Consider the following 72,089-nt stretch of genomic DNA (forward strand, 5'->3'; position numbering starts at 1 on the left):
TATTGGCTGTCTACAAAAAGCGTTTACAAGCTGTGATACTTTCCAAAAGGGGCAGTACAAGATATTAACTCTGCAGGGTGCCCAAACTTTTGCAGACGCCATTTTTTTTGCTTTCTGTCATTTTGAAAGTGTAAAGGATGGAACAAAATCTAACTTTTTTTCACATATTATAAGAATTTCTAATTTGTAATTTGATGCCTTTTGGAGATTTTTCCATTTTTCTTGGCTTCGTTATGCACATTAATACAAATTTTTACCTGGGGTGCCCAAACTTTCGATCCCCACTGTAAATACATACAGTACATATAGAATTATAAAGTAAGAGGCAACAGATAAGGTGGGGTTATTGAAAGTTCATTCTTCCAAAGTAATAAATCTGTTTTCCTTGAAGTTGGTGGCTAACACAGCTGGGTGCCAGACTGTCGCTACACAGGTGTCTTTAATTGGACAAAACCAGTTATATCACTTTAATGAACATATAGAAATTCTAGGAATAATTAGGTTTGTCTGGTTGTAGGACAGATGTTACATTGACGTAGATCTTAACAACCAATCATATCTAAGAATGATGGCTGAGATAAGGCTTGTGAGGGTATATACAGTAAATGCAAGTTTTACAATTGTTAGTCAGACAAGTCAGATAGGAGCTCATAAGGCTGAACTCTGTGTATGCTGCCCTATTGCACGGGTAATGGAGGTCAGAAGCAGTGGGCAATTATCTGTTCAGATAGGTATCTATCAGGCTGACTGTTTGTCTATGCAGCCCTATTGCACAGGTGGCAGGCGGTCAGAACCAATAGGCAAATATTTGTCCTTTTGTTGAAACTTGTCTCCTCGTACGAGTCAATAAAGAAAACTTCTTAACTTGATCCAGAGTGTGGTCTCAGGTGAATTTCTCTCACAATAACTCACTGGGCGCAGTATTTTAACTACTCAAATCATAGACATACCCATAGGCGTGCGCACAGGGTGTGCCAGGTGTGCCCAGGCACACCCTTATCACCCTGTGCAGCACAGATCCCCGCTAATGCCCTGGCTGGCTCCCATCTTTCCCCCCACAGCGCTGCCAGCTTCCCTCTTCTCCTATTGGCTGTTGCTGCTGGGATGTTTTAGGAGTGGTGATTTGTTGGTTTTATGTGATTTGTTGGCCCCTTCCCTTTCTGAATGAACATCGTGAGTGATCGGTAGTGTGCTTGGGCTTTGCGGTGCACACCCTAATGCAATAGGCTGCGCACACCTATGGACATACCACATCCCTGCATGCCAACGTCTTCAAGTGCCCAACTTAGCTGGCAGAAAACTTATATTAAGGACTATAGCCAGATGATTTTGTTCTGAAGGCAGATTTGTGTTTGTCCTTGATCCAAAACCTCAGGCCTAAACTTGGCCCATTTGTCAGGAAAACTCTCAAGTTACCTAGCCTAAACCCTGTTGATACTTATTGTTGTCACTTGTCACAGTTCATCTCACAAGGAGAGCTACAGTTACATTGTTGGGGCCACAGTATATGCTGGAGTTTAACCTCCCTGGCGGTATGATTCTTTCAGAAAAAACATGCTGAAAGCGGTACAATTATTTGCAAGGAAATTTGGCGTTTTATACTGTAGGCCTGTAATTTTTAGGAATAACTCACTTAAATCTGACCAAACAAGAGTCCAGTAGGCATCCCGGGTATGACATTTTTTTAAAAACAAAATTATAAATTATAATATAATAAATAATTATAAATAATTATAACAAATAATAATATAATTATAATAAAAATTATTCAATAATGTAATCAACTCAAAATCACTGAAATTTGCTCAGTTGCAGAATTGTTGCTGTCATTATTTTTTTTTTTTTATGACGAATTTCCCCACAAATCGCTATCACACAATTCTGCAAGTGATTATAATTTATTATCGCTGTTTTCTAGCTGATCTAAAACCATTTTTGACATAAAGGGACACTTTTGGTTGCTATGGACAATTTACAGTTTTCAGGCAGAAAGAAAGGTTTTTATTATATAAAAGTACATGCATGACACTGGGTAGACCACTAGGGACAAGGGGGGTGTGTTTTTTTTACATACAGTACTGTAATCTATAAGATTACAGTATACTGTATGTATTGTGTTTGTTTACGTTTTTGAATTTGGCGCTGATCTCCGCTCCCGTGCGTCGTAATGTCGCAGGGAACGGAGATCGACGGCACAGGAGGACGCTGTGTGAATCGAGCGAGGTCCCGCTCGCTCACACAGCGCGGTGACATCGCTGGATCCAGGAGAAGGTAAGCCAGCGCGCACTGCAGGCTCTGCACAGCTACCCCGAGCGTGACTCGGGGTTACCGATTTTAGCCAAAAAAATCAACCCCGAGTCACACTCGGGGATACCGCCAGGAGGGTTAAAATCACTGCAAGGAACCCTGTGAATCTAATTGTGTATTCGTTCTTATTTTCTACGTTGACTTTAACTTGCCAATATATCTCCTGCTGTTTTCTATTGAGTTGCGAGTCCAGTTTTTGTGTGCTCATTAAACGTTAAAGTGTTACTAAATCCACAACAGTAAAATCTGTCTGTATATGCAGAATAGCATGCTTGTTATACTCACTGTGTAACTTAAGGGGTTAATCCTCTGTATTGTGTAAAAAGGCTGTTTGAGCCTGTGTGCATAGATCTTCCCTCTCCTTCAAGGTCTCTCTGGGCAAGGCCAGATAAGACACAGTCAGGGTGGTCCCCCTGCACATGCTCAGTTTGGTCTCTATTGCTGTAGAGAATATTTCCTTTTTAAACTGAGCTAGTCAGGTCACATGGTATTGACATCACACATGTGGGCATGTATACGGATCCTAAATGACAGCCCTCCTCCTCCATACCCAGTAACTAAAAAAGAACACAGTGGGTGGGATGTCACATCTTGATTCATGGATAATCCACCTCCCATAACAGCATGAGGACACAGGCTGTAGTGGAAATCTCCTTCTAGCTGAACACTCAGCATTTGGGCGGACCCTGCAGTTTATCATGTGACTGTGGTATACAAATCAGCCAAAATGTATATAGTGGCAGTATTTTAATGTAAAAATGAATTAACTATGTTCATATTATTGGGTTTAGTAACACTTTAAACCACTTGAACCTCCCTTCATGACCAAAGAGTTTTTTTGCTATTTGGCACTGCGATACTTGAATCGGTAATTGCATGGTCATGCAACACTATACGCAAATTTTGCATTTTTATCACTTTTTCCACGCAAATAGAGCTTTCGTTAGGTGTATTAGATCACCACTGGGTTTTTTATTTTTTATGAAAAAAGACCGAATATTTTGAAAAAAATTATATATTTTCTACTTTGTGTCATAAAACATATCCAATAAAATCTAATTCCATCCTAAATTTAGGCCAACATTTATTTTGCTACATGTCTTTGGTAAAATAAAAACCCAATAAGTTGATACTGTATAAATTTGAAAGTTATAGTGTCTACAAACTATGGTATATACTGTATAAATCGAAAAAAATATACCAATTCTGATGTACTGATAACATGATCAAATTTCTTGATGTCTAAAATGATGACCATACACATTCCCCCCCAAAAAAAACACTTTTTGGAAGGTAGACAATCAGAGGCATTTAGTAAGAGGCATAGCAAGTTTTTTTAAGTCAATTTTTGTCACAATTTTTTTGAAAATTAAGAAATTAAATACAACTTTTTTTGAAGTGCAGTAAATGTCATCATTTGACTGATGTGGCGGTAATCAGGGACACTGACTGGTGACTGGTGAAAAATAAATACAATTAAATAGTCTTTTATTCAATGTGTTAAACATTTTATTTTACATTTTAACATTTCTTATTTTTTTTTTACTATTTGTTTTACATTCATTCATCAGAGTAGTAATGTGTCACCATAGAAACACTGTACTACTCAGGGGGGGTGATCAGAGATGTTTTGTTTTTTACACTTTGTTTGCTATTACAATGAGGATCATTGAAATAGAAAAGTTTTTAACTGTCATAAATGGGTTAACCGTTCATGACAGCTGTGATCACTAGTGATCTGTGATTGGCTACAGCTAATCCAATGGTACAGGGTGCTGTGATTGGCCCAGGTACCATGTGATAGCTGTAGACCAATCACAGAATAGGGAATACAATTGTTATGAATGAATTTATTTATAACACCTTTGACACTGTGATTATGTGATCGTATAACAATCACATGATCACCGGGCCCTGAATACCGTAATCTCAAACTGAAATCTGCTGTGTCCAGTGAATACAGAATTTAGGGTGGGAGAAGGGTGCTGCCCCGAGCAGGCAAAATTACATACATACAGTGTATGTGATTCTGCCTGCACGTGCCGATCTGCCGCGGGAAAATGTGATGCCTTGTACACACGACCAGTTTTCCCATCAGGAAAACTGCCATAAAAAACTTTTGGCCAGGGAAAACTGGCCGTGTGTATGCTCCATGGCAGTTTTGCCGACCGGAAAACCAAAAATGAGAACATGTTCTCTTTTGTCCTGCCGCAATTCCCGGCTGTCTTTTTCCTGGCGGTTCTCCTATGGGAAACACTGCGTTGGAGCATACACACGGTCGGTATTCTCGGCCAAAGCTCTCACCACAGTTTTCCAGACAGGAAAACCTCTGGTGTGTACACGGGGAAAGTGACCAAGCAGGTTCTCAGTTTTCCCTCCGGGATTCCTGGTTGACTTTTTACCACCAGGAATCCCGATCATGTGTACAGGGTATAAGGCTGGTCGGCAAGAGGTTAAAGAAAGATATACTGGTGGTGCCAAAGAGGTTGAGGCCTTAAACTTAGCTGTCGGAGCAGAAGACGAAAAGCAGCTTCTGAAAGGAGTAGCACTACAAATGGGAGCTCATCTGGGATACCGCTGCGCTAATTACCAGCACTGAAGTCTATCTGAAGAGTACTGCCATGCCAAACAGCTATCACAAGTTAAGGAACTTTTCTAAAACGTCCCCCACACCCTCTGGGGAGGACAAATTTGACACATGGATCGATCAGGCCATCCAAGCTATTGAGGAGTGGGAAGTGGCTGATACTGTTAAGAGACAGAGGGTGATCGAAAGGCATACAAGCTCTATTTTCAGACATAATCTGGAATCTGTAGCACGATAATCTGGGGTGCACAGTATCTAAATGCCTAGAGGCTCTTTAAGAAACCTGTGGAAGAGTTGAGAACTGTACAGAATTGATGTATCTCACTGAGCACAATAACCAAGGAGAGAACAAGAAGCTGTTGGACTGTGTCAGGTCACTACCAAGTCATAATGAAAGCCAGTATAGAAGCATAAACAGAGAGCAAGGCTCTGTTATTGCAAGTTCAGAAAGGGGCTCAGTCTTTAGACCCTATCACGCTTCAGCTTAGAGCCAGAAACTCAATTGATACGTTGATGATTGGATTGGAATGTCCAACAAGCTGATATAAGGGTGATGGGCAGGTGTCCACAAAATATGCTGTACAATAATATGTTAATGATTATAACATCAAATCAAGATCGAAGATTTGCAGTCCAGGGACCTCGGAATGCACTACCAACCACCATCCGACTGAAGTCGGACCACTTGGTCTTCAGGAGAAAGATTAAAACCCATCTCTTCTGAGATCAAGGGGTTCCTTACCCATGAAATGGATACAGCGCCCAGAGGCGATTCAGTTTGCATTTGTTGCGCTTTACAAGTTTCTCACTCACTCACTCACTCATAACAGTTTTAATGATTTGGTTTACATTTGATTTATAAACATAATATTACACTATAGCTTGAATATAATTTACAGTATATTTGTCATCTCATTTTTTTCAGGCAACATGAAAACACACTTTAAATTTGGTTGGCTTGGGAACTATCTACTAAAAGGTGCACCCTAGGTGAGCATATGCTATTTCCCTTAAGATTTCCATTAAACAAGTAGATAAAAATAGGTGACATAAGAATTCTGTTTTCACTCTCATTTAACACCTTAATATCCTCCTTGATTGGTCCAGAGGGTATTTACTGACTGTATATAATAGAAGGTGATAGTAAGTAGTCCAAACAGAGTTCTTTGTAACATTTGAGTAAGTATTTCTCATTAATATTACCATATTATGCTTGTGATTATTTTCTAAGGTTGCAGTTTTTAAAACAGCATGTAACTAGAAAATGCACTAAATGGCCAAAACAATAGGTGCCCCCAACCCCCCCCATCATATTTATTAAATGATTGTTTCCACTGAAGGATACTGTTAATCAGAGCCTTTTTTCTCAGAAAATAGGTGCAGGAACTCAACCACGACCCCGTTCAGATTTCAAAAATGGTAGAAGGGTCTTAAAGGAGCATTAAATACCAGGATTGCATTACATACAGAGTGCAGAGTTCAGAGGGGTTACACACAGAGGCCCAGGTTCTCGTAGGAGATACGAGGGCGTATCTCCAGATACGCCGTCGTATCTCTGAGTCTGAGCCGTCGTATCTTGGCGCCTGATCCAAAGAATCAGATACGCCAGAATTTGTATAAAATACGACCAACGTAAGTCTCCTACGCCGTCGTATCTTAACTGCATATTTATGCTGGCCGCTAGGGGCGTGTATGCTGATTTACGCCTAGAAATATGTAAATCAGCTAGATACGCCAATTCACGAATGTACGCCCGGCCAACGCAGTACGGATACGCTGTTTACATTAGGCTTTTCCCGGCGTAAAGTTACCCCTGCTATATGAGGCGTAGATGAGGCGTAGATGAGGCATAGCAATGTTAAGTATGGACGTAGGAACAGCGTTGAATTTTTCACGTTTTACGTCGTTTGCGTAAGTCGTTCGCGAATAGGGCCATGCGTCATTTACGTTCACGTCGAAAGCATTGGCTTCTTGCGGGTTAATTTGGAGCATGCGCACTGGGATACTTTCACGGACGGCGCATGCGCCGTTCGTAAAAAGCGTCATTTACATGGGGTCACATAAAATTTACATAACACACGCCCACATCTTCCACATTTGAATTAGGCGGGCTTACGCCGACCTATTTACGCTACACCGCCGCAACTTTGGTTTGAGAATACTGCACTTGCCTGACAAAGTTGCGGAGGCGTAACGTAAATAGGATACGTTACGCCCACACAAAGATGCGCGCTTCTACGTGAATCCGGGCCAGAGTGTGGAGCTGTCACTTGTAAACACAGAAACCAGACTTCTGTGTTTACAAGTGATTGTGGTGAGCAGGCGCCAAAGGGTCTGAGACAGAGGTGGTGGAACTGAGTTCCCCCATGTTCCCCCTGGAAAAAAAGCCCTGCTGTTAATACTATACTTTACAAAGACATTTTAGCCAATTTTGAGCTAACAGTTTGAGGAAAGTTCTTTGCACAGCTCCATAAAGACATGGTTTAGTGAGCTTGGTGTGGAGGAAATCAAGTGTCCTGCACAAAGCCCTGACCTCAACCCTACTGAACATCTCTGGAATGAACTGGAATGCCAACGCCAAACCAGACAGCCTCCAAAATCTTGTGGAAAGCCTTCCCACAAGAAAGAAAAATGTTAAAGCCTCAAAGTCAGTGGGGTAGTGCAAATCTATATTAATGTCTATGGTTATGGAAAGTGATATCTAACATGCTCATATAGGTGTAATGGTTGGGTGTTCACAAACTTAGAGACGTAAGTATAATGTAGATCGGGAGCTCTGCATTTTTCTTCAATGGCTCAAGATTCTCAATATTCTTATTTGGGTGATTTCTCATTTGTGCATGAAGCAATCGGTGGTGATGGAGGCTTTACTTTAGATAGGCAGTTTTAACGTTTTAGAGCCTGAATGGCTTTAAATATATATTTCCCACTTCCTATGGAAGAGCTACCCTGCAATCTACCTAATTTGTTATTTTATATCTATAATGTGACTTTTTACAACTTCAACTAAAACATTAAAGCCCAACTCCAGGAAATCTAAAAATTCTCCCTTTGCGATAGAGCTGCCCCAACACTGTAAGGCCGCGTACACACGATCGGTCAAAACCGATGAAAACGGACTGAAGGACCGTTTTCATCGGTCCAAACCGATCGTGTGTGGGCCCCATCGGTCAGTTATCCTTCGGTCAAAAAAATAGGAACTTGCTTTAAAATTGAACCAATGGACGCCTAACCGATAGGTCAAAACCGATAGTTAGTATGCAAAAGCATCGGTTATAAACCCGCGCATGCTCAGAATCAAGTCGACGCATGCTTGGAAGCATTGAACTTCATTTTTTTCAGCACGTCGTTGTGTTTTACGTCACCGCGTTCTGACACGATCGGTTATTTAACCTATGGTGTGTAGGCACATCAGACCATCAGTCAGCTTCATCGGTTAACCGATGACAACGGTCCTTCGGACCGCTCTCATCGGATGGACTGATCGTGTGTACGCGGCCTAAGAATTAACTTCATGGTTAGTCTAGGACAGTAATTCGTGTTAATAGGCTATGGATATGTCCCCCACCCCTCCCCTCTTCCTCTTTTTTTTTTCTGATTGTTGTTATTCACATGGAGGAATAGGCCACGAGGGCAGACACACATAATCACGGGTGATTAATAATCAAATATGAGGCACTATAGGTATGTACATAAAAGGGAAAGAAAGGGGAAAAGAAGGAAGGAGAAAGAGATTTTTTTTCTTTTTTTCTCACATAAAAAGAACAGACACAATGGCCATCAATGGCCTCTTTGGAAGTAGGAAGGGGAGGGGTTTTTTTTCCTCCTCTCTTGGGGGGTATAGAAGGACACAGTAGGAGAACACACAATTCAAGTAGAAGGAATGGAGTATGTAGGGATAGAGCAGACATACCCCATTGTAGCTAGGGGCGGTGTGGAGAGGGGAGGGGGGTGAATTACTAATTTTATTATCCAACTTTTTTTTTTTTTCCTCATTTACTTTTTCTTTCTTGGGGGGGGTAGAATATTTGATACGCAATGTCCATTTGTGTATTTTATGTAAATGATGGAACATAAGACTATACAATGTTGTATGGAATGTTGAAGTTAATAATAATAAAAAAATTTGATTACAAAAAAAGAGAAAAAAAAAAAAGTCTAGGACAGTGATGGTAAACCTATGGCACAGGTGTCACAGCTGGCACGCCAAGCCATCTCTGTCTGCACGCCAGGGGAATCCCTCAGCCAGGCAGTTACTTGCACTGACATGCAAGCACGAAGGAGCCGACTCCCTTCCTTGTATCAGTGCCAGTGATGTCGGCAGCTCCCCCTGCTCCGGGATGACATTGGTTCAGTCTGTCCTTCTAAGCGGAGGGGGAGGGGCGGTGCTCGGAGCAGATTATCCATGAGGAGAGGTGCAGTGGCTGCTAACTGACCTCCTGGCGGCAGGGATATCGAAGAGCAGCTGGATGGCGGGAATATCGAGGAGTGGTTGGATGGCGAGAATTTCAAGGAGCGACTGGATGGTGGGGATTTCCACAATACTGCCAGGGAGAGCTGGACGATGAGGCCAAGGTTTTTTATTTTTTACTAGTAATGGCGGCGATCTGCGATTTTTTTTTGTCAGGCCTGCGATATTGCGGCGGACATATCAGACACTTTTGACACAATTTTGGGACCATTCACATTTATACAGCGATCAGTGCTATAACAATGCACTAATTACTGTATAAATGTGACTGGCAGGGAAGGGGTTAACCCCAGGGGGTAAGGAAGGGGTTAAATGTATTCCCTGGGTGTGTTCTAACTGTGTGTGGAGGGGGACTGACTGGGGGAGGTGATCGATGCTGTGTCGCTATGTAAAAGGGACACAGCATCGGTCTCCTCTCTCCCTGACAGGACGTGAAGCTCTTTGATTACACACAGAGCTCCACGTCCCTGCTGTCACCGCCGATCGCGGGTACCTGGCAGAAATCACGGTCGCCAGGCACGCGCATCGGCTTCCCAGCGATGTGCCGGGCACAGTGGCGGGGAATGTAAATAACAGGACGTCCAGGGACGTCCACCCGGCACTTGAGAGCCGCGCTGTGGACGTCTTTCGTCGACAGCGCAGGTCTCAAGTGGTTAATTTGTTAGTTTGGAATAAGAGTTTAATATTAACACACTTAACATCTACTTGTGCTTTATACACCCCATTGCACAATTAGTTGCCACATTCTAGACTTCCTATCTCCTCCTCGCTACCTGTTCCCACCGACCCGGGTGCTGCTCTCTTGGAAACCCCTTGAAGAGATTATTCAGAATGGGACTAGTGGTGCTTGTGCAGGTTTCCCCACTACGTATGCCGAGGTGGTTTGTGTGATGTTTACCTTACATAGGACTCAGGTTACAGACACCACCATGGTGGGAGAAGCTGAGGAACAGTGACATTCTGAATTAAAAGCAGAACTAAACTCTTTCCATCAGTGTTACCTACATTTAATCTTTATGCTGCTTGCATTAGTAGATACATAGGAAGGTATATTATATTTACTTGTTTTAAACTTTTTTTTACATTTCTTCAGTTGCTTCCTGGTTTCTGGCCTAGGCCAAAATAATGTCATACATTTAAGGCGTCTTGATTTTTTTCTGTTATCTGGATAATGGGCTTTCTCAGCTAAGTACGCCTTCCTGTCTTCACACCTGAGCTAAAGACAGATGCTTCCAGACTCTAGCATTCTATTGATGAATGTTGGCAGTCTCTAGTAACTCTTTCAGCATGCCAGCAGTCGTTTGCAGCATGTTGAAGAATTCTAGTAATCCCTATCAGCAGTTCACTTCTTTTAGTGGTCTCTTCCAATAGTAGCCACTTTCAGTCAGCTGCCTTCATGTAGTAGTTCCTTTCAGCATGCCATCCTCCAGTTTTAGTATCTTTTAGAATGTTGTCTTCCTGTAGTAGTTTCATTTAGTATGTTGTCCTCCTGTCGTAGTCTAATTTAGTATGTTGTCCTCCTGTCGTAGTCTCATTTAGTATGTTGTCCTCCTGTCGTAGTCTAATTTAGTATGTTGTCCTCTTGTCGTAGTCTCATTTAGTATGTTGTCCTCCTGTCGTAGTCTCATTTAGTATGTTGTCCTCCTGTAGTAGTCTCATTTAGTATGTTGTCCTCCTGTTGTAGTCTCATTTAGTATGTTGTCCTCCTGTCGTAGTCTCATTTAGTATGTTGTCCTCCTGTCGTAGTCTCATTTAGTATGTTGTCCTCCTGTCGTAGTCTCATTTAGTATGTTGTCCTCCTGTCGTAGTCTCATTTAGTATGTTGTCCTCCAGTAGTAGTCTCATTTAGTATGTTGTCCTCCTGTCGTAGTCTCATTTAGTATGTTGTCCTCCTGTCGTAGTCTCATTTAGTATGTTGTCCTCCTGTCGTAGTCTCATTAGTATCTTGGCCTCCTGTAGTAGTCTAATTTACTAAGTTGCCCTCCTGTTTCAGTCTCTTAGTTTATTGTCCTGCTATTCTTTGTGTTTTAGTATGTTGTCCTTCTGTAGTAGTCTCTTTTAATATGTTGTACTTCTTTAGTAGTTTCTTAGTATGCTGTTTTCCTCTAGAAGTCTCTCGTAGTATGTTGTCCTCCAGTTTAAAGCGGAGGTTCATCCTAAAAACATTTTTCTAACATTACATTGTGCTCTCTTCCAACATTGACAGTATGCTGATTTTTTATCTTTTTTTGCTGTACATACCGTTGTATAGCTATTTCCCCCCCCCCCCGACGCGTCACCAGTTTCCGAAAGAAGCCGAACGTCGGTGCGCAGGCGCCGTATAGCGCTGTATAGAGCCGACTTGCAGTTTGGCTTCTTTCGGAAACTGGTGACGCGCCTTATGCGCTGGGGGGAAGTTTTTGTCATCACGTCAATCACTTAGCCTCTGCATAAGAAACGCCCACTCCCGCGGGAGACACTACCCGGAAGTCGGGGGGAAAATAGCTATGTACCGCAAAAAAAAATCAGCATACTGTCAATGTTGGAAGTGAGCACAATGTAATGTTAGAATTTTTTTTTTAGGGTGAACCTCCGCTTTAAGTTCTTTTTAGAATGTTGCCCTCCTGTTGTAGTCTCTTTAAGTATGTCCTCCTGTAGTAGTCTCTCACCAAAACTCACAAATGATGGAAGATAAATGGTAAAGTGATTTAAGGTAACATCAATATTCTATAATAAAAAAGAAAGAGAGAGCGGGACTTTAAATGAAGCATGTGCAGGGATCAGATTACAATGGATAGGGGGAAAATAATAAATCTGGAATAAGTTATTAATTTCAAGACTTTCAAATAATGCACCGTCCATGACTATATTGCATTATTAAAGAAATTTGGTAAACATATATATATATACTTGACAGAAAAAGCTGGGGTATTTAATATAGAAAAAAGGGGGGTTTTTTTTTTTTTTTTTTTTTTTTGGGGCTATAAATTAGATGACAAACTCAAATACAGGTGAAGCAATAAGCTTTTTCTGTCAAGTATATATATATGTTTACCAAATTTCTTTAATAATGCAATATAGTCATGGACGGTGCATTATTTGAAAGTCTTGAAATTAATAACTTATTCCAGATTTATTATTTTCCCCCTATCCATTGTAATCTGATCCCTGCACATGCTTCATTTAAAGTCCCGCTCTCTCTTTCTTTTTTATTATACAACCAGGGATGGAGGTGGTTTACTAACCACCTCATTTAAAGTCCCAAATTTGAACCCCCCCCCCCCCTTTATTCCATCAATATTCTATGTCTTTGTGATTACTTAATGTGTATTTAAACCCTAACAATGAACTTTTCTTATTTGTTAAAAATTTAGAAATATGCATGTATTGCAGACATGCTCTACATTCTGCATTGTCACTAGAACAGGAATGGAGACACACATTTTGGTGACCTCATTCCTCATTTTGGAGAGATTTCTCCTCACTTCCTGGAACAGAAAGTGAAGGAAAATCTCCCTAATCCGAAACAAATGTAAAAAAAAAAACTGACAGGACTTATTTGAATTCTGACTTTCAAACTTAGAATTCTGTAAAACATTAATAATATTATGGCCCCGCGGTTCTTCAATGCTCTCTTACTGAATAATAAAAAAAAAAGGTTTGCCTTTAGTTCTTCTTAATTAATTCAAATTTTATTCTAAAGCTTATCTCTGAGAAACTTTACAATTATCTTTTGCAGTGGGACTGTGCTTACTTGTTTAGGTTTTGGGAGACACAAAATAGAAGATTTAATTACTGTATTAATTGGCGTATAACACTCACCTTTTTACCCTGAAAATATAGGGTAAACTGTGCCTGCGTGTTATATGCAGGGGGCTGTGGAAAGTTTTTTTCCTAAAACTTCCCTCTTATAGTTAGGGTGCGTGTTATATGCCGATAAATACGGTACCTGACCCTCCTCATTACTAAACCTGTCCTCACAGTGTCTTTCCCCCCATGCTCCAGCATTCTAAGGTCCTTCTGCCCCATGCTCCAGCATTCTATGGTCCTTCTCCCCCATGCTCCAGCATTCTAAGGTCCTTCTTCCTCATGCTCCAGCATTCTAAGGTCCTTCCCCCCCATGCTCCAGCATTCTAAGGTCGTTCTCCCCCATGCTCCAGCTTTCTAAGGTTCTTCTAACCAAAGCTCCAACGGTCTAAGTTCCTTCTTCCCATGCTCCCCCTTCTCCCCCATTCGAAGGACCTTCTCCCCTATGCTCCAGCATTCTAAGGTCCTTCTCCCCCATGCTTCAGCATTCTAAGGTCCTTCTTCCTCATGCTCCAGCATTCTAAGGTCCTTCCCCCCATGCTCTAGCATTCTAAGGTCGTTCTCCCCCATGCTCCAGCTTTCTAAGGTTCTTCTAACCAAAGCTCCAACGGTCTAAGTTCCTTCTCCCCATGCTCCCCCTTCTCCCCCATTCAAAGGACCTTCTCCCCTATGCTCCAGCATTCTAAGGTCCTTCTCCCCCATGCTTCAGCATTCTAAGGTCCTTCTCCCCAATGCTTCAGCATTCTAAGGTCCTTCTCCCTCATGCTCCAGCATTGTAAGGCCCTTCTCCCCATGCTCTAGCATTCTAAGGCCCTTCTCTCCCATGCTTCAGCGGTCTAAGGTCCTGATGTCACCATCAAGACCAATGCAGAATCCAAAGCCCTGCATTGGACATGATGATGCCAAGGAACAGACCTCTGATTCAGTGTTGGGGTGGGGAGGGTCAGGTAAGTAAAAAACATTGCTCTTCCACCCTAGACAAAATTAGTTATTTCTTCCCACTATAAGGGATAATTTTAACACTTCCTGGAGTTAGACTTTAACTAGTACCTGCTTATAGGTTTTATTTTGCTTGCTGTAATTCCCCTGCAAATCAAAAGTCACCCTACTAAGTAAGGTCGGCACTGGAAGCTAAATAGGCTTTTGCAGAACTCAACAGAGCTGTCAGTCTAATGCAGGAAGCCTGCTAACAAGACATTAGGGAGACCCTTGAACAAAGCTCTATTACCTTAAAGCGGAGTTCCATACGTTTTTAAGTTTATCAAAAGTCAGCAGCTACTTTTTGTAGCTGCTGACTTTTAATAAACAGACACTCACCTGTCCCATGGTCCAGCTATGCGACTGACCGAAGCTTCGCTCCTTTCTCCCGCCTCTCCGTGGTGCCGGCATTGGAAGTGTGGTCATCCGGCTGTGGCAGGTTGCGGTTTCTTTTTTTTGTACTTTATAAGTTTATTTGTTTTTTTCTTTTCTTTACTTTACATAAAACAGCATATGGAAAGGCACAGGGCAAATACACTGCCAAAAACAAACATGAATACAATCCTCTTGACAAAAAAAATACATACATATTCGCTCTGGACCCTCCCATAAACTCCCTTACTAAATCTTTCCACTCTAACCCTTTTCTTAGTCCTCACTCTCTCTCACAGAGAGACAAGTGATGCATCTGCCCTTTCCCAGCTCCCCCCCCCCCCAAAAGGCGATTTCAAGTGATTGTATAGGTTAGTTTTTTCTTTTTTTTTGTAAAAAAAACAAACATGTCATACTTACCTCCACTGTGCAGTTCGTTTTGCACAGAGTGGCCCCGATCGTCCTCTTCTGGGGTCCCACAGCGGCTCTCGCGGCTTCTCCCCGCAATAGCTAACCCTCTATGGGAAGCTCTCTCCCGAGGGGGTTGCCTTGCGGGCGCGCTCTCATGTGATACCATAGCCGGCAAGTGTATGATTTGGCACCCTGCATCATTGATTTGATTGACAGCAGCGGGAGCCAATGGTTGCGCTGCTGTCAATCATCCACTCAAGAGCAGACTAGAGCACCGTGAAAGCAATGCGGGATCGTGCCCACACTTTTATACAGCAGTTCGAACACTCCGGCCCCAACAACCGCTTTCCTATTGGTCAATTTTAAAATACATTGTAGTTCTCAATTAGGTCCTCTAGCCATGCAAATGAGGGCTTGAAACAGGATCAGCAGGGATTGGTCCGATAGCTTGAATAGAAGGACTGCTATGTGTAATGAGACAGAAGCCCCAGGGGGCAATCAATGTACACAAACAGCCAGACACAGAACAATGCTTTTCCTCCAGACCATTGAGGCGTCTGGAGGGGGGGGTTAGCCTTAAGACAGGGCTGAAGACCCCCCACTGTGTCACAGATTTCAAGGAGAAACACTTCCGCATTCCAAGGTCCATGACAATACTTCCCCTGGGAAACAGTCCAACAGCCACAGTGGGACCCCGAACGGGTCAACTCGAGGATGTTGGAAAAGTAGTCTTAGGCCCCATGCACACGAGAAGCAATTACAAACACCTCTAAACTCACGTTTTCAAAAACCGGCATTTAAAACGCCCGTTTTTGCCGCGAATTGCGCAGCACTTTGCCGCGATTAGTGGCGTTTTACCGCGTTTGCGGCTGTTAGCGCTTATCTCAAAGACATTGTAGACCCTCCCAAAGTTTAAAACGCAAAAAAAACGCTTCTGAACCCAAAATTTGGCGTCTGAAAAAACGGACATAAACCCAACTGCTTTAAAACGCCAAAAAACGTGATTGTGTGCATGGACACATAGGATAACATTAAATGTGTTCAGGGGAAGTTGAAAAAAATGCCCAAATACCTCGGAACTCGAGTTTAGCAGCGTCTCGTGTGCATGGGGCCTTAATGTTCCAGGTCTGTCTGCCGGGATTACCCATCCGCCTTCCTGTTTTGAGGTCCTGGCCCATAATCGGAAGGCAAGAGGCTCGCATTCAGTCCTCTCCAAAAGCCACTGTCGCAGCTAGGTCTGTCACAAATAACACTTGTGTTTTTTTTTTTTCTAAGGATCTTACCCCTAGATACATTTTATACAGTATAAGCAATTTTCCCATTTTTGTATACATGTATGCAATATTTTTATTACATTTTATTGACTCATGTTAGAAACCGGCTGGAATAAAAATGCAGAATTCGACATTCTCTTCTCCTCTGGTGCTGAGACTGACATTTGGCACAATTTCGGATTTTAATTATGTCTACGGGGTGATATCATTGCTTGGCTTTTTGATGATCATTTTTTCCAACTTGACAATAATATCCACAGTATATTTAAACCAGAGTTTGCATGAGCCCATGTATGTTTTTGTATCTGCCCTCTGTACCAACGGCCTTTATGGAAGCCTCTCATTTTTCCCCAGCCTAATCGTAAATCTGTTTTCTAAGACTCAAGTCATTTCATACGCGGCCTGTATAACGCAAATCTTTTGCATCTATTTTTACGTGTCCTGTGAGATGATCCTGATGGCGGTTATGGCGTACGACCGTTACATATGCATATGTAACCCGTTGAGCTACTCCACCTTCATGAACTTAACGAAGGCATTTAAGATCATTTTAGGCGTGTGGCTTTATTCTTTTATCTCCATCACTGTGCATACTATGCTGACAATGCGGCTCCCTCTTTGTGATAATGTCATCCTGAAGATCTATTGTGATAACTGGTCGGTGGTGAGACTCTCCTGCATTGATACCACAATCAACAACATTTATGGTCTGTTTATTACCGTAACAATATTGGGGTTGATGCCGATGCTGATCAGTTTATCCTACATTAAAATTTTGAAGGTTTGTGCAAAGTCAAAGGACAATTTTTTGAAAGCAATGCAGACCTGCTCTCCTCAACTGATATCTTTTGCAATTTTTGTTACTGACTGCCTCTTTGAGGTAATACTCTATCGTTTGGGGCCTACCCAAGTACCCTATGGACTTAGAGTAGCCATGTTGTTACAGAGCCTGGTGGTGCCACCATTTGTAAATCCACTTCTTTATGGAATAAAGATGCAAGCAATAAAAGTGAAAATACTGCAGTCTTTTACTTTGAAGAAAAGATAAATGGAAAAACAAATTGATAACTCTTGAAAAACAAAATAATTTTCAAAAATCTCTTCCCAGCCCACATTTAATCAGAGTATAATGGAGAAGCTAAACTCTAGAGGTTGTGCCCAAAAGAGTCAAACAGAGAGCAAAGGACTAGTCACCAGTATTGCCTATGGCCTACTTGCAGCTGATCACTCCCCATTACTAACTTACCATGACTTGGAGTCAACGTGTCCGCCATCTTGGTAGAGGCAAGGCTTTGCTAACCCATGTCAGAGACAGTTGTGGATTAAACTCTATGGAGGCCCCCCTGGGATAACATTGAACTAAGTAGTGTGCATGTTGATCTCTAGATGGAGATGAGAATCAATCACTATTGTACATAACACATTCAAAGGTTGCATCAAATTTTTTTTACAAACTGACAGCTGGAAGAAGATGAGCTTTTAAGAGACAAACTGTAATGTGAGCCTGATATCTATGGTTTATGCACTTATGTTGTTATTTGATAAATCTTATTAATACAGTATTTTCTCTATAGAGTCTTTAATCAATAGTTTTGGTTTCTTTGAGTTTATTCTATGTGTTGTAAACAATTTAACCTCTTGACACCGATAGGACGCATATACACAGCCTCTCGACGGGTGTGCCTAATGCAGAGCGCCCGTATATATGCGGGCCTGTGTAAACAATTTACAATGGGGTGGATTCAGTAAGCAATTGCGTCTGCGTAACCATAGTTACGCAGCGCAATTGCTTAGTTGCGCCGGCGTAATGACTTTTCTGTATTCAGAAAGCTTGTTACGCCGACTGTAGCCTAAGATATGACTGGCATAAGGCTCTTATGCCCGCATATCTTAGGCTGCATTCTTACGATGGCCGCTAGGTGGCGTTCCCGTAGTGGTCAGCGTAGAGTATGCAAATTGCATACTAACGCCGATTCACAACCGTGCGCGCGCCCTGCGTACGCAGTTTACGTCGTTTGCGTCCGTCGGGTTCCGCGTAAGGCTGCTCCTGCTATTAGTAGGGGCAGCCAATGCTAAGTATACCCGTCATTCCTGCGTCGCGATGTTTGAAAATTACGTCGTTTGCGTAAGTGAATCGCGAATGCCGCTGGCTGCCATTTACGTTCACGTTAAAGTAAATGACGTCCTTGCGACGTCATTTGCCGCAATGCACGTCGGGAAAGTTTCCAGACGGAGCATGCGCACTACGTTCGGCGCGGGAACGCGCCTAATTTAAATGATCCACGCCCCCTACGGGATCATTTAAATTACGCGCGCTTACGCCGGCCATTTTTACGGAGCGCCCACGCAAATTACGGAGCTACTGCTTCGTGAATGAAGCGTAGCGCAGGTATGATAATTTATTAACCACTTAAGACACAGACCTTTATGCAGGTAAAGGACCTGGCCAGTATTTGCGATTCGGCACTGCGTCGCTTTAACTGACAATTTCGCGGTCGTGCGACGTGGCTCCCAAACAAAATTGGCGTCCTTTTTTTCCCACAAATAGAGCTTTATTTTGGTGGTATTTGATCACCTCTGTGGTTTTTATTTTTTGCGCTATAAACAAAAATAGAGCGACAATTTTGAAAAAATATATTTTTTACTTTTTGCTATAATAAATATCCCCAAAAAAGATAAAAAAAAGATATTTTTTTCTCAGTTTAGGCCAATATGTATTCTTCTACCTATTTTTGTAAAAAAAATATCGCAATAAGCGTTTATCGATTGGTTTGCGCAAAATTTATAGCGTTTACAATATAGGAGATAGTTTTATTGCATTTTTATTAATATATATTTTTTTATTACTAATTTTTTTCGTGACCGCGACATTATGGCGGACACTTCGGACAATTTTGACACAATTTTGGGACCATTGTCACTTTCACAGCAAAAAATGCTATAAAAATGCATTGTTTACTGTGAAAATGACAATTGCAGTTTGGGAGTTAACCACTAGGGGGCACTGAAGGGTTTAAGTGTTACCTCATGAGTGTTTCTAACTGTAGGGAGGCGGGGCTGGACGTGTGACGTCATTGATCGTGTTTCTCTATATCAGGGAATACACGATCAATGACACTGCCACATCGAAGAACAGGGAAGGTGTGTTTACACACACCTCTCCCCGTTCTTCAGCTCCAGGGGACTGATCGAGGGACCCCGACGGCGATCAGGTCCACGGGTCCCACGGGCGCGGTCATGGAGCTTTGGACCGTGTCGCGTGCACGCGCCGGCAGCGCGCGCGCGACCCCACGGCTAGGCTTAAAGGGCCACGTACAGGTACGTGGATGTGCCCAGCCATGCCATTCTGCCGACGTATATCGGCGTGAAGGGGTCCTTAAGTGGTTAAAGATAAGTGAAATAATATAAATACAACCACCTCCAATACCACACAGTGCACAACAACCAATACCAACAGAATCCACAAATAATAACAGTAACAGACCAATATGTACAAGTAATGGGGAAAATCAGAATCAAAAACAGGGCCAGGCCGGGGTTGTCAATGGGAGGTCAGCAGCTGGGGAAAGGGAAAACAAACATAACAAGTAGGGATGAGCTTCGAGTTCGAGTCAAACTCATGTTCGACTCGAACATTGCCTGTTCGCCAGTGCGGCGAACAACGAACAATTAGGGGTGTTCGCGGCAAATTCGAAAAGCCGCGGAACACCCTGTTAAAGTCTATGGGAGAAATCTAAAGTGTTAATTTTAAAGGCTAATATGCAAGTTATTGTCCTAAAAAGTGTTTGGGGTCCCGGGTCCTGTCCCAGGGGACATGTATCAATGCAAAAAAAAGTTTTAAAAACGGCCGTTTTTTCAGGAGCAGTGAATTTATTAATGCTAAAAGTGAAACAATAAAAGTGTAATATTACTTTAAATTTTGTACCTAGGGGGGGTGTAAAGTCAGCATGTGAAAAAGCGCATGTTTCCCGTACATAGAACTGTCTCTGCACAAAGTGTCATTTCTGAAAGAAAAAAAGGCATTTAAAACCGGCTTTGCGGCTCTAATGAATTGTCGGCTCTGGCAATAAATAAATAAAAAAAAAAGAGTGGGAGTCCCCCCAAATTCCATTAACAGGCCCTTCCGGTCTGATATGGATATTAGGGGAACCCCGCAGTCAATTTAAAAAAAATTACGTGGGGTTCCCCCCAAATATCCATACCAGACCCTTCAGGTCTGGTGTGGATTTTAAGGGGAACTCCACCCCAAATTAAAAAAAAAATGGTGTGGAGTTCCCCCAAAAATCCACACCAGACCCTTATCCGAGCACGTTGACCTGGCCGGCCGCAGAAAAGAGGGGGAGACAAGAGTGCGCCCCCCTCTCCTGAACCGCACCAGGCCACATGCCCTCAACATTGGGGAGGATGTCCCCATGTTGATGGGAACAAGGGCCTCATCCCCACAACCCTTGCCCGGTGGTTGTGGGGGTCTGCGGACGGGGGGCTTATCAGAATCTGGAAAACCCCTTTAACAAAGGGGACCCCCAGATCCTGCCCCCCCCTATGTGAATTGGTAATGGGGTACACTGTACCTCTACCATTTTGTGAAGGAAGTGTAAATAGTTTAAAAAAAACACACAGACACCGTAGAAAAAATTTCTTTATTAATAGAAATAAATAAATAAATAAATCCAGCGGTGGTAATCCACTCTCGATGCGGCTCCCTGCTCCAACGTTGTCTTCTATCCAGCGACGGATGATCTCTCCAGCGACAGGTGAACATCGGTTCCGGTCGAGCGATGAGAAGATCCATCCGTCCAGAGCGCAGCAGGCGAGCTCCACTCTCCGCTGGACACCGAATGACGCGCTGGAGCTTTGACATTTCTTATATAGGGGAAGCGGCCACCCGTCACGTGACCCCGTCCCCTCTGACGCACCCTCGTACGTCACTGGGAAAGACCTGCCAGTTAACGTGCTCGGATAAGAGTCTGGTGTGGATTTTTGGGGGAACTCCACGCCAATTTTTTTTAAAATTTGGGGTGGAGTTCCCCTTAAAATCCACACCAGACCTGAAGCGTCTGGTATGGATATTTGGGGGGAACCCCACGTAATTTTTTTTAAAATTGATGGCAGGGTTCCCCTTAATATCCATATCAGACCTGAAGGGCCTGTTAATGGAATTTGGGGGACCCCCACGTTTTTTGTTTTTTTTATGAATGAATCATCTCTGAATTGCCAAAGCCGACAATTCATTAGAGCCGCAAAGCCGGTTTTAAATGCCTTTTTTTCTTTCAGAAATGACACTTTGTGCAGGGACAGTTCTATGTACGGGAAACATGCGCTTTTTCACATGCTGACTTTACAACCCCCCTAGGTACGAAATTTAAAGTAATATTACACTTTTATTGTTTCACTTTTAGCATTATTAAATTCACTGCTCCTGAAAAAAGAGTAGTATAAGGTATTATGGTGGCAGGTAGCACAGTATAGGGTATTATAGGGGCAGGTTAGGGCTGTATAGGGCACTATAGGGGCAGGTTAGAACTGTATAGGTTATTATAGGGGCAGGTTAGGGTAGAATAGGGGCAGGTTAGGACAGTATAGAGTTGCAGTGCTACCCCATCAGGAGCCGCTGGTTGTTTTGGGATCGGCGAATTAAGTTACCTCTAATCGTTGTCTAGGGTGAGTAGAGCAGTAAACGAATGTCCAATCAGCGAGTAAGATTTTCTGAATGCTTTATTTCTCGGCCCAACACAACCAACATCAACATGAGGTAGAGAGAAAAGGTTGATGAAGTAAGAGAACTCTGCAGTATCAGGCCTGGATATGAAAAGAGCAATCCTGCTCTCAGTAGTAGTAGATACAGTTCGTCGCCACTCTAGCCAGAGTGGGTGAAGTGCCCCCGGACAGACTCCTGCCACAAGCCTGGCAGCTGAAGTGTCACTTTAAAGTTGCTGGGAAGAACAAGTCACTATCACTGACTTGGCTCTGACCAGATGAGGCCTCTGCCACAGGCTCAATGCTGACAATGGTGAACAGCAGAGCAATTCCTCCCCAGTCTTTCTCTTGGGGTCACCGACTGACAGTACTGAGGTTATCTGTCAGTGTTCGGTCACCCAGATCCCCGATGGTTCGTTCAAGCCTCTCAGAAAACCTGCCTCCGGGTTCTCCTTGAGCCGATCCCCCACGGCACAGCACGTAGCTTGGGATCTCTTCAGTAGAGTTGGGGACCCAGTAAATCACTGGGGCCCCTGGCAGCATCAGTTGCTCCAGGCCATGAGGGCCCAGAGTCAGGAACTCCGCGTTGCGCGCGACCCCAGGCCAGGTAGGCCATAGTGGTGGGGCCCGCGATGTGCGCACACCCTAAAGGTGGGTGCTGCACCTGGAACCAGGAACCCGCAAAGAACCAAGAACAATGGCGTCTGCCACAGATATACTCTCCCCCAGCATGCCCCGTGAGGGAAAACTCCTCTAATTGGCTGCTGGGGAAAAGTGGCTCTGTCAGAACCCCTCTAGCGTCAGCTGTCGCCCAGGGATGGGATCGCATCCCTGGAGCGCAGACTGACCCACAGGACAGTTCAGGAATGACAGCAGCCCAAATTTAGCACAATTAGAAATGAGAGCAACTTATCTCTCTCATTCCCCCACTAACTTTAGCGTAGTGCCCATACTGAAAGTAAGGGGGCGCTACAGGGTATTATAGGGCAGGTTAGTGCTGTATAGGGTACTATAGGGGCAGATTAGGACAGTATAGGGCAGGGATCTGCAATTAGTGGACCTCCAGCTGTTGCAGAACTACCAGTCCCATGAGGCATAGCTAGACTCTGACAGCCACAAGCATGACACCCAGAGGCAGAGGCATGATGGGACTTGTAGTTTTGCATCAGCTGGAGGTCCGCTAATTGCATATCCCTGGTATAGGGTATTATAGGGGCAGGTTAGAGCTGTATAGGGTACTATAGGGGCAGGTTAGGGCTGTATACAGTGACAATGTGCTCACTTACAGCATAGCTGCAGATGCAGACACTCGTGGCTCCTGTGTGCTCTCCTCTTTTTTCTCCAGGATCAGCCAGTGAATGAGTCTTTGGGAGGAGTGAAGGAGACAGCCACACCCCCAGCTCCACCCACCAACTCCAGCTACCTCGGTACTTGGGAGACATTGAAGATTGTTGAGGGAAAGCCTGCCTGACTGGATGACTGGGGAGACAGGCAGCCATCCTCCCCCGCACCGGTGGGCCCCCTGCCGACCCAATGAACGTCTTCTGATGCTTACAGGGCTGGGAAAGTGCAGGGGCGCCCGCTCATTATGATGGCCCTGCTGCGATCTCATCTCCCACTGCACACCCCTAGACTGACATCCCCCTAATGTGCGGCACCCTGGGCAGACTGCCCCCAGTCCCCCTCTTGGTACGCCACTGGTTGGGAGCAAAGGGCCCAAATCAACCAGCAACTCCTGTGGGGGTAGCATTACAAAGAAATGGCTTGATGAGTGAGTATGATCATGTGGAAGTGGCCTACACAAAGCCTTCACCTTAACCTACTGAACACCTTTGGGATGAATTGAAATGCTTGATCCAATCCAGGTCTTTATGTACAACTTAAGTACCTGACCTCATAAATGCTCTTTTGTATGAATGGGCACATATTCCCACAGACACCCTCCAAAATCTTGTGGAAAGACTGTTAGGTAGATTCACGTACCTTGGCCTAAAATTAGGATGGCCTAGCCTAGCCTTTTTAGGCTACACCGCCGTAAATTATTTAGGCTAGTAGTGATTCACAAACCACTTACCTGCTAATCTACGGCGGTGTAGCCTAAAACGAGCGGGCGTAAGCGCGCCTAATTCAAATTGCTTGGAGGGGGCGTGTTGTATGGAAATGAGGCTTGACCTCACGTTTTTTGACGTTTTTTGACACTACGCATGCGCCGGGCGACTACATTTCCCAGTGCGCATTGCGGCTAAGTACGCCGTACGGGCCTATTGATTTCGACGTGTACGTAAACGACGTAAATCCCGATTCGCTGACGATTTGCGCAAACGACGTAAAAAATTAGAACCTCGCGGCGGGAACGGCGGCCATACTTAACATTGTTATTCCACCTCATAGATGGAATAACTTTAGGCGGCCTATCCCTTACGGAAACAACGTAATGCGACGGAGTAGGCCTGGCGTTCGTTCGTGAATCGGCGTATCCCCTCATTTACATAATCTACGCCGGCCGCAATGGAAGCGCTATCTAGCGGCCAACAGAAACATTGCAAGCTAAGATAGAACGGCGCAAGCCGGCCTAACTTAGCTTTGTTTAAGTGTATCTCTGTTTGAGAATACACTTAAACAAACGCCGGCGTAGATTCAGAGTTAGGTCGGCTTATCTACTGATAAGCCGGACTAACTCTTTGTGAATCTACCTATTGGTGTGGAGGCTGTTAAATGACCATTGGAATGGGATGTCCAACAAGTTGATATAAGGGCAAAGGGCAGGTGTCCACAAAGTTCTGGGAATACTGTATGGTTTACAATAATATATTAATGATAATAACAGTTTTAATGATTGGGTTTACATTTGCTTTATAAACATTATATTACCAAATAGCTTTTATATCATTTATATTTGTAATACCATTTTTTTAGCCAACATAGACACTCACTTTAAATTCAGTTGAGCAATGCTGGCTTGGAAACTATTTAATAGGAGGTGCACCCTAGGTGAGCATATGCTATTTCCCTTAAGATTTCCTTTAAACAAGTAGGTAAAAATAGGTGACAGGAATTCTGTTTTTACTCTCATTAACTGCCATAACATTGTAGCTCTTTGATTGGTCCAGAGGGTAATCACTGACTGTATACAAAAGAAGGTGATAGTGAGTAGAGTAAAGAGAGTACCTTGTAACGTCTGAGTAAGTATTTCTCATTAATATTACCATACTATGCTTGTGATTATTTTCTGAGATTTCGGTTTTTAGAAGGCTATGTAACTAGCAAATGCACTATATGGCCAAAAAAATAGGGGGACACCTATCATATTTATTAAATGGTTGTTTCCACTGAAGGATACTGTTAATGCTATACTATACAAAGACATTTTATCATTTCAAATGGTTTTTATTGGTATTTTTCACATATATTTGCATACATACAGAATGAAATAAGGTAACTAGGTAGCTCCTTGTGTTTTCTATCTTTAGCTATGTACTGACCTGAGTGTAATAAAACTGTTACAATCATTACATATTTCAAAAACTGAATAACACGCAACTTTGTTCTGTAATCACACCTAACTATTTAGTGTGGTATACATTTCTGTTCCAAATACTTATCCAAGCATATTGGGTATGGAGGTGTCATTTATACAAATTTAAGTTGTTAAATTGTTGATGGGTCTGGTGCCCTCTGCCCTCCCATGGCTCTACAAAGACATTTTAGACAATCTTGAGCTAACAGTCTGAGGAAAGTCCTTTGCACAAAGCCAGCTCCATAAAGACATGGTTTGGTGAGCTTGGTGTGGAGGAAATCAAGTGTCCTGTACATAGTCTTGACCTCAACCCTACTGAACATCTATGGAATGAAATGGAATGCCAATGCCAAACCAGGTGTTCCTACAGACACCCTCCAAAATCGTGTGGATAGCCTTCCCAAAAGAAATGAGAATGTTAGAGCCTCAAAGTCAGTGGGGTAGGGCAAAACTAAACTTATGCCGCGTGCACATGGAAATTCCGACAAGAAAACCGTGGATTTTTTTCCGACGGAATGTTGGCTCAAACTTGTGTTGCATACACACGGTCACACAAATCTTGTCGGACATTCTGATTGCTAAGAACACGGTGACCTACAACACTACAAGAAAAAATTAAGCTTGATGATTCAGAGCATGCGTCAAATAGATTCAGAGCATGCATGCTTTTTTGTGCGTCAGAATTGCATACAGACGATCAAAATTTCCTACAAGAACATTTCTTGTCGGAAAGAAAATTGAGAACCAGCTCTCAGGTTTTTGTTGTCCGAAATTCGGACAGAAAATGTCTGATGGAGCCTACACTAGGGTTGTCCCGATACCGATACCAGTATCGGTATCGGAACCGATTCCGAGTATTTGCGGGAGTACCCGTACTCCCGCGAATACCCCCGATACCGAAATAGAATACTACGGCTGGTTATGGGGGAAGACAATGGCTGCATATGGGGGACATGGCTGGATTGGGGGGGAGACATGGCTGCATATGGGGGACATGGCTGGATATGGGGGGAGACATGGCTGCATATGGGGGATATGGGGGGAGACATGGCTGCATATGGGGGACATGGCTGGATATGGGGGGAGACATGGCTGCATATGGGGGACATGGCTGGATATGGGGGGGAGACATGGCTGCATATGGGGGGAGACATGGCTGCATATGGGGGACATGGCTGGATATGGGGGGGAGACATGGCTGCATATGGGGGGACATGGCTGGATATGGGGGGAGACATGGCTGCATATGGGGGACATGGCTGGATATGGGGGGGAGACATGGCTGCATATGGGGGGACATGGCTGCATGGGGGGATATGGGGGGAGACATGGCTGCATATGGGGGGGAGACATGGCTCCATATGGGGGACATGGCTGGATATGGGGGGAGACATGGCTGCATATGGGGGACATGGCTGGATATGGGGGGACATGGCTGGATATGGGGGGACATGGCTGGATATGGGGGGACATGGCTGGATATGGGGGGACATGGCTGGATATGGGGGGAGACATGGCTGGATATGGGGGGAGACATGGCTGCATGGGGGGGGACATGGCTGGATATGGGGGGACATGGCTGGATATGGGGGGGACATAGCTGCATATGGGGGGACATGGCTGGATATGGGGGGAGACATGGCTGGATATGGGGGGAGACATGGCTGCATCTGTGGGGGGACATGGCTGCATTTGGGGACACATTTAAAAAAAAGTATCGGTATTCGTTATCGGCGAGTACTTGAAAAAAAGTATCGGTACTCGTACTCAGTCCTAAAAAAGTGGTATCGGGACAACCCTAGCCTACACACGGTCGGAATTTCCGACCAAAAGCTCACATCAAACTTTTCTTGTCGGAAAATTCCGATCGTGTGTACACGGCATTAGAGATGTATGTAGTTCAGCAGCTCTGCATTTTTCTGCACTGGCTGCTCAAGATTCTCAATATTTTTCATCGGATGATTTGTCATTTGTGCAGAAGTGATCAGCGCTGGTGATGGAGGTCTGAGTATCTCAGCTCTTCTTTGAAGGTACACGTTTACTTTAGATAGTTCGTTTTCGAGTCAGAGTTAGTTTACCATATACAGTATTTCCCATTCCTTATGGTAGGACTATCCTGAAATCAACCTCATTTGTTGTTTTATACTTTATCTATAATGTGACTTTTTTATTTATTTTTTAAAACATTTAAGCTCAACTCCAGGAAATCTAAAAAAATTCTCTTGCAGTAGAGTTGCCCCAACACTGCTGCAAATTAACTTCTAATGCCGGCTACTGACGAGCAAACATGTACGATGAAACCGGTCCGCCGGACCGTTTTCACCGTACATGTCTGCCCGGGGATTTCTGTATGGTGGCTGTACTCACCATCATACAGAAATCCGCGCGTAAACAATACGCGGGGCGTGTCCGCGCCGTCGCCGCGACGATGACGCGGCAACGTGGGCGGGCCTGCCAGTTAAATGCTTCCACGCATGCGTCGAAGTCATTCGACGCATGCGAGGGATGGCGGGCGCTCGGACATGTACGGTAGGTCTGTACAGACGACCGAACATGTCCGAGCGGGCAGGATTCCAGCGGGCTGTTTTAAAACAAGCCCGGAAATATTTGCCCGCTGGGAAAAGGCCCAGCGGGCAAATGTTTGCTGGAATCCTGCCCGCTCGGGCCTACACACGACCGAACATGTATGCTGAAACTGGTCCGCGGACCAGTTTCAGCAGACATGTTCGGTCGTCTGTACGGGGCCTAAGTTAGTCTAGGGCAGCCCTTTTCAACCTAGGGTGCCTTGATGTTTCTTCAGGGGTGCCTTGGCAAAATGCCTAAAAATTACCCAAGAATCGTATACAAGCCAGCAGGTGGATCAAACCTGCCTTTTAGTTAAACAAGCAACAAGTTTTCATTGTGCACTATTACAACCTTCTAGCCGCCAGCATCCTAACAACTAATGACATCACCAGTGGATGATGAATGGATGTCGGTTGGGTGTCCTACGTGTGTGGACGTTGATGCATTATGTAAAATTATTAGAATAGCTTTTTATATTTTAGAATGGGGTGCCTCGAGGCTGTCCATAATTTTAAAGGGTGTCTTGAGATTGTCCATTATTTTAACCACTTAAGGACCGCCTCCTGCACATATACGTCGGCAGAATGGCACGTCTGGGCACAAGCACATACAAGTACGTCCTCTTTAAATGCCCAGCCATGGGTCGTGGGCACGCGCACGCGACCCTGGTCCAAAGCTCCGTGACCGCGGCCGTGGGACCAGCGGACCCGATCGCCGCTGGAGTCCTGAGATCGGTCCCCGGAGCTGAAGAACGAGGAGAGCTGTGTGTAAACACAGCTTCCCCGTTCTTCACTGTGGCGCTGTCATTGATCGTGTGTTCCCTGATATAGGGAAGCACAATCAATGACGTCACATGTCCAGCCCCACCCCCCTACAGTTAGAAACACATATGAGGTCACACTTAACCCCTTCAGCGCTCCCTAGTGGTTAACCCCTTCACTGCCAGTGTAATTTTCACAGTATACAGTGCATTTTTATAGCATTTTTTGCTGTGAAAATTACAATTGTCCCAAAAATGTGTCAAAATTGTCCGATGTGTCCGCCATAATGTCGCGGTCATGAAAAAAAACGCTGATCGCCGCCATTAGTAGTAAAAAAAAAAATATTAATAAAAATGCAATAAAACTATCCCCTATTTTGTAAACACTATACATTTTGCGCAAACCAATCGATAAACGCTTATTGCGATTTTTTTTACCAAAAATAGGTAGAATACGTATCGGCCTAAACTGAGGAAAAAAACGTTTTTTTTATATATTTTTGGGGGATATTTATTATAGCAAAAAGTAAAAAATATTGCATTTTTTTCAAAATTGTCACTCTATTTTTGTTTATAGCGCAAAAAATAAAAACCGCAGGGGTGATCTAATACCACCAAAAGAAAGCTCTATTTGTGGGGAAAAAAGGACGCCAATTTTGTTTGGGAGCCACGTCGCACGACCGCGCAATTGTCAGTTAAATCGGCGCAGTGCCGAATTGCAAAAACTGGCCTTAAGTGGTTAAAGGGTGCCTTGACTGAGTCAAGGTTGGCAAACAATGGTCTAGAGGACATGTAAAAGTAGTTTTAGCCACTTGCTTTAAAACATGGCTTTGGACATGCTTTGTTAAAGCTCTCTGAACGCCAGTCAAAGCCCCTGTCATTAAAGGGGAGGTTCACCCTAAAAACGACTTTTTCTTATTACACTGGCCCCCCACATTACAATACGATTATGCCTATTAGTTTTTTTTTGATGCTGTACATACCTTCGTACAGCATATTCACCCGTGGCTTCCGGGTTGCGAGTCCCGCGGGAGTGGGCTGTCCTAACATGCTGGTGATTGACGTTTTGACAAAAAACGAGCTCCCCCCGTCGCGTAAGCCGCGTCACGATTGGCGAAAGGAGCCGAACGGCGATGCGCAGGCGCAGTATAGCGCCGACTCGGCTCCTTTCGCCAATCGTGACGCGGCTTACGCGACGGGGGGAGCTCGTTTTTTGTAAAAAAATGAAAAGTCACCAGCATGTTAGGAACGCCCACTCCCGCGGGACTCGCAACCTGGAAGCCACGGGTGAATTAGCTGTACGAAGGTATGTACAGCATCAAAAAAAAACTAATAGGCATAATCGTATTGTAATGTGGGGGGCCAGTGTAATAAGAAAAAGTCGTTTTTAGGGTGAACCTCCCCTTTAAATAAAATTGTTAGCTTACAGTCCTGTTCACACCTGCTTTTGCTTGGGGCTTCGATGAGGCTTCGATGAGACTTTGGGGGGCTTCGATGAGGATTTGGTGGAGCTTCCATGGGTCGGTGGGGCTTTGGTGAGGCTTCAGTGGGGCTTCAAGTGAGCTTTGCCATAGTCTTCTTTGGAGGCTTTGAAGATACTTTGAAGCACCACTGAAGCTACATTCTATCATTTTTTAAACAAAGCCGAAGCAAAGCATAGCAAAGGCAGGTGTAAACAGGACTGTAAGCTAACCATTTTATTTAGTGATAGGGGCTTTGACTAGCATTCAGAGAGCTTTAACAAAGTCTGTCCGAAGCCTTGTTAAAGCAAGTGTAAACTAACCGCTAATGTGTGTTGAAGCAGAAGCAAGTGTAAATGAGCCCTTACTCACATGATCTTCCATTTCCCATGCTCTGGCAGTGCACTGTTTCTTGATATCCAGATTCAGAAAGATCAGTGGATCTTTCTGCTGGCGTAACGTATGTCATTTACGTTACGCCGCCGCAAGTTTTTCAGGCAAGTGCTTTTTTTCACAAAGCACTTGCCTGTAAAGTTGCGGCGGCGTAGCGTAAATCACCCGGCGGAATTCAAATTCGACGGGTAGGGGGCGTGTATCATTTAAATGAAGCGCGTCCCCGCGCCGAACGAACTGCGCATGCGCCAGCCACGACTGAATCCCAGTGCACATGCTCCAAATGACGTCGGCAAATCGTCATGCTTTCGATGTGAACGTAAATTACGTCCAGCCCTATTCGCGAACGACTTACGCAAACGACGTAAAAATTTCAAAACTCGGCGCGGGAACGACGGCCATACTTAAAGCGGATGTGCCACTAAAAAAATATATTAAAAGCCAGCAGCTACAAATACTGCAGCTGCTGACTTTTAATATAAGGACACTTACCTGCCCTGGAGTCCAGCGCCGATCGCAGCAGATGACGAGCGATCGCTCGTCACCCTGCTGCTCCCCCCTCCATCCACGGTGAGGGAACCAGGAAGTGAAGCGCTCCGGCTTCACTGCCCGGTTCCCTACGGCGCATGCGCGAGTCGCGCTGCGCCCGCCGATTGGCTCCCGTTGTGTGCTGGGAGCCGAGTGTTCCCAGCATACAACGGGGGACGGACGGGAAGCAGAGAAAAACCCGTCTTTTGCCCGTATCGTAGGGCCGGAAGTGGGTGCAGATACCTGTCTGTAGACAGGTATCTGCACCCCCCTCCCCCCTGAAAGGTGTCAAATGTGACACCGGAGGGGGGAGGGTGCCGATCAGAGGGACTCCACTTTAGAGTGGAGATCCGCTTTAACATAGGATACACCGCACATACCCCTCATATAGCAGGGGTAACTTTATGCCGGAAAAAGCCGAACGCAAACGACGTAAAAAAAAAGCGCCGGGCGGTCGTTCGTTTCTGAATCGACGTAAATACTAATTTGCATATTCCTCGCGTTAACAAACGGAAGCGCCACCTAGCGGCCAGCGTGAAATTGCAGCCTAAGATACGACGGTGTAAGACACTTACACCTGTCGGATCTTAGGGATATATATGCGTAACTTGATTCTATGAATCAGGCGCATAGATACGACCGGCCGGACTCAGACATACGATGGCGTGGTGGAGATGGATTGGTGGAGATGGATTTTGCTGCGTGTTAGCACCAGGTCGCGGTCCTCAGGATCGCCCCACCAGGAGGTGAGCAAGCTGGGGTTCAGTAGCAGATGAGCGGGTAAGGATCAAACAGAAGCGTTGTCAGTAAACAAGCCAAAAGGTCGGTAATGAGTATTTGCAGGTTGGGATCAGGCAGAAGCGTAGTCGAAGAACAAGCCAAGGGTTGATAACGAGCAGTAGAAAATATGAACGGCAGCAGGGAAGACAGGAGCGAGATACAGGCTGGAGATAGCACAATATTCTGGAAAGGAGGAAGTGCAGAGACATGGCTTATTGCAGGAAATTCATGGGAGGAGCAAAGAGTTCAAGGTTCAGCTGAAATCAAGGTACAAGGCAGGGTTGTAAAGGATAAAGGATCTGACAAGGTAAAGGATCTGACAATGCATCTCAGATAGCTCAGTGAGAAGGTTCATTGCCAGACACAGCTGAGGTACCAGGTTCAAGTCCAGGTCCTGACACCCTGATTCATTGAGCTGCCCCAATGGGCCATCTTCAGAGTCAGGGACCCATGGAGCTGGTGTGCATTGACTTCCTTTGACTGGAGCCTGATCTGAGTGGGCAAGGGAATGTCTTAGTAGTGACTGACCACTTCACCAGATACGCTCAAGCATTTCCAACAAAGGACCAGCAAGCTTCCACAGTAGCGAAGGTCTTAGTGGAGAAATTCTTCGTCCATTATGGATTGCCCCAATGTATTCACTCGGATCAAGAGAGAAACTTTGAGGCCTTGTACTCACGGCAGGACATGTCCGATGAAAACGGTCTGCAGGCCGTTTCCATCGGACATGTCTGGCCGGGGACTGCCCGGGGACTTCTGTACGATGGCTATACACACCATCGAACAGAAGTCCGCGCGTAAACAATACGCGGGGCGTGTCCGCGGTGTCGACGCGTCGATGACGCGGTGTCGCCGCGACAATGACGCGCCGGCGTGGGCGGCCTGCCTTGAAAATGCTTCCACGCATGCGTCGAAGTCATTCGACGCATGCGAGGGATGGCGGGCGGCAGGACATGTACGGTAGGTCTGTACAGACGACCGTACATGTCGGGCGGACAGGTTTCCAGCGGACTGTTTTAAAGCAAGTCCGGGAAACAGTTGTCTGCTCAGAAACGGTCTGTCAGACAATTGTTTGCTGGAATCCTGTCCGCTCGGGCCTACACACGACGGAACATGTCTGCTGAAATTGGTCTGCGGACCAGTTTCAGCAGACATGTTTGGTCGTGAGTACGGGGCCTGAGAGCAACCTCATAAAAAGACTGTTAGACTTGTTGGGCATTAAAAAGTCCAGAACCACTCCATATCACCCCCAGGGGGATGCTTAACTGGAACGCTTCAATCGGACCCTCCTAGACATGCTGGGGACTCTGAGGACATAGAAGAAGCAACAGTGGAGTAAACATGTAGCTGCCATCGTGCATGCCTACAACAGCACTACAAGTGATGTAACGGGATACTCCCCTTACCGGCTGATGTTTGGAAGAGAGGCTCGACTACCAGTGCATCTGGCCTTTGGCATATCCCTTGATCGCACGTCAGCAACCTCCCACAAGGGGTATGTGGATCGGCTACGAAAAAGTCTGAAAACGCCCTATGAGAAAGCCCAAGCTACGTCAGACCAAAGAGAGCTGAGGAATAAAAGGAACTACGACCTCAAGGTCAGAATACAGGACCTGCAGCTAGGGGATAGAGTACTAATGAGAAATCTGGGCATTCCTGGAAAACACAAGTTGGCAAACCGCTGGAAGTCATAGTAAGGCCTCGTACACACGAAAGAGTTTCTCGGCAGAATTCACAGAGAAACTCGGTCAAAACCCGGATTCTGCCGAGAATCTCTGTCGTCTGTACAGTTTTGGCTCGATGGAGCCGCCAAGGAACTCGACGAGAAAATAGAGAACATGTTCTCTATTTTCTCGTTGTCCTCGTTGTTCTATAGGAGAAGGCGGCCCGCCGAGCTCCTCGGCGGCTTCATCCCAAAACTCGACGAGGAACTCGACGTGCCAAGCACGTCGAGTTCCTCTGTCGTGTGTACGGGGCCTAATATGTTATCTGCAAACAGTTACCAGGCCTTTCAGTATATCAGATTGGGCCAGAAGGGAGTACAGGTCCACTAAAGACTTGTCAGATTCTCAAGTGATCCCCTTAACTTCTCAAGGGTTTCGGTCAGTTACCCGGTCTCAGTCAGCACTCCAAGACATGGAAGGCAAAGACTGAGGATGAGAGAATGGAATCAGATTGGCTGTGGTCGTCTCAATTATCAGACCACATAACCGCTCCCCTATCCCCATCTGGTGTGATTGAAAGTAAAGTTCCTCGACCGGAGGCCCCTGAGTTTGTGCCTTACAGTATGTTCCCCAAGGAATCAGAGGGTGAATCGGATTCCCTGCCAATAGGAGACCCCGAAGATGCTTCATATTTTTCCGAAGAACCAGATGCTCCAGAAGTAGTAGAACTCAGCGTGCCTGGGCAAGAAGAAAGAACAACAGAAGAGGTTACAGGGACAATAACGTCTGTTACTCTTAAGACTTTGACACCAAGGGAGCAAAGAGAGAGAAGAGTAATTTAACCCCCTAAAAGACTGACTTACGATCAATTGGGTGAATGCTCTGAAGAAGCAGTTATTACTAAGAAAAGGACAGTTGATATTACCTGGTCCTTCCACTGTAAATTTAGTGGAGGGCAACCCTAGCTCACCCCCTGGCACATCTGGTCAGGCTGCACCTGTTGAGGTGGCCTGTGGACAGGGCAGCCTCCTCTCCAAAGCTTGGTGGGAGGTTCCTCTGCCTGGTTCTTTTGTGACGGTGAACTGTCTTATGTCTGTGTATACTAACAGAGTTTTTCCTGCATGTATTTGATAAAGCATGTACCAGGTTGTGAACAGCTGCCATCTTTGGGGGACCAAAGATTTTGAGTGGGGGAGTGTGTAGCAAGGTGCCACTTTTCAATGTGGCTGAAAGACTACCGTTTATAGTTTAGAAGGAACTCAGCTCCCTTCGGTGGCCAATTGTTATATTGCCACCTCCTGTTTGGTTTTATATTATTACAGCAATGCATTATGGGATTTGAAGTGCAGGGAGATAAAGACTCCATTGCCTTGGGTATTTGACAGACTACGAGTGCAATTGTGCCACCTAAAGTGCTTTGCACCCCGCACAGCCTGCTGGGTGACTGGATTTAAGGAGGAGGAAGGTCTCGGTGCGCTCTCTTGGAACAGCCTCTTCTAGCAAGTGGAAGGCCCGTGCTGAGGTCTGCTTCCAGGAAACCTAGGCCTGAGAAGCCTGGGCCTACAGTCGCCAGCACGGATCGCCCATCCTAAGAGGGGAATCTTTGATGGAGTGTTTTGGCCCACGTTACAGGGCAACCAGTGACACCTGTTGACCGGCAATTTGTGACAACATGGTTTCCTATGGAACACGTTCTGTAGTGCAAATCTGCAAAATGCAAAAAAGCACTAAAAATGCGTAGGTGTGAATCCAGCCTCATAGCCAATAAAACAATTTTCACAAATTTGCAAAATTATCTTTTTTGGTACGAGGCTGTAAATTTTGGCCTGTTTTGTGGAAAATGTATGAATCTTTTGTGAATGTGTCTAGGTGACCTTGAAAGGAGGAGGGGGTTTAGAGCAACAAACAATGGCCATAGCGTCAGTGAATTGGACAGAAAACACAAAGATTGAGCCACACCCTTTCAGGCCATGAGCCACTCCCAGTTATCATAACGCTGCATTTGTTTGAATAACGCTAGTGCTATTTTTATTTTTTCCGAACTTACCCGCCCTAGATACATTTTATACTGTATAAGCAATTTTTCTATTTGTGTATAATTTTACATGTATATAATTTTTTATTACATTCTATTGACTCATTTTAGGAAGTGGCTGGAATACAAATGCAGAATTCTACACTATCTTCTCCTCTGGTACTAAGCCTGACATTTGGCACAATTTCAGATTTTAATTATGTCTACGGGGTGATATCATTGCTTGGCTTTTTGATGATCGTTTTTTCCAACTTGACAATAATATCCACAGTATATTTAAACCAGAGTTTGCATGAGCCCATGTATGTTTTTATATCTGCCCTCTGTACCAACGACCTTTATGGAAGCCTCTCATTTTTCCCCAGCCTAATCGTAAATCTGTTTTATAAGACTCAAGTCATTTCATACGCGGCCTGTATAACGCAAATCTTTTGCATACATTCCTATGTGTCCTGTGAGATGGCCATGATGACGGCCATGGCGTATGACCGTTACATGTGCATATGTAACCCGTTGATGTACGCCACCATGATGAACTTAACAAAGGCATTTAAGATAATTATTGGCATGTGGTTGTTTTCTTTTATCTCCATCACTGTGCATACTATGCTGACAGTGCGACTCCCGCTTTGTGATAATGTCATCCTGAAGACATATTGTGATAACTGGTCGGTGGTGAGACTCTCCTGCATTGATACCACAATCAACAACATTTACGGTCTATTTCTTACTGTAGAAATATTGGGGGTGATGCCGTTGCTGGTCATTTTATCTTACGTAAAAATTTTGAAGGTTTGTGCAAAGTCAAGGGACAATCTTTCGAAAGCAGTGCAGACCTGCTCTCCTCAACTGATATCTTTTGCAATTTTTGTTACTGACTGCTACTTTGAGCTTATACTCTATCGCTTGGGGCCTACCCAAGTACCCTATGGATTTAGAGTAGCCATGTCGTTACAGACCCTGGTGGTGCCACCATTCGATCCGAGCAATAAAAGTGAAAATACTGCAGTCTTTTACGTTGAAGAAAAGATAAATGGAAAAACAAATTGATACAGTAACTCCTAAAAAAAACAGAAACGTTTTCAACAATATCCACTACAGTCCATGTTTAATCAGAGTTTAACCTCTTTGCGGCTAAGGGGGTAAACAAATCTTAATGCCTAAGCCCAATTTTGCAACTTTTACGTGTGTTAGTAAATCCATACAAATCCATACATATCACAACTACTTTGTGCATCTAGCAAGATTACACCTTGTTTTTTTCAGGATAAATTGAGCTTTTATTGGTTGGTAAATAGTAATGAATATATCCTTCAAGAACACAGGATGATATTAGCATGTTGCTCCGCCCTATGCATTTTGTCACAATTTACATCACTGTGGCAGGAACATGTGTGGGTGGGTGATTTACTGTACTTACCGAAGATGGCGGCATCAGCACCCGAGAGCCAAGGGACAGATCGGCTTCGGGTGCCGACATCGCGGGCACCCAGGACAGGTAAGTGTCCATATATTAAAAGTCAGCAGCTGCAGTATTTGTAGCTGATGACTTTTAGAAAAAAATATTTGGCGGAACTCCGCTTTAACTTTAATAAATTTAATCAAAAGGTTTCACACTATCTGGAGCATTTTCTTTCATGTTTGGGGATAAGCCTATTGGGATGATCAGCACTGTCTAAATATCTGCCTCTCAGGAGATCCGTAAAAACACTCCTGGAAGACCCTGGCCGGGTTGTTTGGCCACATGCTCTACTGACCTTTCTTTATTTAGAGGGTCTGATGAAGCTGGTAAGCCTTCATTTTTCCAATAATAAGGTGATGGTGTCTCGGTTTGGACCTTTTAAATGGTGATGGATGTCCACCGCGCAGCCTGTGCCATTGTGCTATGTGCTGGGTGTCCAGTGTGCCCCTATGTCTTAAGGCCCCTTTCACAAGATTGGCCTGATCGAATCCGCCTGACTTCTATGGGAAGTCGGATGTCAACAGATATGTGTCTCCTGACACCCGCCTACCATCCAATCCGACAAGATCCGCTAAAAGCAGACGGATGGCGATATATGTTCACGACCCGTCCATCGGATCAGATCGGATAAAAACTGACAGGCAGTCCATTTTGATCCAATCCACCATAGAGGACAGCAGGGCTCTGATAGGTCTGTCTCTGCACAGTGAGCGGAGACAGAACTGTCATCCGCCTGCTCAGCGGGTATCAACAGAGCATTCCCCCGCTGAGCTAGTGGAGTCCTTCCAATGGATCCGCCCCGTTTGAGATAGACCTTAAGGAGGGGTGGGCTACCATCAGCTCACCTGCCTTCTGTCTATACATTAGAATGCATGTGCTTTCTCATAAATTTACAAGAGTTAGGACTGCAGAAATATTGGGGAGCCTTAGGGTGCTTCCGGTTCCTAGTGCCATATTCAAAAAACAGCCTTGTTTCTAAGTATCTCAGAGAGTGGGGTTCCTTCTGTTCTAGTAATTTTTGGGTATTTTTTACCCCTTTTTTCAATATGGTCAGAACACATAGCGATTCCCTAAGGCCCCGTACACACGACCGGATCGATCCGCTGAAACTGGTCCGCCGGATCAGTTCCAGCGGACAGATCCGGTCGTGTGTAGGCCCGAGCGGACAATTGTCCAGCGGATCGGCCAGTTTTCAGCGGATAAAAATAACTTAGCATGCTAAAAAATCTATCCGCTGGAAACCTGTCCGTCAGACGTGTTCGGTCGTCTGTACAGACTCACCGGACACGTCCGACCGACCGCCATCCCTCGCATGCGTCGTACTGATTCGACGCATGCGTGGAAGCTTTGAACTTCCAGGGCTGCCCATGTCGCCGCGTCATCGTCGCGGCGACGGCGCGGCCACACCCCGCGTATTGTTTACGCGCGGATTTCTGTCTGATGGTGTGTACAACCATCAGACAGAAATCCGGCAACGGTCGCAGCAAATCTATCCGCTGAAAACGGTCAGGCGGATCGTTTTCAGCGGATGGATCCGGTCGTGTGTACGGGGCCTTATTTTATTACAGATAAACGGCATGTGTATGCTCCTGAAGAGTGGATATAACCTCCACGAAATGCGTAGAGCTGTCATATGCCGTGTTTCAAGCTATCATGGGTTGCATTAGAGTTGGATCTATTCCTCATTATGTGAACCATGTGTCTATCTATTTACAGTTTCTCATATGTACTGTCTGCAATCATGTGACAATTTACCTAATTGTATGTTTGTGTGTGTATATATATATATATATATATATATATATATATATATATATATATAAATTATACCTTAACAATATACAGCCAATGATTATTATCATTTAATATACTATACATTTTTTAATTCAATAAACTTGACTTTTTATCCACCTGCGTGCTTCATCTTTTCTTTTAATTCATATAGATAGGGATGGAGGCAGATGGCCTTACCAGGTTATTGTCTCATGAAATGTCCCAAACTGTTCTTTCTCCTATTTACCTTTTTGATTATAACATGACAAAATGTAGAAAATTTCAAGGGGTATGAATACTTTTTCAAGGCACTGTAGCTTCCTTTTAATTTTAACCTGAGAAAAGCTAATGAAGATGATCAAATTGTGTCAGAAAATGGTTCCAAGTTTCACAGATATGGTTGGACCAAGGCATGTGTGGACATCATATATTGTTTCTCAGAATTCGTTTTATTTTTATTTTTATACAGCATACACTTCCTTCAGGAGAGAAAGTGAGAGCTGATGGTGGGGATGTGGTGATATAAAGAGTGGAAAATTAAGGGTAAGGGGTAGGAGGTAAAGGTGGAGGTAAGAGCTGATGGTGGAGAGAGGGGTCAGAGGACATACACTTAAATCCATAAATTGTAAATAGCAATATAAGATAAATCCTCACCGGCCGAACATGCAGCAGACCACCCGCACTTCTGGGAATAAGAACACAGGATGATATCAGCATGTTGCTCCACCCTATGCGTTTTGTCACAATTTACATCACTGTGGCAGGAACATGTGTGGGTGGTCTGCTGTATGTTTGGCCGGCGAGGATTTATCTTATGACGCTATTTACGATTTATAGGTGTAGGTGCAATCTTAAAGCGGAGTTCCACCAAAAAATGTTACTTCCGCTTTCCAGGAATCCCCCCCCCCCGGTATCACATTTGGCACCTTTCAGGTGGGAGGGGAGAGCAGATACCTGTCTAATACAGATATTTGCTCCCACTTCCGGGCATAGATATCCGCAGATATCTACACCACGTCTGGCTCCTCCTCCCTCCCCCCGCTGTCTTCAGGGAGACACACAGGTCCCAGAAGACAGCAGGGACCATTCAGATCGCGCAGTGTGACTCGCACATGCGCAGTAGGGAAGCAGGAAGTGAAGCCGCAAGGCTTGACTTCCTGATTTACTGTACTTACCGAAGATGGCGGCGGCAGCACCCGAGAGGCAAGGGACATCGCGGGCAGCCAGGACAGGTAAGTGTCCATGTATTAAAAGTCAGCAGCTGCAGTATTTGTAGCTGCTGACTTTTAGAAAAAAATATTTGGCAGAACTCCGCTTTAACTTTAATAAATTTAAAGCGGGGGTTCACGCTAAAAATAAATTCTAACATTACATCCAGGATACTAACAACATTTACAGTATGCAGGTCTTTTTTTTTTTTCGCCGTACATATCGTAATATTGTGATTTTCTCCCCGGCTTCCGGGTTCTGATTCCCGCGGGAGTGGGCGTTCCTATCCCTGGGTTAGATGATTGACGTCTAGTGAAACAGTTCCCATGTCGCACAAGGCGCATCACCAGATTTCCATAAATAGCCGAGCTGCGGGTCGGCACTATACGGCGCCTGCGCAGTCAGCTCTACACGGCGGGCGCAGGCGCCGTATAGCGCCGACCCGCAGCTCGGCTATTTACGGAAATCTGGTGACGCGCCTTGTGCGACATGGGAACTGTTTCACCAGACGTCAATCATCTAACCCAGGGATAGGAACGCCCACTCCCGCGGGAATCAGAACCCAGAAGCTGGGGAGAAAATCACAATATAACGGTATGTACGGCGATAAAAAAAAAAGACCTGCATACTGTAAATGTCGTTAGTATGCTGGATGTAATGTTAGAAAATTGTTTTTAGGGTGAACCCCCGCTTTAATCAAAATGTTTTACACTATCTGGAGTATTTTCTTTCATGTTTGGGGATAAGCCTATTGGGATGATCAGCACTGTCTAAATATCTGCCTCTCAGGAGATCCGTAAAAACACTCCTGGAAGACCCTGGCCGGGTTGTTTGGCCACATGCTCTACTGACCTTTCTTTATTTAGAGGGTCTGATGAAGCTGGTAAGCCTTCATTCTTCCCATAATAAGGTGATGGTGTCTCGGTTTGGACCTTTTAAATGGTGATGGATGTCCACCACACAGCCTGTGCCCACCGTGCAGCCTGTGCCCACCGTGCAGCCTACCTGTGCAGGGGAGGAGAGGAACAGGAGAGCCGCCCGGATGATCAGAGCTCAGCGCAGGGAACACAGCGATAACAGCTTTCATTTTTTTTTTTTTTAAATAAATTTTTATTGGAATTTTCACAGTACATTGGAGTAGGGCAGAATAAGTTGATCCGTACACAGTCATGTACTAGTAAAGAAAACAGCTTTCATTTTAATTGCTGTGTTCCCGCCGCTCAACGTCATATACAGCCCCGCCCCCTGGCTGGGGAACTTTGACTGACAGATCACCCGTCCAATTACCGATCTGTCTATCAGAGTCCCGGGACCAGGAGGAGGGGCTATATGTGACAGCGAGCAGTGGGGAACACAGCAATGTGAAATGAAAGCTGTTATCGCTGTGTTCCCTGCGTTGCGCTCTGATCATCCGATCGTCTCTCTCTCTCTCTCTTCCCCTCCGCGATCGCTGGGAGAAGGGCTCCCATTCCACCCAGGCTGCCGGCAGTGCTTGCCCCACCGCTCCCAGGCAGCCATAGCTTGGCAGCCCTCAAAATCCACTCGCAAAATGCGAGCAGGCGAGTGGAATTTTTGAGGGCTGTACTAGAGATTCATGGGTAATGTTTAATCATGCAATCAAGCAACTAAATTCTTGTATCCAATGGTCTTTTTTGGAACACTTTAATTTGGTAAAGTTCATATGCAATTTTTGGTCACGTAAATATCCAAGCACCCTGAAACAAAAGGACAATACTCCAAATCGGTTACATTGTGGGCGTAACTTCTTTATGCCAATCTTTTGTAGGGACATCTCTTGCTAGTATCATAGAGTCATTTATTTCCACTCTTTCTATAGTGAATGTGTGCTTCATCCATGCAAGAGAAAGCAATAGGTTCACTTTAATAGCAGCCCCAGCAACTACCCCGGTACTCATCTTTTCTATGCTGACCAACTGATCTGTATGGCTATTGGGAGTCAAAACAATATACACTATATTACCAAAAGTATTGGGACGCCTGCCTTTACACACACATGCACTTTAATGGCATCCCAGTCTTAGTCCGTAGGGTTCAATATTGAGTTGGCCCAACCTATGCAGCTATAACAGCTTCAACTCTTCTGGGAAGGCTGTCCACAAGGTTTAGGAGTGTCTATGGGAATGTTTGACCATTCTTCCAAAAGCGCATTTGTGAGGTCAGACACTGATGTTGGGCGAGAAGGCCTGGCTCGCAGTCTCCACTCTAATTCATCTCATAGGTGTTCTATTGGGTTGCAGGCCAATCAAGTTCCTCCATCCAAACTCGCTCATCCATGTCTTTATGGACCTTGCTTTGTGCACTGGTGCGCAGTCATGTTGGAACAGGAAGGGGCCGTCCCCAATTTGGGAGCATGAAGTTGTCCAAAAGCCTTAAGAGTTCCCTTTACTGGAACTAAGGGTTCAAGCTCAACCCCTGAAAAACAACCCCACACCATAATTCCCCCTTCTCCAATTTATTTGGGTCAGTGCACAAAGCAAGGTCCATAAAGACAAGGATAAGTGAGTTTGGGGTAGAGAAAATTGACTGGTCTGCACAGAGTCCTGTCCTCAACTTGATAGAACACCTTTGGGATGAATTAGAGCGGAGACTGCGTGCCAGACCTTTTCATACAACACCAGTGCCTAACCTCACAAATGCCCTTCTGGAAGAATGGTCAAACATTCCCATAGACACACTCCTAAACCTTGTGGACGGCCTTCCCAGAGTTGAAGCTGTTATAGCTGCAAAGGGCGGGGCCAACTCAATATTGAACCCTACGGACTAAACCTGGGATCTTTTTCTCATTAGGAAGGTTACCCTTCACTCTTTTTCCTGCAGGAACAAAAAGAAGTGTGAAGAAATCTCTACAAAGTCAACAAAAAAAACCTGATAGGGAACCTAACCATCCCCCATGCCAGGCATGTCCAAAGTCCGGCCCACGGGCCAATTGCGGCCCGCGTTTCGGTTTAATGCAGCCCCACTGGTAATTTGGATATATATATCTTTTGGGGATTTGTTGGAGGGTCAAAGAAGATATACTGTATACCATGGCCCGGATTCAGAAAGAATCGCGTATCTTTCTGCGGGCGTAGCGCATCTCATATGCGCTACGCCGCCGTAACTAAGTCAGGTGAGTACCGTATTCAGAAACAATTTGCGTCCTTAGTTACAGGGGCGTAGCGTATATGGGCCGGCGTAAGCCTGCGTAATTCAAAGTAGGTTGGCAGTGGGCGTGTTTTATTAAAATGAACCGTGACCCCATGCAAATGAGGGGCCGAACGAACGGCGCATGTGCGCGCATGCTCAGCGTCACGTCACAAATACTCCCCAAGATACGTCGGCTCAATGCTTAGCCGACGTGAACGTAACTTACGCCCAGCCCCATTCACGTACGAGTTACGCAATAGACGTAAAATACGACGCTGTTCCGACGCTTCCGACGTCAATACCTTAACATGACTTACCCCTGCTTTATGAGGGGTAAAGTTACGCCGGACCGACGCCTTACGTAAACGGCGTAGCTAAATCCGACGTAAGTATCGGTAATTGGTATTGGCGAGTACTAAAAAAAAAGCCTCTGATATAACTTAAAGCGGGGGTTCACCCTAAAAACAATTTTCTAACATTGCATCCAGCATACTAACGACATTTACAGTATGCAGGTCTTTTTTTTTTTTTTCGCCGTACATATCGTTATATTGTGATTTTCTCCCCGGCTTCCGGGTTCTGATTCCCGCGGGAGTGGGCGTTCCTATCCCTGGGTTAGATGATTGACGTCTGGTGAAACAGTTCCCATGTCGCACAAGGCGCGTCACCAGATTTCTGTAAATAGCCGAGCTGCGGGTCAGCGCTATACGGCGCCTGCGCAGTCAGCTCTACACGGCGGGCGCAGGCGCCGTATAGCGCCGATTCGCAGCTCGGCTATTTACAGAAATCTGGTGACGCGCCTTGTGTGACATGGGAACTGTTTTACCAGACGTCAATCATCTAACCCAGGGATAGGAACGCGCCAAGTCCCGCGGGAATCAGAACTCGGAAGCCGGGGAGAATATCACAATATAACGGTATGTGCGGCGAAAAAAAAAAAAAAAAAGACCTGCATACTGTAAATGTTGTTAGTATGCTGGATGTAATGTTAGAAAATTGTTTTTAGGGTGAACCCCTGCTTTAAGTTATATCAGAGGCTTTTTTTTTTTTAGTACTCGCCAATACCAATTACCGATACTTACCACAATTTTTTTTTTTTTTTTTTTTTTTTTTTTACACTTTAGCTGCCAGCAATGGTTCAAAGCATTGAAAAGTTATTTTACAAAATTAAATAACTGTATTTTTTTTGTTTTTACATTTTGTGCTTTTTTCAATGTGAAACATGTAAATATATATTAACGGTGTAAAAATATTATTAAACAAAGCAAACAAAAAAAAGTTTTTATTATTAATAGTTTATAAAATAGAAGCAAATAAAAAATAAAATAAATCAGTAGGAAAATAATAATTAAATGGAGAAGGAGATTAAAGAATTAATAAAGCTGATAAGAATAAATTAAGGGTTAAACAGAGGAACAATTAAATAACCCCCCCCCCCAAAAAAATTTTTACTTGACAAGTTTGCTTTAACCCCTTCCGGACCGCCCGCCGTCGTTATACGTTGGTACTTTGACGTTGATTACCGGCAAATAGCTGCCATAACCCCAGTATTTTTTTTAAATGTCGGGGGGTCCGCTTTCTGAAAAAAATGGTCTCTGTGGCGGATTAGCCATGGGTTTCCTTTTATCAGCAGGGGAGGGGGGCCTGGCCCCCTCCCACCACGTCCCGGTCATCTCCGCAGCTTCAGCCCTGGTTCACACTGGGTGCGATTTCATTCGATTTGAGATGCGATTTCACATGTGAAATCGCATCTCAAATGCCGCCAATTGTCGGCAATGGCGCCGTCCTAATCGGTGCGACGCCGCATCTGCGGCGCTGCACCGATTTCAAAAAGTAGTTCTTGTACTACTTTTTGCGATTTCGGGCCGCGATTTACATAGACATCTGTGCAGAAACCTGCACAGATGTCTCTTAAATCGCGGCCGAAATCGGGAATGCCGGCGGGAGTGAAATCGTGCGAGTTCAGCTGAACTCCCGCAGCCCAGTGTGAACCAGGGCTAAAGGAGCCATCAGTAGCGGCGGAGACGTTCTGATCCTTTCCCCTCAGAGGCATAAAGTTAAGTGAGGGAATAATGGCCCCCACTCGACTCAATACCATTGGATGACGGAAGCAACGCCAAACGTCACTTCTGCCCAACCGTCTTAAAGGGGATTTTTTTATTTTATTGTAAGCATCTATCTACAATGTCTCCTGATGTAGATCCATCGTCAATCATGATGCCTGCCACACCATTGGACCTGATAAAATAGGGCACCCACCCGCTTTGCCCACGAGCGGGTGGGTGGTACGCATGGAGGGGGACCCCAATAACTTGCAGCCGTCAATTTAAATGTCATTTTTTAAAATTTTTATAAATGTCAGTTTGCTGCAGCAGGTTCTATACATGGTCTATATACGCCATTTTACAGGCAGACTACGGCCGGGTACTAACGAGCAAACATGTACGATGAAACCGGTCCGTCGGACCGTTTTCACCGTACATGTCTGCCCTAGGGCTTCTGTACGATGGCTGTACTAACCATCGTACAGAAGTCCGCGCGTAAACAATACGCGGGGCGTGGCTGCGTCGTCGCCGCGACGATGACACAGCGACGTGGGCGGGCCTGCCATTTAAATGCTTCCACGCATGCGTCAAACTCATTCGACGCATGCTAGGGACGGCGGGCGCTCGGACATGTACGGTAGGTCTGTACTGACGACCGTACATGTCCGAGCGGGCAGAATTCCAGCGGGCTGTTTTAAAGCACGTCCAGGAATATTTGTCTGCTGGGAAAAGGCCCGGCGGGCAAATGTTTGCTGGAATTCGGCCCGCTCGCGCCTACACACGACCAAACATGTATGCTGAAACTGGTCCGCGGACCAGTTTCAGCATACATGTTTGGTCGTGTGTACGGGGCCAAAGGAGACCCCCCAGGCTCTATATTTAAATGAATTATTAATTTTTATTGTTTCACTTTAAAGCGGGGTTCCAACCACAATTTGCATTTTTTTAAAGTATGTCCTTTCGTCAATCTTTGTTGTGCTATACATACGGTCACTGGCCCGGATTCAGAAACGAGATACGACGGCGTATCTCCTGATACGCCGTCGTATCTCTGAGTGCGCTCGGTCGTATCTATGCGCCTGATTCAGAGAATCAGTTACGCATAGATTTCCCTAAGATCCGACTGGTGTAAGTGTCTTAGGCTGCATATTTACACTGGCCGCTAGGTGGCGCTTCCGTATAGTTACGCTATGAATATGCTAATTAGGTAGATACGCCGATTCAGAAACCAACGTCCGCCTGGCGCATTTTTTTTACGTTGTTTGCGTAAGGCTTTTTCCGGCGTAAAGTTACCCCTGCTTTATGAGGGGTATATGCAGCGTATCCTATGTTAAGTATGGCCGTCGTTCCCGCGTCTAATTTTGAAAATTTTACGTTGTTTGCGTAAGTCGTTCGCGAATAGGGCTTTGCGTAAGTTACGTTCACATCTAAACCAATGAGGCTTTGCGGTGTAATTTAGAGCATGCGCACTGGGTTTTTTTCACGAACGGCGCATGCGCCGTTCAAAAAATACGTCAAATACGCGGGGTCAGGATTCATTTTAATAAAACATGCCCACATCATACCCATTTTAATTAGGCGGGCTTACGCCATACGAGATACGTTACGCCACCGTAACTAAGGGCGCAAGTCCTTTCTGAATACGGAACTTGCGCCCAAAATTACGGCGCCGTAACGTATCGGAGATACGTTACGCCCGCACAAAGATAGAGAAATCTATCTGAATCCGGGCCACTGACTAGTTAAAAATCCGCCGCCGCTCCGCAGACTTAATCACTTCTAACACTTTATAAACTTGTGTGCAGATCGGTGTCATTTTGCTTGTGGGGATTGTGAAGCCCACAAGCAATTAATTCCGGGAATCCGCTGGTGACGAGTGCTAAAGGGCCACCCGTCCCGCCCCATTCTCGCGCATGCGCAAGACAGCAGCAGCACCGCGCCGTCAACCACTTGGGTTGCCATCACAACGGGCGGCGGCGTCTGACGTGCCCGCCGTTGTGATGGCAACCAGCAACAACGTAGAACAGTGTAAGGAGCTGGAATGGCGTCACTTCCTGTTTCACTTCCAGCGCTAGGGGTAGCGCACTGCATCTGGGAAATGATGACACACATTTCCCAGGAGCATTAGGCCTAGTACACACGAGAGGATTTATCCGCGGATACGGTCCACCGATTTGGATCCGATGGAGTGTACTCACCATCGGATCGAAATCCGCGCCGAAATCCCCTTGCGATGACGTGTCGCGCCGTCGCCGCGATGATGACGCGGCGACGTGCGCGACGCTGTCATAAAAGGAATTCCACGCATGCGTCGAATCATTACGACACATGCGGGGGATCCCTTCGGACGGATCGATCCGGTGAGTCTGTACAGACCACCGGATCGATCCGCGGGAGCCAATTCAAGCGGATAGATTTGTAGACATGTCTACAAATTTTTATCTGCTGGAATTGGGAAATTTCCGCGGATAAATATCCGCAGGAATGTACACACCATAGAATCTATCCGCTGAAACCGATCCGCTGAGATTTTTCAGCGGATGGATTCTATCGTGTGTACGGGGCCTATGCGTTCTGAGGAGCCGAGGGAGATGACTTCAGGATCCTAGGTGAATCCGAAGGCAGATTTCGTGGGACCGCATAGCAACAGGCATTTCCAGGTGAGTAAAAAAAATATATATATTTTTTTTAGGTCTAATGTGCACTATAAAAGGAAAAAACTTTTTTTGATGGAAACTCCACTTTAAGCATCTTTAAAATCACTCTTCCTTTAAAAATCCTATTTTTTTTACGTTTTTATTCTTCATTGATACCTGTCCCATAGGGCAGTACCTGAGCCCCCATACCCTTTTATGGCTGATACCTTGCATAAAAGCCTTCAAAATTGGGACTTTTGATTTTTCATGTTTGGGTTCTATAGACTTTAATAGAGTTTGCGGCTCAGGTCCAAACTTGTTCCTGTTCGAGAGTTCTTGTGCGAACTGAACCAGGGGGTGTTCGGCCCATCACTAGTTGCAAACTGATCATGCTAAGCATGGAAGCCAATCCGTGCTAGAGTAGTTAGTTTGCCCATACCAATCACTGACTGTGTCCATTCATAACTGAAGCATAGTACTGCTTCAGTTTGTGAAAGTATAGGAAGCCGCTCAGCACAGAGCACTTCCCATTCACTAACTGTCCAGTGTAGCTGAGGCTGCAGAGAAAGGGAATAGGGAATCTCTGTTCTCTTCTGTTTAGACCCCTGATATTTCACCAAGACCCTCAATGGGACGCCTAAAAAAAAAAATGTATTGTGGATATTTTTTTTTAAATATTGAAAATAAATTGTAGAAAATAATGCAAAAAATAATAAAAATCCACTGCCCTACTGACACCATCCACTGCCCTACTGACACCATCCACTGCCCTACTGACGCCATCCTCTGCCCTACTGACACCATCCTCTGCCCTACTGACAATATCCATTGCCCTACTGACACCATCCACTGCTCTACTGACACCATCCTCTGCCCTACTGACAATATCCATTGCTCTACTAACACCATCCTCTGCCCTACTGACAATATCCATTGCTCTACTGACACCATCCACTGCCCTACTGACACCATCCTCTGCCCTACTGACACCATCCTCTGCCCTACTGACAATATCCATTGCTCTACTAACACCATCCACTGCTCTACTGACACCGTCCACTGCTCTACTGACACCATCCACCCCCTACTGACACTGTCTACTGCACTACTGACACAATCCTCTGTCCAACTGGCACCATTCACTCCTCTACTGAAACCATCCTCAGCCCTACTGACACTGTCCACTACACTACTGTCCACTACACTACTGTCCACTAGGGATGAGCTTCGAGTTCAAGTCAAACTCATGTTCGAGTCGAACATTGCCTTTTCGCCTGTTCGGCGAACAACAAACTATTTGAGGTGTTCGTGGCAAATTCGAAAAGCCGCGGAACACCCTGTTAAAGTCTATGGGAGAAATCTAAAGTACTCATTTTAAAGGCTAATATGCAAGTTATTGTCCTAAAAAGTGTTTGGGGACCTGGGTCCTGCCCCAGGAGACATGTATCAATGCAAAAAAAAGTTTTAAAAACTGCCGTTTTTTCGGGAGCAGTGAATTTAATAATGCTTAAAGTGAAACAATAAAAGTGAAATATTCCTTTAAATTTCGTACCTGGGGGGGGGGTGTAAAGTATGCATGTGAAGTAGCACATGTTTCCAGTACTTAGAGCTGTCCCTGCACAAAGTGTAATTTCTGAAAGAAATAAAGTCATTTAAAACCGGACTCGCGGCTATAATGAATTGTCGGCTCCCGGCAATTCAGAGAGGATTCATTCATAAAAAATAAAAAAAAATAGCGTGGGGGTCCCCCCAAATTCAATTACCAGGCCCTTCAGGTCTGGAATGGATATTAAGGGGAACCCCGCTGTCAATTTAAAAAAAATGACATGGGGTTCCCCCCAAATATCCATTCCAGACCCTTCAGGTCCTATCATATCTATTTTACAAAGCATTGTCATTTTTTGACTAGCTGACCCAGTTTGATGTGGTCCGCATCCAGTTTGGTGGTATTTTAGTTTGGTAGGCATGTTTTGGTTTCACCCCTGTTTGTTGTCTTTTCAGTGCTCTCATTTGCCAGACCAACCATAGATAGGGGCGGTTCTAGGTTGCCTTCTGCTCCCTGTCTATTAATTAGCACACCTGGGTTCCTCCTTTGGAGGCCTTAAAAATCATAGTTAGAACTGCAGTTACATAGAGTGCCGTGACGTGGCCTGCAGCTTCCCAGACATTTGCAAATGACTGCAACTAAACCTCTGTTTTAATTACATACAGTTAGACAGATTAATTTGGTTTTGTGCTTCTTTGGTTTGGTATTTTTGAGCCTGGCTATTATGGTAAGAATTTTTGTATTTTCCATATGTATATTTAATCGCATTTTGCTAATCGCATCTCATTTAACCACTTCCCTACCGCGTCATTGTGAAATGACGGCGGCAGAAACCCCTCCTCGATCGAGGAGGACGTCATGTGACGTCCTGGGCTTTGCGGGTGGATATCTGAATGATGCCTGCAGCTAGAGGCATCATTCAGATATCCTTCTCTTGTGCCGGCGATTCTGCACAACGTAAGAACGATCATAGCGGCGATTCCGCCGCTAGATCGTTCTTACAGGCGGCGGGAGGGGACATCCCCCCCTCCCGCCGCCATCCGGTGCTTCTCCGGGCTCTCCCGTGCCATCGGGGGCCCGGAGAACGAATCGTCCGGCGCTGGCAGGAAGCATAGAGATGACTGGTGACCAGATGGTCACCAGTCATCTCTATGACCGTCGGAGGACCCGGGCGCGATGTGATGACGTCACGCCCGGGTCCCCGTAAGTAAACAAAGCCGCAATTGCGGCTGCTAAGCAACAGCAAGCATGAGATCGGTGATTTTTTTTTCACCGATTTCATGCTTTCCAGCCTGGAGGAGAGATGTGCGGTCTTATTGACCCTGCATCTCTCCTTAAAGAGGACCTGTCACACACTATTCCTATTACAAGGGATGTTTACATTCCTTGTAATAGGAATAAAAGTGATTAAAAAAAAATAAAATAAAAAAAAAAAGTGTAAAAAAAGAAATAAATATGTAAAAAAAATATTTTTTTAACGCCCCTGTCCCCAGTAGCTTTTGCGGAGAAGCGAACGCACACGCAAGTCCCGCCGAAATATGTAAATGCCGTTTAAACCACATATGTGAGGTATCGCCGCGTGCGTTAGAGTGCCAGCAACAATTCTAGCACTAGATCTCCTCTGTAAATCTAAACTGGTAACCTGTAAAAAAATTCAAAGCGTTGCCTATGGAGATTTTTAAGTACCGAAGTTTGGCGCAATTCCATGAGTGTGCGCAATTTTAAAGCGTGACATGTTAGGTATCTATTTACTCGGTGTAACATCATATTTCATATTTTACAAAAAAATTGGGCTAACTTTACTGTTTTGTTATTTTTTTAATTCATGAAACAATTTTTTTCCCAAAAAAAGGCGTTTGAAAAATTATTGCGCAAATAGCGTGCAAGATAAAACGTTTCAATGACCGTCGTTTTATTCCCTAGGGTGTCTGCTAAAAAAACATATATAATGTTTGGGGGTTCTGCGTAATTCTCTAGCAAAAAAATTATGATTTGTACATCTAGGAGAGAAGTGCCAGAATAGGCCTGGTATGGATGTGTGTATAACTGCCCTGTATGGAAGTGGTTAAAGTCCCAACCTTCCATTTTTTTTGAAACCCTCTTAGGGATGGAGGCCTGTGGTGGTGCAAACCACATGCCTTATATAAAGTCCCAACCCCACTTTTTCCTATAACATCCATTACAAAGGAAACTTTCTCTTTTTCCCTTGGATTCCTGCAGCAGTAGGTTTTCATCTCATATTTTTTTATTTTGATTGACTTATGCTGCGTACATACGGTCGGAAATTCTGCCAGCAAAAGTCCGATGTGAGCTTTTGGTCGAAAATTCCGACCGTGTGTATGCTCCATCAGACTTTTGCTGTCGGAATTTCCTCCAGCAAAAGACTGAGAGCTGGTTCCCAAATTTTCCTATCGGAAAATCCAATCATCTGTAACAATTCCGACGCATGCTCGGAAACAATTTGATGCATGCTCGGAAGCATTGAACTTAATTTTCTCGGCTCGTTGTAGTTTTGTATGTCACTGCGTTCTTGATGGTGGAAAGATCAGAGAACTTTTGTGTGACCATGTGTATGCAAGCCAAGCTTGAGCGGAATTCCGTCGGAAAAAACATCCAAGGTTTTTCCGATGGAAAATCCAATCGTGTGTACGCGCCATTAGTGGTTGGGTGAAGTCCATGAGGTATAAAGAGCAATTTGATCATTGAACTCACCGGTGATTGCTCCTGATTGAAATAATGACTTCAGGGGTGGACACCGTTTGTGAAGATTGGACAGCTGCACAGGGGCCCTTTGGGAGTCATGAGCCCTTTTCTACTATATGTGGGCAAGCTGGGTGCTAAATTCTAGGTGGAATATACTATCTTGACCCCAGTTGCATATTAGAAAATGAGAAAGTTAAGGGTATCAAAAAACTCTTCTTTGTCTGCTTGTATCTATTGATTTAATAAGTGTTTTTACTTAGTTGTTGTTGAATGGGGTGTCCCAAAATTCTTCTTAAACAGGAGCCTTTTAATACTATGTTTGACTGGCTTTGGATGGATAAAACCTTTAATAAACAGATTGTTGGATTGTTGGTTAATATTGCTAACTTACGTCTTGTATATATACAGTAGAGGAAAAACTGAAGAACCATGCAGAACGATACGTCTTCCCACCAGCTCCTGCTGACACTTGGCTTCAGAGAAATGGGTTCACTCCGGTACCTCTACAGTGCATTGGCCCTACTAGTTTATATCAGTGTTATTATGTTCAATGTTACCATTATCATAACCGTTTTGTTACACAAGAGTCTACAGGAGCCCATGTATATCTTTGTATGCGTACTGTGCATTAATGGCCTCTATGGGAGCACCTCTTTTTTTCCCAGTTTGATCTTCAATTTGGTCAACCACATCAACACCATTACTTATACTGGATGTTTGACGCAAGTATTTTGCATCCACACATACGCGGGGTGTGAAATGACCATCCTTGTCATCATGGCATACGATCGCTATGTGTGCATTTGCAACCCTCTGAGATACCACAGCATCATATCCTTATTTGTGGTCTTCAAGTTGGTGGCTTTGGCCTGGTTTTACACAATTATCCTGGTCGGTATACATTTGGTGTTGACCATCAGGCTTCCCATATGTGACACGGTCATACTAAAGGTCTACTGTGACAATTGGTCAGTGGTAAGGCTGTCTTGCATTGATGTTACTATAAATAATGGGTTTGGACTTTTTATCGCATCAACAGTTGTAGGCCCCATGCCGATGCTGATCATCATCTCCTACATCCAGATCCTAAGAGCCTGTATAAGGTCATCAAAGGGCTTTAGAGCAAAAGCTTTGCAAACCTGCACTCCTCACTTAATAACTGTTACTATCTACACTGCCAATTTGTTTTTTGAGCTCCTGATATATGGATTCATACCCGAAAGTTAAAATTATGAACTGAGGACAATCATGTCAGTGCAAGTCATAGCTTCTCCTCCTCTCCTAAATCCACTCATCTATGGTCTGAAGCTAAATGAGATAAAAGTAAAAATCATTCAAACTTTTTCCTTGAAAACTTAGGCCTCGTACACACGACCAGTTTCCTCGACAGAATCCATCAAGAAACTTGGGAGAGCTTTTTTGCCGAGGAAACCGGTCGTGTGTACGTTTTTCATCGAGGAAACCGTCGAGCAACTCGACGAGGAAAAAAGAGAACAAGTTCTCTTTTTCCTCGACGGGAGTCTCAATTTCCTCGTCGTGTTCCTCGTCGGGCTGGTTTTCGACAAGAAACTCGAGATTGTGTATGCTAAGAAACCCTCGCATGCTCAGGCCCCGTACACATGGTCGGACAAAACCGATGATAATGGTCCGACGGACCGTTTTCATCGGTTCACAGCAGAAGTGGCCTGACGGCCTGATATGCGTACACACCATCGTTCCAAAAACCGATCGGGTCAGAACGCGGTGACGTCAAACACACGACGTGCTGAATAAAACGAAGTTCAATGCTTCCAAGCATGCGTCGACTTGATTCTGAGCATGCGTGGGTTTTGAACCGATGCTTTTCTGTACTAACCATCGGTTTGGACCGATCGGGCAGCGGTCCATCGGTTCGGTTTTGGAGCATGTTTTAAAATTTTGGACCGAAGGAAAACAGACCGATGGGCTATACACACGGTCGGTTTGGACCGATGAAACTGAACCTCGGTCCATTCTCATCGGTTTTGTCCGACCGTGTGTACGGGGCCTCAGAATAAAGTATGAGACGGGAGTAAAAGTAGCGTTTGTAATGGAGATAGCACATTCGTCACGCTCTAACAGACTGAAAAGTGCAAATCGTCTCTCACCAAACTTTTACTTAACACGCAGTAACATGAGATTAGCAAAAGCAGCCCCAAGGGTTGTGCCAGTGGAATCGAACTTCCCCTGCCATCGTATGTGTTGTACGTCACCGCGTTTGAGAACGAGGAGATTTTGTCTTGACCGTGTGTACGCAAAGCAAGCTTGTCGCGTTCCTCGACAAGCCTACCAAGGAACTCGTTGAGGAAAACAATGTGTCTCGCCCGACGAGTTACTCGGTCGTGTGTACGAGGCCTGAGTGTCCATTTAAAAGCGTTAACTTTTCTCCAAAAAAAACTGATGTTTGGAAAGATACCAACAGACTGATTTTCCTGTTGGCTGCTTACTTTATTTTGGCTTCCAGACGTCTCCCAGGTCTGGTGAATTTTTACTTCCTTCAGAATTATGACGGAGCAGAAAAATTGGAACACCATGGTGCTTTATTTCTCTTGGAGATTTTGGCTTCCAGACGTCTCCCAGGTCTGCTGAATTTGTATCTACTTTACATCCTAAAGAATTACGATGGAGCAGTAAGATTATAACACCATGGTGTCTATCGGATGGGTTCAGGAAAAAATTGCTACTGAAATATCTCAAAGATATAAGAACACTTCAACTCTCCATGACTTAAAGTGGATGTAAACCCGAAAAAAACCATTTTTATTCCTTGATGTCACAATGTAGAGTATAAGATTTCCTATCATCTGTGCGCAGTCTTGCCACACAGAGTTAATCCAGCTCTGAGCAATCCTCTTTCATTGTTCAGTGAAATAAAACGGACTTACAGAGAAAAACCTTAGTCCGTTCCGCCCCCTTTGCTGAGAGTGACAGGTTATTTACATATCTCATGCACTAGTTTGGAGACAGGCATTATTTTTTAATTCCCACCCCCCACTCCTTTTCTGAAGTCATGTGGTTACTTTTCTGGATTTTGACTGGATGTTAGTGATCATAGCAGAATTTAGTGTAAGGGGAGTGTAGAGGTGGGCGGGGAGTCTACTGACATCACGACTCCACCCACAGAGCTCCAGACAACAGATCCACCCACAGAATCTGCAGTTTTTCAGTTCTTATAACAGACAGAGGGGAGACATTTGACAGGTAAGGATACATGCAGGAGGCGTCTATATCCTTGTAGATCAGTACTATGGCAGGAGATCAGAAAGGATGAGAGTGGCTTTACATCCACTTTAATGTGCACCTTTCAGTAACTTTACAAGTGTGCAAGAACAATTCCTGTATGTTGATTATGGAAAACGTACTTAGATTTCTTTTTTAATTAATAAAAATAATTACAGTATCATCATCGATATAAAGAAATAGAAGGGAAAATGTAAATTAAACAGTGTGGCCCGGATTCACGTAGATGCGTGTATCTTTGTGCGGGCGTAACGTATCCTATTTACGTTACGCCTCCGCAACTTTGACAGGCAAGTGCCGTATTCTCAAACCAAAGTTGCGTCGGCGTAGCGTAAATAGGCCGGCGTAAGCCCGCCTAATTCAAATGTGGTAGATGTGGGCGTGTGTTATGTAAATTTCATGTGACCCCACGTAAATGACGCTTTTTACGGACGGCGCATGCGCCGTCCGTGAAAGTATCCCAGTGCGCATGCTCCAAATTAACCCGCAAGAAGCCAATGCTTTCGACGTGAACGTAAATTACGCCCAGCCCTATTCGCGAACGACTTACGCAAACGACGTAAAATTTTCTAAATTTGACGCGGGAACGACGTCCATACTTAACACTGGTACGCCTCATATAGCAGGGGTATCTTTACGCCGGGAAAAGCCTAACGTAAACGGCGTATCTGTACTGCGTCAGCCGGGCGTACGTTCGTGAATTGGCGTATCTAGCTAATTTACATATTTCTAGGCGTAAATCAGCGGCCAGCGTAAATATGCAGTTAATATACAACGGCGTAAGAGACTTACGCCGGTCGGATCTAATACAAATCTAGGCGTAACTGATTCTAAGAATCAGGCGCATAGATACGACGGCTCGAACTCAGAGTTACGACGGCGTATCTGGAGATACGCCGGCGTAACTCGTACGTGAATCCGGGCCACAATGTTTAGTATCAATTGTATGTCTTGACTGCCTAATCTAACCTTAATCCAATTTAAACTACTGGGGTGCTGACTTCTTATCTCTTCTCCCATGCAGCCAGCGAGTTGAGAAGCGGGGTGAGGGGCCGAAAATGACTTCTCACCAGGCGGGGCCTCTAGTAATTTGGGGGCCCTCCGCAGCTTTGCAGGGCCCTAAGCGGCTTGCATAGTGAGCCTATAGGGCGGATCGGCCCTGGACCTAAATAAAAAATAGGATAACTCAGGCTATGATTTACGCTAAAATCAATGCAGTTTACTTAGATAAAGTGCCTAAATACGAAAAATGATGGCACCCCTGGGCAACCCATTTCTTTCCTCTACCCTGACAATGTTTAACCTTCAACCTTTTCAGTCCCAAGATCTCAAAGCCACGCTGCCGCATCCTCTCCTTTCTTCTCCTATTTTTTTTCTTTCCTTTCTTCTTACCTCTAAATTCTTTACATGTTCGATGGGAGCTTTTTGTCGGTTCTCAAATTTTCCTACAACAAAAAACATTCTCGTAAATTCCGACCATGTGTGGACAATTCCGACGCACAAAATTCCACGCATGCTCTGAATCAAGTACGAGATGGAAACGCTTGGTCTGGAAAAACGAGCGTTCGGAATGGAGCCCATTCGTCACGCTGTTACAGACTGAAAAGCACGAGGCTGAAAAGCGCGAATCGTCTCTCACCAAACTTCTACTAACGCGACTGGTATTGAACTTCCCTTTTAATAGTGCCGTCGTACGTGTTGTATGTCACCGCGTTCTTGGCGTTCGGAATTTACGACAACATTTGTGTGACAAGTTTGAGCCAACATGCATCGGAAAAAAATCCACCGTTTTATTGTTGGAATTTCCAATCGTCTGTACGCGGCATTACTATAGCTGCTCAGCAATGGATGTAGGTTTACAAGCCCCCTCCTCACATTCCTTACTCACACCGTATTGAGCTCACTCCCATGCACCATCAGGTTGTGTTCATTTAACCTCTTTACCACCGGGCCAATTTTGGCACTTCTCTCCTTCATGTAAAAATCAAAAAAATATTCATAGAAAATTAATCAGAACCCCCAAACATTATATATATTTTTTTTAGCAGACACCCTAGGGAATAAAATGGCGGCCATTGCAACTTTTTTTCTCGCACGGTATTTGCGCAATAATTTTTCAAACACCTTTTTTTGGGAAAAAAAAAACGGTTTCATGAATTAAAAAATAACAAAACAGTAAAGTTAGCCCAATTTTTTTGTATAATGTGAAAGATGATGTTACGCCGAGTAAATAGATACCTAACATGTCACGCTTTAAAATTGCGCACACTCATGGAATGGCGCCAAACTTCGGTACTTAAAAATCTCCATAGGTGACGCTTTAACATTTTTTACAGGTTACTATTTTCGAGTTACAGAGGAGATCTAGTGCTAGAATTGTTGCTCTCGCTCTAACGCACGCAACGATACCTCACATGTGGGGTTTGAACGGTGTTTACATATGTGGGCAGGACCTGCATGCGTGTTCGCTTCTGCGCACGAGATAACGGGGACAGGGGGCGTTTTGATTTTTTTTTTATTAGTTTATTATTATTTTACTTAATTCTTTTTATTTTTACACTTTTTTTACATTTTTTTATCACTTTTATTCCTATTACAAGGAATGTAAACATCCCTTGTAATAGGAATGTGTGTGACAGGTCCTCTTTATGCAGAGATGTTTGGTCAATAAGACCCCACATCTCTCCTCCAGGCTTACAAGCATGAAATCGGTGAAAAAAAAATCACAGATCACATGCCGACAGCTGCGATTGCGGCTTTGTTTACTTCCGGGTACCGGGCGTGATGTCATAACGTCACGCCCGGGCCTCCGACGGTCATAGAGATGACTGGTGACCATCTGGTCACCAGTCATCTCTATGCTTTCCAGCACCGCCGACCGATTCGCTCTCTGGGCCCCAGATGGCACGGGAGAGCCCGGAGAAGCACCGGATGGCGGCGGGAGGGGGGGACGTCCCTTCCCGCTGCCTATAAGAACGATCAAGCGGTGGGATCGCCACTTTGATCATTCTTATCGTGAACAGAATCGGCGGCTGAAGACGGCGATATCTGAATGATGCCTGTAGCTGCCCCCATCATTCAGATATCACCACACAAAACCGAGGACGTCCCAGGGACGTCCTTGGTCGGCAAGAGGTTAAGTTGGCCTCAGAGCCTTCTGACCATTCCTCCTTATTGGATTATCATTATGATGACATTTATCAATTTTCCTTTCTGTTAACGCCTCTGCTTGTGAACCACGTCCTACCGTTTAAATGTACTGAGAGTAACTTTCTGCTCAGTATTATCAGGGCTGGTGTAAGGGTTTTTGTCTACTTAGGCGAGGGTGCATTTTACCGGCACCCCCCCAGATATGTCCCTGACTGTTGCCGAACTGTTCCCACTTCTAAAAAAAAGTCTGTGATTGGGGTAACATGTAACATGTTACTGTTGCAGCAGCCCCGCTCCCCCTAAACCCTTTTGGGACAGTGGGGAGAGGATCCTCTCCCCACACTCGCTGTCGAAATAAAATAAAAAAAGAAGAGTTTTGTAAATGGGAGAACTACAAGTGCCAACAGTCTTTTCGGATGTTGGCTTGTAGTCCTTGATGAACTACCATGGCACCATTGAGCACTGTGGTAGTTCATTGATTCTTCCTGTCATTGTGTAACTGCCTGCCTGTACGAGGTACAAGCAGACAGATACAGTGACAGTCTGTAGGAGCATGAGATCGCACCCGCAATTTGCTGATCATATTTTTTTTACTTTAACTACGTAACACCCGCCCGCCGTCAAATGACGGCGGGCGGAATGCTCTATTGTTCCGATAGGACGTCATATGACGTCCTGTCATTTAAAGCCTCTTAGGCCCCGTACACACGAGAGGATCTATTTCAGCGGATCGGTTTCAGCGGATAGATCCGCTGGTGTGTACGATCCAGCGGATATTTATCCGCGGATATATTTCGGGCCGACCGATTTCTAAGAAATGCTAAGAAATCTATCCGCTGGAATCGGCTTCAGCGGATCGATCCGGTGGTCTGTACAGACTCACCGGATCGATCCGTCCGAACCCATCCCTCGCATGCGTCGTAATGATTCGACGCATTCGTGGAATTCCTTATATGACAGCATCGCGCACGTCGCCGCGTCATCATCGCGGCGACGGCGCGACACGTCATCGCGATGGGAATTTGGCGCGGATTTCGATCCGATGGTGTGTACACTCCATCGGATCAAAATCCTCTGAGGATTTATCCGCGGAAACAGTCGAGAGGACCGTATCCGCGGATAAATCCTCTCGTGTGTACTAGGCATAAGGCGCACGCGCGCACACCCGTCGCATCACTGGGAACACAGTGCGCGTGCCCAGCGGCCGCGATGGCCGCCGGGCACCCGCTATTGCCCAGTCGCACCTGCGATTGCCCTGTCAGGGAGAGAGGAGACCGATCTGTGTCCCTTGTACATAGGGACACAGATCGGTCACCTCCCCCAGTCACCCCCTCCCCCTACAGTTAGAATACACCCAGGATACACATTTAACCCCTTCCCCGCCCCCTAGTGGTTAACCCCTTCCCTGCCAGTCACATTTATACAGTAATCAATGCATATTTATATATTTATAGCACTGTTCACTGTATAAATGTGAATGGTTCCAAAAATGTGTCAAAAGTGTCCGATGTGTCCGCTATAATGTCGCAGTCCCGGAAAAAACGCAGATCGTCGCCATTCCTAGTAAAAAATAAATAAAAAATAAATCATTTTGTCCCCTATTTTGTAGGCAATATAACTTTTGCGCAAACCAGGTTATTGCGATTTTTTTTTTTTTTTTTTACCAAAAATATGTAGAAGAATACGTATCGGCCTAAACTGAGAAAAAATATATTTTTTTTTTAAAAAAATGGGATATTTATTATAGCAAAAAGTAAAAAATATTGTGTTTTTTTTTCAAAATTGACGCTCTTGTTTTGTTTATAGCCCAAAAAATAAAAACCGCAGAGGTGATCAAATACCACCAAAAGAAAGCTCTATTTGTGAGGAAAAAAAGGACGCCAATTTTGTTTGGGAGCCACATCGCACGACCGCGCAATTGTCAGTTAAATCGACGCAGTGCCGGAAGCTAAAATCTCGTCTGGGCAGGAACGGGGTGTATGTGCACAGTAGGCAAGTGGTTAAACAAAGGTTTTATTTTTTAAAAAGAAAGGCATGTACATATGAGGCACAGTAACGTACAGATGGCATCAATATTCAAAAAAAGTATGAATAGTTGGTTCACACATGGTAACATACAACGCATCTAGTAATTGGTAGCAATGACAGATAGTAGAGTTAGGGCCAACATACTAACCAATATAGTGGCAACAACCCAATAACATAAATCATGCCATATAAATGAAGGGGCACCCCTCCTTGATCATCTGCATGTGTCAGAGTCATTCAACCAGCGGTCCCATATCTTGTTGTATTTCGCTGGGCACCCTCTATTGATGTATGAGGCCCCGTACACACGTCCGAGGAACTCGACGGGCAAAACACATCGTTTTGCTCGTCGAGTTCATTGTGAAGCCGCCGAGGATCTCGGCGAGCCAAGTTTCCTCATTGACTAACGAGGAAATAGAGAACATGTTCTCTATTTGGCCCGACGAGTTCCTCGTCGGCTTCCTCGGCGAAAAGTGTACACACGACCGGGTTTCTCGGCAGAATACGGCTCCGATCGAGTTTCTGGCTGAATTCTGTCGAGAAACTCGGTCGTGTGTACGGGGCCTCCGTATTTTTTATAAGGCATCGTCCCGTTTATCTCCACCTTCCAACTCTGTCAGTTTAGGGGGAAAAGGTCTCATCCACTTCCTGGCAATGAGTTTTCTAGCCGAGAACAGTGTCTCCTGCAAGAAGATTTTAGTGCGTTTGTCTAGAACTTCTGGAAAAATACCCAGAAGGCACTGCTTGGGGTCCAGAGCTAGGGGTGAGCCCATGTTGACATGCAGAAAGGTGACCACCTGAGTCCAGAAGCCCCAGGTCTTAGGGCAGGACCACAGAAGATGAAAGAATGTACCTGTTTCCACACCACACATCGGGCATAGAGTGGATTGCTCCCTCCTGTATCTGGCCACCCTGACAGGGGTAAGGTACGTCCTATGTAAAATACAGATCTGGGTCAGCCTATCCGACAGTTTGGGGGATACCTCCCTACAGGACTCCAGTGCCTCCTCCCACTCCTCATCTTCAAGTTGGCCCACCTCCCTCTCCCAACAGGGTTTGAGAGCATAGGCAACCCTACCAAACCCAAAAATGGGAAGGTCCCCCAGTGGGTTTTTTTTAGCGGCTTGATGTTCTAGATAAATAGAAGTAGTTCGATAATATTGAAATAAAATCTTTACTAGGTTTCAACATTGAAGTAAATTGTACAACATGGTTGGAGCATTTTTAAAAAAGTGTAGATAAAATACATATAGTACACTCTGATTATACATAATTGAAGAAATAACAGTGGTAAAAAAAATCAACAACAATACAATGCATGTTACACTGTAGTTCAATTGGCTTCCATATGAGTACCCCGACGCGTTTCGACCTAAACTGTCACGGTCTTCTTCAGGGGAATTGTACTCTGATGGATTATAATTAGAAAAAATATTATTGAAGTTACATCCCTCAATCAAAATAGTTAACATCTGCTGAGAGGATAATGTTGAAATTATATTTACCACTCAAAGGTTAATGAAATGGCATATAATCAGAGATGGTTGCTGAGAAGTAAAAATGATCCGAAGACCCTACCAAACCCAGGGGTGGAAAGCATATTGTAAAATGATAAAATAAGGCCTTTTGGGTCCGAGCTTCTGGCAATGGCCATAATGTGATTGGGGGCGGGGGTTGGGGAGTCGACTGTGAGAAATGAGCCCGGAAGGCATGTCGCACCTGAAGAAATCTGAAAAACATGTGATTTTGGAGTGTATATTCCTCCCTGAGCCTATCAAATGTTTTGAGGCCTCCGTCTAGCAGCAGGTGATGCAAGTAGAGTATAGCCTGCGAACTCCAAATCCCAGGACCTGAATGTCACAGAGGTCTGTCAAACGTTTGTTATGCCATAGTGGCATGTAATCGCTATGAGTCGGTATCCCAATTTTGGTGGATGCCAAGTCCCATATACGCCTATAATGATGCAATAGGGGCTTGACTTCACTGCATGGATCAATGCTACCAGTCCCTACTACTATGGCATAAAGTGGGTCTCCGGTGCGCTGCGCCCATCTTGGACATATTAAGGTTCTAAAACGTTCACTGTCCGTTTTGTCAAGATGGAAGAGTTGAGAGAGCTGAGCCACAATATAATAGTGGTTAAAGTCGGGCAGAGCTGTTCCCCCCATATCCAACGGATTTTTGAGTGACTGCCAGGACAATTTATGCCTGTTATTTCCCCAAACAAATGGTTTGAGAAGGGCTTCTAGTGCTTTGAAGTATTTGAGAGGGAGATATGTAGGGGAGTGCCAGGGCACGTATAATACCTTGGGCAAAAGAACCATCTTTATAAGGTTTATGCGACCCCACACCCCTAATGGAAGACGAGCCCATGCTCTGAGCTTGACTGCTGATCATATTTATATGATATTTATATGTTATAGATGATATATTTATAAAAAATAAATGCAATTTTTTTTTTTACCTGAAAAAAGATTTGCATTTATTATTAGTTTTTTACAAAGGTGAACTTATCCATTAACCATTTCAGCCACGGAAGATTTGCCTGCTCAATGACCGGGCCATGTTTTGCTATTCGGCACTGCGTCGCTTTAACCGGTTAACGCCCGCCGCATGTACATATACGTCCACAGAATGGCACGTACAGGCAGATGGGCGTACATGTACGTCCCCGCCTTTCCGCGGGTCGGGGGTCCGATCGGGACCCCCCCGGTACATGCGGCGTTCGGTAACCCGCGGGGAGCGATCCGGGATGAGGGGGCGGCTATTCGTTTCTAGCCACCCCCTCGCGATCGCTCCCCGGAGCTGAAGAACGGGGAGAGCCGTATGTAAACACGGCTTCCCCATGCTTCACTCTAGCGGCTGCATCGATCGAGTGATCCCTTTTATAGGGAGACTCGATCGATGACGTCAGACCTACAGACACACCCCCCTACAGTTGTAAACACACACTAGGTGAACCCTAACTCCTACAGCGCCCCCTGTGGTTAACTCCCAAACGGCAACTGTCATTTTCACAATAAAGAATGCAATTTAAATGAATTTTTTGCTGTGAAAATTACAATGGTCCCAAAAATGTGTCAAAATTGTCCGAAGTGTCCGCCATAATGTCGCAGTCACGAAAAAAATCGCTGATCGCCGCCATTAGTAGTAAAAAAAATAATAATAATAAAACTAGTCCCTATTTTGTAAACGCTATCAATTTTGCGCAAACCAATCGATAAACGCTTATTGCGTTTTTTTTTTACCAAAAATAGGTAGAAGAATACGTATCGGCCTAAACTGAGGAAGAAATAAATTATATATGTTTTTGGGGGATATTTATTATAGCAAAAATTAAAAAATATAATTTTTTTTTTCAAAATTGTCGCTCTATTTTTGTTTATAGCGCAAAAAATAAAACCGCAGAGGTGATCAAATACCACCAAAAGAAAGCTCTATTTGTGGGGGGAAAAGGACCCAATTTTGTTTGGGAGCCACGTCGCACGACCGCGCAATTGTCTGTTAAAGCGACGCAGTGCCGAATCGCAAAACCTGGCCTGGGCATTTAGCTGCCTAAAGGTCCGGGGCTTAAGTGGTTAACTGACAATTTTGCGGTCATGCGACGTTGTACCCAAACAAAATTGACGTTCTTTTTTTTCCCCACAAATTTCTTTTGGTGGTATTTGATCACCTCTGCGGTTTAAATTTTTTGCGCTATAAACAAAAAAAGACCGACAATTTTGAAAAAAACACATTATTTTGTACTTTTTGCTTTAATAAATATCCCCAATTTTTTTCCTCAGTTTAAGCCGAAATGTATTCTTCTACATATTTTTGGTTAAAAAAAAATCACAATAAGCACATATTGATTGGTTTGTGCAAAAGTTATAGGCCCGGATTCACAGACAGCAGGCGCACATTACGCCGCTGTAACGCAAATAATATACGCTACGCCAACACAGCGCAGAGAGGCAAGCCTGGAATTCACGAAGCCAGTGCTCCCTACGCTGCGCTGGGTTTCGAAGGCGTACACCGGAGTAGGTGGAAGTGGGCGTGAGCCATGCAAATCAGGCGTGACCCCATGCAAATGATGTTTTAATTGTTCAGACTGGAGACTGGACTATGCAAATGCCCTCTATCTAGGACTCCCCAAATACCAAATCACTTGTCTGCAAGTCGTTCAAAATACGGCCGCTCGACTTGTGACTGGAAAAAAAACATGGGAATCAATTTCATCTTCATTGAGATCCCTTCACTGGTTGCCAGTAAAAGACAGAATCACTTTCAAGGCACTCTGTCTAACGCATTATTATTATTATTATTATTATTATTATACAGGATTTATATAGCGCCAACAGTTTACGCAGCGCTTTACAACATCAGGGAAGACATTATAGTTACAATACAATTTAATACAGGAATGATCAGAGGGCCCTGCTCGTTAGAGCTCACAATCTAGAAGGGAGGGTGAAGTGGAACAGAGGGTAGTAGATGTGGGGGGTGATCAGGTGGGCAAAGTTAAAATACAGTTGTTAGGTGTGGGTAGGATAGGCTTCTCTGAAGAGGAGGGTTTTCAGGGATCCTCGAAAAGCTGAAAGAGAAGGAGATAGACGGATAGTTTGGGGTAAGGAGTTCCATAGGCTTGGAGAGGCTCTGGAAAAGTCCTGGAGACGAGCATGGGAGGAGGTGATGAGAGAGCTAGAGAGCAGGAGGTCTTGAGAAGAACGAAGAGAGCGATTAGGTTGGTATTTGGAGACTAGGTCAGTGATGTAGCAGGGGGCAGAATTGTGGATGGCTTTGTAGGTCGTAGTTAGTATTTTGAATTTAATTCGTTGGGCGAGCGGAAGCCAGTGGAGGGATTGACATAGAGGAGTAGCAGAGACAGAGCGGTTGGTAAGGTGGATAAGTCTGGCTGCAGCATTCATGGTGGATTGAAGGGGGGTTCAATCCATCATGTATTCTGGGAAATGCCCCCCAATATCTATGCGAAAAACTAAAAGCTCACAACACCAATCGCGTTCTGCGATCCACCAATCAAAATATACTCCAGATACCCAAAGCCAGATACAAGTCCAAAGGAGAACGAAGATTTACGGTCCAAGGTCCCAGATTATGGAATGCTCTACCAACCAGCATCTGGTTGGAGGTAAACCACTTGGCCTTCAGGAGAAAGATCAAAACCCATCTCTTCTGAGGGTCCAGGGAATGGATGCTAAGCGCCCAGAGGCGATTCAGTTTGCATGTGTTGCGCTATATAAGTTTCTCACTCACTCATTAAAGTTCATGTGTGTGTAAAGGCAGCTGTCCCAATACTTTTGGTAATATAGTGTTTAATATGAGTTTACTAATGACTGACTTTTTTTGATTGTAAAAAACAATATACATACCTTTTCTGAAGCCGATCCGGTCTCCAGCGGCGGAAGCTATGTGTAGGAGACAGCTGACAATGGCTGGGAAATGCCTGGGAAGTGACATCACCCATAGACCTAATATGGGGCTTCCCTTGTTGGCTGCTTCTTCACACACACCTACACAGAGGAGCCGCCGCTGACAGCTTAGCGTGGGACCGAACCAGAGCGGCTACAGAAAAGTTATGTTTAGCGATTTTTTTTTGCTTTACAGGGCTAGATAGGTTAGTCTTAGATTGTGGCTGCCAGTAGATTTAGAGAAGCAAGACCAGAGACAAGGGAAAGATGTAACCCACAGAAACCTGTGAGACCTTTAAGAGAGAATACCTGAGCCGGGACTCCCAGATCACGGACTTTAAGAACTCTTACCTTGGGAAGGTATGCACTGGTCAGCCTATGGTTAGAGAGTTAGGAAGAGACATTGCAGAATGTTCGCTAGGCTGCTGGAATGTACGGTCAAAATTTTAGTAAAGTATTCTCAACTGTTTCGTGCCTGGTCTGAAGTTACTCAAAGGGGTGCATGAAGGTACATGGCAAATCGAAAACAACAGGGCCTGTAAGCACATATGGGGATGAAGAGGATGGAACAGAAGGCCATCATGAAGGGTTAACCTCAGCAGAGTAGTGTCTAGTGTGCTAGACTAGTATTTTTGAGTAGGTAAATTGTTCAGGCTGCCAGCCAAGCCAGTGTGTTTACTGGGTCAGGGTTTGAGTGACTCAGGGAGGGCTGGATGACTCACTCTTTGATGCCTCCCCATACTTCAAGAAACTTGGAGAAATTCTAGAAGAATGGGAGTGGAGGTTAGGAGGAGCTGGGATTGGTCAGGGCCCTCATGACAGATGGGTTGGCAGGGGACAGCCCCCCTCAAATACTCTGGGTCAGCTCAGCTGGGGCAATAGAGTTTGGGTGGAAGTTGAAGATGGAGTGTTAGGCTGTCGGCAGCCCTTGAGGGTAGCCCTCTAATCTGGTGGGGTCGAACCTGGCCTGGGCTTGGGTGTGGAAGGGACCTTCTTCACTATACACAGAGGTGTCCTGACCAGAGGCACAGGAGCAAGTGGAGGACAGGAGAATCTCCAGGGAGGAAGACCGTCATGATCAGGCGTCGGGCTCGAAGACCAGTAGCAATAGCAGTGGCAGGTCAGGCATACAGGCAGTCACTTCTGGCAGGTGACACAGGCTCATCTGAGGTGCGGAGTCTAAGTACTAGCTGGTGTTCACCAGAGCTCCTGATGGTGGAGATGGATTTAGCTGCGAGCTAGTACCAGGTCGCGGTCCTCAGATTTGCCCCACCAGGGTGTGAGCAAGCCGGGGTACAGTAGCGGATAAGCAGACAAGGATGAAGCAGCAGCGTGGTCAGTAAACAAGCCAAGGGATCAATCACAATGGCTGCAGGTTGGGATCAAGCAGAAGAGTAGTCAAAGAACAGGCCGAGGGTCAAACACGGGGTGGTTGCAGATTGGGATCAGGCAGTTAAGTAGTCCAGGAACAGGCCGAGGGTCAAACACGGGTGGTAGCAAATACAGATGGCAGCTGGGCAGACAAATGGCAAGGCACTGGCTGGGAAGGCACAATAACCTGGCAAAGAGGAAGTGCTAAGACAAGGCTTTTATATTATTATTATTTATTATTATACATGATTTATATGGCACCAACAGTTTGCGCAGCGCTTTATAGGAATTTCATGGGAGGAGCAAGGGGTTCAAGTTTCAGCTGCAATCAAGACACCAAGCAAAGTAGTCTAATGGATCCTATAGGTTTATCCAGCAGATCAGGCAGGGAACTGTCCAGCATCCCAGAGAGCTCAGTGGGAAGAGACAAGAAGAGGTTCAAGCCCAGGTCCTGACAAAGACAGCCAGGTGGGCTGGTGAGTGTACAGTCAGAGGACTGAGAGGTATGCCTTAGAGGACTGAGGAGAGCAGTCTGAGATGGATGCAGAGTAAATCTGAGAGGACTGTGAAGTCTTAGCCAGGAGGGCTAGAGAAAGGGGCAGCTGCAGCCAGGTGGGCAGAGGAGGTGGTGCTGGGATTAGTAGCCACAAGAGGAGGACAGCTGGGCACTTGGACTTTTTTCTACACGACCAAAGGGGTCTGCAGGCTCTGCCTGCAAAGGACATTTGCTTTTGGTCTCATTGAGCTCTTGCCAGACTATCTATACAGTGCCAGCTGGTCCTGGGAGTTTTTGTTCTACAAGCAAGATTGTGCTGGAGGTAGAGGCAAAGTGTACTTACGGACTGTATTCAGTTGTGTCCCTAAAGAGTTCTACTACTTTGATCAAGTGGGCAACCCATAATACCCTAAATCCTATTTAAGCTCAATACCCCTAATAAACTACAAAAACAAACCTGCAAGGACTTCTTCTTGTCTCCAGAGTGCTGTGGAAAATGCTGTGTGCCTGACTGAGCAAGGTGGAAAATACTTCATTCACCGGGGGCTCCTGTCGTGGTAGTGCTACAGAAGTATGTGTTAGTGTGTAGTCGCTACGGGTAACCATGAACTGGTGGGAATGTAATAACAACAGACAGTGGAAAGTGGTACCAGGCATGGGTGATAGGTCCTCTGGTAGCGAGGAGGTCAGGGCTCTGACTCCCTCTTCAGCGGTTGGTGCCCCATAGCATTCAGAACTGAACTGGCGGTATGGAGACCCAAACAAGGTGGCAGAGAAATGCTGGAATGGTGGAGTAGGACAAAGGCTCAGAGGTGTCCCTCTCTAAATACTACGTTCTGGGAGACAAGGGCCCAGATTCACAAAGCACTTACGCCGACGTATAACACGTTACGCCGACGTAAGTGCCAATGTGCGCCGACGTATGTGTGCAGCAGACCCACGAACCAACATGCGCCTAAAAACAGGCTACACCCTGCCGACGTAGCTTGCACACGCCGGCGTAGGGTGGGCGCACATATGGGCTGGGCGCATGTTGCTGCTCCAATTGATTAGCCATTCAAACATGCGCAGTTCGTGATACGTACCTCTCTAGTGCTCGGCCCATCATTTGCATGGGGTCACGCCCACTTCCACCTACGCCGGCGTGCACCTTCGAAACTTACGCCACTCTGGCGCAGCGTTGGGAGCACTGGCTCGCTGAATGCAATGCTTGCCTCTCCGCGCTACGTTGGCGTGGCGTACGGTGTTTACTCTACGGCGGGGTAATGTGCGCCTTGCTCTCTGTGAATCTGGGCCAAGGTGTGCAGAGATATGGGACATCGTTTTTCACAGGAGGAATCTTTTTGTTACACAGCTGCACAAGGTGTATGGCTCAGTTCTTTTCCGCCTTCAGACCACACGTTCAGACCAAATATCGCCCATCCAAAGCGCGGTGACGTACAACACGTACGACGGGACTATAAAGGGGAAGTTCCATTCACCCTTTGGGCTGCTGTTGCTGATCCTTGTGTTAGTAAAAGTTTGGTGAGAGACGATTCGTGCTTTTCAGCTTCGTGCTTTTCAGTCTGTTACAGCGTGACAAACGCTAGTTTTACCAGAACGAGCGCTCCCGTCTCATAACTTGCTTCTGAGCATGCACGTTTTTTTTCCCCTTGGAAAAGCATACACATGACCGGTTTTCCCAACAGGAAAAAGTCCACCGGGAATCCAGACGGGAAAAAAGAAAGCTGGTTCTCTTTTTTTTTCGGCAGCTTTCTCGTTGGGAAAACTGTGATGGAGCATACACACATACACAGACATATCTTTCTAGTAATAGCTGTACAACTTTCCAGAAATATATCAATCAAAATGCTCCTCCTAACTGCTGTTACCTGTGGTTCTTCTTCTGTTGCTTACAAATGTTTTTGCCACTCACTTCAGGTCAGGATTTCCTTTGATGTGATGATGAGTAGGCACTGGCAGCATATCACTCGGCGGCTCGGCCACTGACTGCACTGAGTGAGTGGCCGCTGGCCGGATCTACACAACATGTACACAGGCAAGCAGCCAATCACTGAAGAGGAGCAGTGGCCACTGCGGAAATGCCGCTGGCAACTACAACACCTTCTTGACGATTCCAGGCAGTGCAATTGCCCCCCCTTGCCCCTACCTGCGGACACCCATGCTTGTGGGTTTAACTAATCCAAGTGTATAAAAAACAATGACTTCCCTGAGCCATGTCTCTGTGAAGTACTAACACTGACTGAGGAAACATGGAAGAAACAGTGATGGGCTAGCTAGGATTGAACTAACGTGCCCTAAATAGGTTTTATTGCTGTAAACCGGCAAAAGATGTTAGCATACGTCCATCAATAATAACCTGATGTAGTTTATTACAACACAGAAAAAATACATACAGTATAAGTGGTACAGAACGCAAAGCGCCCCTGGTCTACATCCTATGTGGCCAGTATGGTCAATATATTGAGCCTGGAGTGGTAAGAGCTGAGCACATCTGGGCTCATGGGGAACTCCATATTTCATCTTGTTTTAGTCTTTTATTGCCCCACCCCAGATAAAAAATAAAAGAATAACTCCCCCCCCCCCAATTTATCAAGAAAGTATTAAAGATACACTGTATGGTAAAACGTTCATGGACATAAATGCCACATCTTTATGAGCCTGCTGGACATCCCATTCCAAAACGATAGGCATTAATTTAGAGCTGTTCCCCATTGTGACTATAATGGCCCCCACACTTCTTGGTAGGTACCACAAGATTTTGGAAGGTAGTTGTGGGAATTTGTGCCCATTCAATTTAAAGATAATTTGTGAGGTTGGGTACTGATGTTGCGTGAGAAGACCTAGTTCATATTTAATGTTCCAGTCCATCCCAATGGTGTTCAGTAGGGTTGAGATCAGGGCTCTGTGAGGGCCACTGAAGTTCCTTTACACCAAGATTTGACCTTATAAATACTTTGGGAGTGATAAGGCATTATGGGTGCACCATGTCTTCAATATGTGTGTGGGTTGGTACAGTGTGGTGTGGCGGCACTAACACACACACACAGTTCAGGTGCAAATGGTAGACCTTGTATTGAAGTAAAGGCAAAAAGTTCACAACATCCCGAAAGGAGGAGGAGGCCCAACCAGGAACACCCACGGGCACCAACAGCGTGTCATGGAGCGGGTATCAGCTGAACTGACAGCATCAGTCTGAAGGGGCAAAATGCGGCCTGGCCCGTTCCAAGCACAAACGGTAAGGTGTCCAAAAAGAGTGCAGAGGCCTAAGCTTTCCCTACTCGACTGGAACCTTTCCCTGCCGCTAATACTGTCGCTGACAAATAGATGACCTGTCCCTGCACTGCCCACACACGAATGCATGTCGAACCCAGTGGTCAGGCTCTTAAATGGACTCTGCCACACCTAAGATGGTGTCCAGAGTCATATGGGTGACCAGCATCCAATTGGATTGCTGCCCCAGTGACTCAGGAAGCCATAATGGAACCAGGGGTCAAGTCCTGGGGAAAAAAGTGTGGGAACTCCCACCCAAGATCCACTCCCCCACAAAAAATAAAAATGATACGCTCATATGCATAAATACTAAACCGCATGTTCTTTCTAAATCCGGCGATAACTCGTGGCAAACCTCCGCAATGTCTCCTGGGAACAATGACAAAAGCTCCCAGGAGACATTGCGGCATGGAGGAAGTGACGGAATACCCGCACACTACCCGATGAATCCATATACAGGAAGGGGCCAGTAACATAAAGGATTACTAAGGTTCGCCTGCCCCTGACAGTGACTCGAGCTGGGCATCGCCACTTAGTGAAGGATTGGCTCGGGCGGCTCGACTGCTCTCGGCTGCTCTAGTTCTGCAAAGGGAACTGAGTTCCTGCTGTGAAAAAAGTGCAGGGACTCCATTCCCACGCGTTCCCGCAGGACTTGAGCCCTGAATGGAACCATGTTCCTTATGACTTCCTCTCCCTCTGCAATGCCGCTGTGGTTGCATGCCACCTGCAGTGTAGACAACAAACTGTACCTGCCTACATGGGTACTAATGCTAATTCTTTATAAACAAAGGGAAATAAGAGGACATGATGTATCCATAATACACTATATTGTCAACAGTATTGGTACGCCTGTCTTGCTGCTTACCTGCACATGAACTTTAAAGTGGTGTGACAGGAAGTCAGGTAAATCTGGGGGTGTTGTCACAGACGGGAGATACATTTCTGCCTTGTTTAGAAAATTCACCAATTACTATCAGGTGTCGGCTGCAGAGGTAGCCA

The 72,089-nt window shown here is 45.1% G+C and overlaps 2 protein-coding genes and 1 pseudogene across 2 annotated transcripts; all 3 read left to right on the top strand.

The window, feature by feature from the left end:
• Positions 1 to 16,198: 16,198 nt before the first annotated feature.
• LOC120928470 (putative gustatory receptor clone PTE03) lies at positions 16,199 to 17,736 on the top strand. Its single transcript, XM_040339565.1, has one exon. The coding sequence runs from the start codon at positions 16,305 to 16,307 to the stop codon at positions 17,232 to 17,234; it is 930 nt and encodes a 309-aa protein (XP_040195499.1). The 5' UTR covers positions 16,199 to 16,304; the 3' UTR covers positions 17,235 to 17,736.
• Positions 17,737 to 35,714: 17,978 nt separating this feature from the next.
• Positions 35,715 to 36,635, top strand: LOC120928151 (putative gustatory receptor clone PTE03). The gene has a single exon (XM_040339264.1). The coding sequence runs from the start codon at positions 35,715 to 35,717 to the stop codon at positions 36,633 to 36,635; it is 921 nt and encodes a 306-aa protein (XP_040195198.1).
• Positions 36,636 to 52,535: 15,900 nt separating this feature from the next.
• LOC120928152 lies at positions 52,536 to 53,465 on the top strand (annotated as a pseudogene).
• Positions 53,466 to 72,089: the final 18,624 nt, after the last annotated feature.

Source organism: Rana temporaria, chromosome 2, assembly GCF_905171775.1.
Source record: "Rana temporaria chromosome 2, aRanTem1.1, whole genome shotgun sequence".
Lineage (NCBI taxonomy): Eukaryota > Metazoa > Chordata > Amphibia > Anura > Ranidae > Rana > Rana temporaria.

Bases quoted from the DNA above. Each gene is read 5' to 3' on its own strand.
- LOC120928470 (XM_040339565.1), top strand. From the start codon at position 16,305: ATGCAGAATTCGACATTCTCTTCTCCTCTGGTGCTGAGACTGACATTT.
- LOC120928151 (XM_040339264.1), top strand. From the start codon at position 35,715: ATGCAGAATTCTACACTATCTTCTCCTCTGGTACTAAGCCTGACATTT.